The sequence below is a fragment of the Lolium perenne genome, chromosome 4, assembly GCF_019359855.2.
Source record: "Lolium perenne isolate Kyuss_39 chromosome 4, Kyuss_2.0, whole genome shotgun sequence".
In the NCBI taxonomy this organism is placed as follows: Eukaryota; Viridiplantae; Streptophyta; class Magnoliopsida; order Poales; family Poaceae; genus Lolium; species Lolium perenne.
In genome coordinates, this window is record NC_067247.2 from 110,926,535 (window position 1) to 110,984,644 (window position 58,110).

Consider the following 58,110-nt stretch of genomic DNA (forward strand, 5'->3'; position numbering starts at 1 on the left):
TGCAAGCAGTCGAGCTATAGCATCCAAGGTTTTCAGAGCAGGATTTTACTGGTTGACAGAAATCGAGGATGCAAAGGAAATAGTTCGTACTTGCGACGCGTGCCAGAGATTTGCCGCAAAACCTCACTCTCCGGCAGCAGAATTGATGCCAATACCGCTGTCATGGCCTTTCGCGCAGTGGGGCCTCGATATGGTGGGAAAATTACACAAAGCTTCGCCAGGAGGATACGAGTACATGCTCGTCGCTGTCGACAAATTCACGAAGTGGATAGAAGCAAAGCCAATAAATTCACCAGATGGAGCATCTGCAATCAAGTTCCTAAAAAGCATTGTCTTTCGGTTTGGAGTACCTCATAGCATCGTCACGGACAATGGCAGTAATTTTACATCCAAGGAATTCAAGGCATATTGTGCGGAGGTAGGCATCAAACTACACTTTGCATCAGTTGCGCACCCGCAGACTAATGGTCAAGTCGAGAAAGCCAATGGTATCATCTGCAATGGTATCAAGAAGCGTCTGCTGGCACCGTTGGAGAAAGCGCGACATACTTGGCCAGAGGAGTTGCCTAGTGTGTTGTGGAGTATTCGAACAACGCCAAATACAGTGACACAAGAAACTCCGTTTTTTCTGGTCCATGGAGCTGAAGCAGTAATGCCGATAGAAATAGAACATGATTCTCCAAGAGTAACGGAATATGACGAAGAGGCATCAAGGAAAGCATTAGAGGATGATGTCGATGCACTAGATGAAGCTCGAGACGAAGTGTTATCGCGGGTCACTAAGTACCAGCAAGATCTGAAAAACTACCACAGTCGACGATTGCGACCACGATCCTTCCAAGTAGGTGACTTAGTTCTTCGGCTGACACAAAAAAGCCATGAAAAACTCGAGTCGCCGTGGCTTGGCCCTTACATCGTCACAGAAGTAATCGAGGGAGGAGCATACAGAATCAAGGACAAGACGACAGGAGTCGCTGAGCCAAATCCTTGGAATGTGGCGCAGCTCAGGCGTTTCTATGCCTAGAAGTCGAAATATAGTCTTCCTTGTAAACATACAATGTACTGAAACGCCCGCGAGTTTTCAGACACACTCTTTTCCTTATTCAGGGCACCGAGTGGGGCTGAAAAAGGTTTTTAATGAGGCGGACTCGTGGTGCTGCAATATAATAAAGATAGTGGAGATATATATCTTTTTCTTTGACAGGCTCGGGGGCTTGCGCCCAGAAGATAGAATATATATATACAATGTCGACGAATACAACTTGCAAAAATACTTCGCCTTGGTGCAAAGTACCTCGCAAAACAAAATGAAGATACAAAATAGTGATCAACAAAAAAAGGCTCGGGGGCTAATACCCGCAAATATAGTACACTCAATATAATTTATTTTTCCTTGGTTCAACCTCGCATACACAATAGAGAAAATCGCCACCAAACACGCTCGGGGGCTTGACGAGAAAAAATAAGAAAAATATATACAGCGGTTTTACAATATAGACTATGTTTTCAACATACAAGATGCAACTACTGAGAAAACATGACAAGATAAAGGAAAAACTTTCAATTGCTGCCTAGTATATCATCTATGGTTATTTGCTCATTATTTGCAGCACGAGTACTATGTTCAGCATAGCTACCCTTCACGCAGAATTCATCATCCATCCGAAGAAGTTCATCCATCATCTCTTCTGCGACAGGGGTCACAACGTCATCAATTTTGCCGATGTTTCTCTTCCTTTTCGCCATCTTGGCCAGGCACTTGGCAACAATTCGACTCATGTTTAACTTCGGATAACAGATTTGTATCATCATCATGGCAAATCTTGCGCCAGCAGTTCATTGGGCATGCACAAAGCCATGGATTCGAGGGGCATCCCGAAATTTGTCCATCGGAGCAGGAAGGGTTTCTGGCATCTTGTTGCACGGGAACATAGTGCTATAAACTAAGGACAACGTCCTTGTACAGAAGTCGAGGAAATCACGGACCTGACTCGCACGATCTTGAAATCTGACGATTTGGCGGGTACGTTCAGGTGTAACCCAAAAGTTGGAACCATGTTCTTCGGCAAGTCTGAGAAGCGCATTGGATCGGGCTTCAACACGTTGATCCTCGGCAGCGGTATCCAAAAATGAACCTGTTCCAGTGGAAAAATCAGTAAGGAAGGAAGAACAGCAAGAACAAAATCAAGCACGGTTAAGTGAACGAAGTGTACCTGTCTTATCCAAGCTGGAGTCATTCATCAGTTGAAGCATGTAATTTTCTCGAGAAGAAGCTTCGGCAGCCTCAGTAACCGCGGCCTCTTTCTCAGCTATAGCATCCTGAGCCTGTTAAAGCGCAATTTTTTCCCTCTCCAATGATTTTCGAGACTGCTCCATTGTCATAAGTGCTTGCTTCTTCATAGACTGGAGTTGTTGGCGAAGTTCTTCTAAGTCTTGTGCCGAACCCTTACTCGAGGAATCTTCAATAAGTTAGTCAGCAACAGGCGTTTTCTTCAAGCAGGATGAAGCAGGAAAAGCATCGGAAGGACGAGGAGTTGAAATGTAGTTATCAAATATCAACTAGAAATAAAAGTCTCGACATCAATCATCAAGCAAAGATAGATTTCCATTGATTTTCAAAGTGTTTACATAGATATTACAAAAGGAAGGTTCTTAACGAACTAAGGGGGCAGTTGTCGTCAAAGCTACTATGGCGACAGCATCAAGAGAGAAACAAAACAAAAGAGAAGACAAGGTGGTCTACTTGACCTCCGGCTTCGATGAACTAGGAGCGGGAGTTGGCTAGCATCCGAGGTAGGCGAGGATTTTCTTGGAGTTTGGCTTGGCAGCCTTAATCAACGACTGCCACCTCTTCGTTTCCATCTCCTTTGTGTCGCCAACTCTCGTCCAGTCGACATCTTGTTGGTTGTCAGTAACCGAGGCGATAGTGCCTTCGACACCGACTTTCAAACCTTCTTGGCGAAGTTTGAGCCCAAGATCTTCTTGAGAATTGAAGCACTTAGCGAGAGCAGTAAAAGTCGGGGGTTCTTCCTTCTCCAGGAAGAAGTAGGGAAAAAGCCGCGACAGACCTGTCCTGGCTTCAGCAAGGCCGTCGCGTGCCTCATCTCCGTGGATCTCAAGAAGGGAAAGCCCGTCAAGGAGGCGATCACCTTCAGGATTTTCCAGATCATACTCTTGCTGCGTTTTCCCTAAATAAGTAAAAAGAAGGTTTTCAAGAAAAAGCGAGCAAGGACAAATATGACAACTCGAAGAAATGGCGAGGATCTGATTACTTACTAACAAAACGTCGACTCTGCGACTCCAAGCGAGTAAGAATTTCTGTTTCACGAGCAGATTGTTGAGCTATATTTTCGCTCAAAGAAGTTTCCGCGTCATGAAGTCTTTTTCGAAGATCTTCGACGGCGGCAGCATCTGTCTCAGCTTTCTTGCGAGCCTTTTCGCTTTGCTTTAACTTGATAGCAAGAGCGTCAGCGCGTTTGTTGGATTCCGCAAGATTTTCTGGCATAATAAACGATAGTAAAATGTTATGACAAAATAATGGAGTATATTCAGCAGAAGAGGCAGATAAAAATAGTACCTTCAAGCTTCTTGGCATGGTCACGGTACCCGACGAATTGGGTACCGAGACGGATAAATTCCTTCATCAAAGGCTGAAGAAAATACCAAAGGAAAAAAGAAATCAATATAGGAAGTGAAAGTTCGACAGCACCTCGCAAGAAACAAAGGAGAGCTGAAAGTACTGAAATGCTCGGAACATCAAGAAAAAGAGTGAAAAACTTACGTCATCCAATGAAGGAGTCGTGGAACTACCAGTTAACAGGATAGGCTCCGTGGCTGGTTCTACCCTAGCTCTCTTTGGTGAAGAGGCTCGGGGGCTCGCAACTGGAGTTGGATGCTCTGCGTCTTGTTGAGGAGGCGAAGTTTCGTCCCCATCAGGTTGAGCTTCAGAGACAACTAAAGTACGGGACGTACTTGTTCGAGCAGTCGCGTCAATAGGTGTATTTTCATCCTCGACGCCACTACAATAAATAAGGTGACAAGATAAGAAACAATATAGACAAAATATCGAGAACAAACAACAAAGAGCAGCAAGAACTTACGAGCTGACAAGAGCATCTTCATAAGGATTGAAAGTTTTCCTTCCAGCATCAGGAATAACTTCTTCCGCACGAGATGCGCCGGCTTTGGAGGTGCCGGAATCGGCAACTTCGTCCCTCTTTCTCTTGTTCTTTGGAGAAGCAGCTGAGGGAAGAGAGTGCGCCGATCCGGTAGCCTCGGATTCAACTTCCTTTTCAGAGGATGCCGCGGATTTTTTAGAACCCGCGATTTCACTCTCAGGGCGAGAAGTACCCTGGTTGTCGTCGGTGACAATAGCCCGTTCTTCGACTTCTCCACCTTCAGGAAGGGGAGGAAGAGAAGCTAGAACTGGATGATTCTACAAAGACAGAGAATGTCGACAAGAAGTTATTCAAGGGATGTCAGCAAAAATAGTAGTCGACAAAAAATAGTCAAACAAGATTTACCTGAGGGAGCGCGTTGGTGGCGCTATATGGCGTCACACGGCAAGATGACGGGATGGTGTCTTTCTTGCTAAGCGACGAGATTTTTCGGAAAAGTTTTTCTAAATCCTTGACCGACAAATCTACCGACAGGCGATCCACATCTTTGTCGCCAGCATACATCCAGAGGGGGGTTTTGCGAGCTTGCAGAGGCTGCACCCTAATCCTAAGGAAATACGCCGTAATTTGGATACCCGACAATTCTTGTCCACGGGTATTTTGAAGATCGCCGATGCGTGTCATCAGCGCCTCTGTCGCCGTTTTTTCTTCGTCGCTAGCCTCTACATCCCAGGACCGGCGGCGACAGATTTTTGCGTTACCATCGAAAGGGGGAATGTTGTGTTCCACCGAGTCATGGTTTTCTTCGTGGATGTACAGCCATTTTTTGCGCCACCCTTGAACTGAGTCAGGGAATTTGACGTCAAAATACTCGACATCAGGGCGGACGCAGATAACAACGCCGCCTATGTTATAGGCAACGTTGGCAGAGCCATTACGGCGACAGAGAAAAATGCGTTTCCATAAAGACCAGTTAGGCTGGACTCCAAGGAAAGATTCGCAAAGAGTGATAAAGATCGAGATGTGGAGGATAGAGTTGGGAGTGAGATGGTGAAGTTGCAATCCGTACACAAAAAGCAACCCACGCAGAAAATCGTGAATGGGGGAAGAAAGGCCGTGGATGAGGTGGTCAACGAAACTGACCCGATACTCCATAGGAGGGGATGGATAGCTTTCTTCGCTGGGGAAGCGCAGCGAGTCTTGCTTCTTGCTGATCCCAAGTTTCTTTAGCAAGTTGATATCTTGGGGGGAGATTTTGGATCTCTCCCACTCAGTGCTCCCCAGATCCGCGGTCGCCATCTTGGATTCCGGAGTGATGTGCCTGGTGAGTCTTCGAGGTGGCATCAACAATGGCGGAGGCAAGAAGCGTGAGCGTGGTTGAGCTCAAGAAGTGTTGGGCGCAATGGGAGATTTTGGCAGAGGAGAGCAGAGGTGCGGCGTGAGCGAAAGGATGAACGGAGGAAGAAGATGACCTTAAATAGAGAATCAGCGAGACGACGCACCGTTGGATGGAAAAATTATGATATGGATGTTGTCCACGTGGTTAGGGGGTAAAAACGTATTTTCACTGTGAAGGAAAGGAACAGGCGCTACAGTGCGTGTGCCAGGAAAAGCGGAGGACGTGTGTCCCCCACTTGCACGACGTGTCAAACTGATGAGGGTTCTGGGCCCGCAAGACAGAGAGAGGGCGTTGTTCGCGTCTTCCCGATACATTGGTCGTGGCTATCGTCAGCACTGACGTCATTTTATCAATGAGAAAGATCGGCTTTGATAATGTGAACATTGGCGACAAAGAATAATCTCGAGAGCTTTTGATCAAATACAAGTTTTTGATCAAATGCTCGGGGGCTACTTTTGAAGAAGGAAATTTCGGGTATGACAAAATAGAAATGGCGAGAGCCTATGATCAAATACAAGCATTTGTTCATAGCCTCGGGGGCTACTCCCATCGGGAGCGCTGGTCGCGCACCCGATAGATATGAAAAAGCTCGAGAAAGAATAATAATATAGCGACAGAAGGTACTAATTTGTTGAGCCTACAACCAAGTACAAGTCCTTGGCTGTAGCCTCGGGGGCTACTCCCATCGGGAACGCTGTTCGCGTGCCCGATGAAATTATAAAAAAAAAGAGAAGAAAAAAGAAGAAGTGAGCATATTTCGAGTTATATAAATAACTCTACATATACTCCCATCGGGAAGGCAAAATAAGTCATCCGTTGACTCAATAAAATGTGCTATTCCAACAGCCGAAAAAGCACTCGACAATATATTCTCAGAGCGCCAAAGTCGCGAACAATCTCTGAATGCCGCAAAACTTTGCGAAGGTAAGACCCCAGATCCGTTTTGAGCGGCGTGGCACCGTCTCTAGCGTCGGTTTGCTACTTTTTTCCGTATCAACAGATACGAAGAAAAATCCTAACGGACGCGTTAGGTACCCGATAAAATATTACTGGGACTCGACAGAATGGTACGACCTTAAGCGACACCTGTCGAAGTTAACACCAGTATCCCGAGATCATGTCCGGGGACGTGATCTTGAAGTAGGTTTTTGTGGATTGCCACTAGAGCAGTTAACTAGTACCTAATCCGTCAGATGAACTAGCCCCAACTACCATTATCCCTGTACAATATATAATTGTGTGTCTAAAGATATGCAATAAAATCGACAAAGTTATTGGATGATTGTAAAGTTGGATATTTTCCCTGATTCTTCGATTCAAGCAAAATCTCGGGGGGCTACTGACATAGGCATCCCCAATGGGCCTGCCGAAGATGGTACCCGGGGTTTAATGAAGGCCCACAAGTCGAAGAATATGAAGTTCGGAATCCCAGTTAGTATTAAGGAAAGTTAGAATTATATTAGGAAAGATAGAGACTTGTAAATTTATGGGATAGGTTAGAAACCCTCCCGGACACTGTAACTTGTGTATTACGAAACTCTCGGCTCCGCCTCCTATAAAAGGGGGAGTCGAGGGACAAAGAGAGGATCGAATCAATTGTCAACAGAACCCTAGTTTATTAATCGTCAAGTAGTTTTCGGCTGAAACCTTCGAGATCTACTTGCCATCTACTTCCAACGAAACCCTAGTCTACAATACGTAGGCATTGATAAGTTAATACCTTGTCACTCGATGAGGTAAAACCCTTACGTCCTGCCTGTCTGATCTTGATTAAGAAAATATCGGGTTACAATGGGGTGCCGAAGGGTTCGGCTGTGATCTCGTTGAGAGGCTAAGAGCTACGTCGACTTAGCTCTAGACTTCTGGTGGCTAAAGTTGCTAAGATTGATTGTGTGTCCCTCGGCAGCCCCTCTCCTGGCATTTATATAGGAGGCCAGGTCTCAAGAGATCTGTCCGGGTACGACTAGGTTTACAAGAGACCTAGCACTGAACTTTCCTTGTTCGGCTCCTCTTCGTCTTGTTCTTCAAGGAATCTTCTCCAGCACCGTCCTAGTGGCCCACCTTGCCATCGGGTATCTTCATGGGCCTCTAGTTGGGCCGCACAGGATAGGGCAATATCGGTTACTCGAAGGGTAATGCCCACGTCAGAGGATGTACTGATATGCCACGAGTTCGTCACGAGATGCATCGTCTCCAATGAGGCACCTGCCACTTACGACGTCCCTCACTTTATCCCAAAACAGCTTGCGGGATTCTATATTGGTTACGTGAGCCGTCAGCTTGGGCATTGTCGCCGGTATTGCCACCACCATTGCCAGTGGGTGGTGGATGTTGTACGGGTTGTCATTGTCGATCCTTCACTTTGAAACATGCATGATCCACTTGGGGATTGTCATGGGAATCAAACTCTTCTAGGTCATCATCATCATCACCATCTGGTTCTCGCCTTATGTCAACCATACACACCTAATGACGTGCTAGGTAGTTTTTGTTAGTACGAAATTCAAGGTACGAGTCGACTTTCCTGATTCTGGAGTTAGTACTATCGTTGTCATGTTCGTGTTGATGAAGTCCTCGAGATCCTTGTCTTTGAGTGCTCGATCTAATGATGTGTCCTTCGTGGAGCCAACGGAGACGCCTTCGAACAAATCGGCAAGATCCCCAAGCTTGATGCGGAAACGACGTTACTTCTGATGATCGGTGATGAGTTTGCCTCACCCGTGGAGCTGACAGAAGATGTCGATAATGTAGTTGCTAATACAGATCCTTCCACCGACGAACCCAAATAGGTCGGATCCGGGAGGACAAAAGTACCTTGCGTTTCGACGTGAATCTCAAAGCTTTCGATCTCCAGATCCAAACCCCAGCCAAAGTTGCCGAAAACCGGGAGAAGGGAGGGTGTGGTGCGGAAGAAAATCGATTGAACAGAAGCGCACCTGGCGGCCCGAAGTCATCAAGTTGTTGCTTGATGAAGAAGTCATCGAATCCATGCTCTCAGCGCCTATAATTCACACAGATGGCGCCAATTGACGAGGGTTAACCTCGGCAATGCCCATGAGTATGGACTCAGGGTTTCGGGGAAAATGTGTGCGCTGGTGGTTTCATCGACTTGTCAGACAAACATGGTATCCGACGTATATTGACAGGGGGTCTAAAGTCATCGAGATTGTATTGATTCAAGGGTTTACAATGATATGTCGAAAGACAAAGATTCCAGATCCCCTCCTCGATGGCTCCTACTGGCCTTTATGTAGGGGGCCAGGTCTCAGATTCCAAACCGGGTCGGTTACTCATTACAATGTCGGTTTACCAGATATGGGCCTATACTTGCCTATTCTATATAGTTCTTGGGCTTCGTCTTGCCTCCGAGCTTCATGGGCCTTGTATACTCATTCCTAGATCCATACAAGAGATAGCAACATCGCGTACCCAATATGGCATACCCATGTCACCATGCATTCCATACGAAAGCATGCGAATAGATGCGGAACATTTCTGGTAAGAGGTGAAGCCTAGCTTACTAGCAGCATCGGGCTTGCATTGGAAGTAGGGATTGTAGTCTCTGCGCCCCGTAGAATGACCATGAACAAGTCTCTTGATATTCAGTTGCGTCGCCTAAACATGTGCTCCTTGTACACCGGATTGCCGAGGTGGAAGTAGTCTTTGTAGAGCCGAGTAAACCCACCGACTTGGTTGCGCGGTGTCGAGGGTGCTCCTCGGCAATGCCCTCCGATAGGGGCTTAGGGTTGGTGGAATCCTGCAAGCTGACACGAGACATCGGTTCACAGACAAGCGGGGAGAGCGATTTACCCAGGTTCGGGGCCCTCGATGAGGTAAAACCTTTACGTCCTGCCTGTCTGTTCTTGATTATGACGAAAATAGGTTACAATGGGGTGCCGAATAGTTTGGCCGTAATCTCGTCGAGATGCTAATTGCTAGGGTAACCTAGTTCTAAGCTTCTGCTGGCTAATATTGCTAGGGTTGATTGTGTCCCTTGATAGCCCCTCTCCTGGCCTTTATATAGGTGGCCAGGTCCCGAGAGGTCTAATCGAGTACGAGTAGGTTTACAGTAGATCTATCTCCAAGCTTTCCTTGTTCGGCTCCTTCGGTGGCTTGTACTTCAAGTAATCTTCCGCCGCACCGTCCTAGTGGCCCATCCTGCCATCGGGTACCTTCATGGGCCTCCAGCTGGACCGTATAGGGTGAAGCAACATTGGTTACCCGAAGGGTAATGCCCACGTCAGTAGCCCCCGAGTGTCTAGCCGAACATAGTTCGGGTAGAGACTAAAGCATGTCTTCTTCCGAAGTTCTTCTCCTCGATCATCCTTGCCTTTCTTCTATCTTCTATCTTCTATCGGGTGCGCGTCAGCGCTACCGATGGGAGTAGCCCCGAGTCTAGGTATGGATGCTTGCAATCCGTGCGTAGACTCAAGTTGTACTACTCGAACATCTTCTTCTGCCGAAGTTTTTCCTGCAAGTCTTTGTTAGACCATCCGATACATTTTCTTTATGCAAGGGATAACGAATAACGTGCCCAACTTTTGTTGGTTAACTGCCGATGGCAAAACAACGTTACCCTACACAGAATCAAGTCCCCGGGCATGATCCTGGAGTGCGAAAAAAGTTTTATCGGGTGCGCGTTCAGCGCTCCCGATGGGAGTAGCCCCCGAGTCTGGGTATGGGCGTTTATGTCCGGGTGCAGACTCGAGTCAAGTTTTTCCTTAGAGTCTTTATTCTGTCGGGTGCGCGCCAGCGCTCCCGATGGGAGTAGCCCCCGAGCCTAGGTGCGGATGCTCGCAATCCGCGCGTAGGCTCAAGTTGATCACCCGATACTTTCTTATCTCCTCGTATGCAATCATTCCTCATGACGTCATTGATGACGTTTTTCTGTCCCCTTGATTTTGACTGATAAGACGCGGCCTGCCAGCCCTGTTTTCGAGCAATACGAGGCCTTCCTTAAGTTTCCCAAGAGATAGAAATCCCTAATCTTTTCCTTCATTCATCCCTTCGCTATTCTTCCTCTTCTCCCGTTCACAACTGCTCGCGCTGCCACCACTGCTTCCTAGCTTTTCCCGGATCTTGCGATGGTGAAGAAGAAGAACCCTAGCGCCGCCGCCAGCTCTACGAGCGGAGGCACCGCCGCCAAATCTTCCTTGATTCCTCCGAAGGAAGGCGCTCCAAGCGCTCCTCCCCCAACTCTGGCGCCGCCAGGCTCAGTAGCCAGGCCCGTAGATTGGATAGCTTCGACCGTCACCAGGCGTGATGAGAAGAGATCCCGAAGCCTGGGATTGATCTCCTCCGATGAGGGGAATGTGATCTTTCCAGGTGCGATTTCCCGACCTAATCCCCCTGCTGGTTTTACCGTGATGTTCTTGTCGTTCTTATATCGAGGTCTTTCGCTTCCCGTTCACGAATTCCTCCTTCATCTCTTGCGAACTTACGAAATCCAACTATGGCAACTCACTCCCAACTCAATCCTTCACGTTGCTGTGTTTATCACCCTCTGCGAAGCATACTTGGGCGTTGAGCCTCATTTTGGGTTGTGGAAAAAGATTTTCTATGTGAAGAGATACAGCAGTAGTAACGGGTCTTTTGTCACCGGAGGAGTGGGATTTGTAGCTCGTTCGGATGTCAACTACTTCAATTTCCCAATGAGAGAGTCGGTGCAAGGGTGGAGATTGAAGTGGTTTTACGCCAAGGATTCCTTGTCACCCGAATCTCAACTTCCTCGCTTTGTCAACGTCCTTGAAGCCAAGCCTAAGAATTCCTGGAAAAATATTCTCTCTCCCGACGAAAAAGTAGCAGCCGACGAATTATTTGCCAGATTTCTTCGGATTAAAGAAGCTGATGGCCAAACCATGGTCGGTATTGAGGTAGCGGCAGTGTTTCTGAAACGTCGAGTCCAACCAGTTATGGCTAGAATTCGCCCAATGTGGTTGTATTCGGGTCCGAAGGATGAGACCAGAATTAACGTTGCCGAACTGTCGGAAAAAGAACTGCTCGATGAAGTCCGTCGCCTCACTTTCTTCAGCCAAGAAGACTCGATCCCATTGATGTCTCCGTATACTCCTTTTGATGCCGATCATCCACCTCCAGAGGTAACTTCCCTCCTCAAATTCTTGTTATGTTGCTATTTACTTAGTCGACATAATTACTGTTGTTCTCATCTGTCTTTTCTTCGGCAGACCCTCGTAGCCTCCGGGGACTTACATAACTTGCCAAATGATATTTCCGAAGGAAGAGGCTCTTCAGAACCTGTTGACTTTCATACTGTTGAGCATACAAACCCAACAAGCGATCACGATGACCCGATATATTCTGAAACCGCTCATACCAATCTCCCTCCATCAGCCGATGACACTTGCGACACAGAGGGATTAGTGCGCGATGATGACGCTGATCACGATGCCTTTGTTAATGCAGCTGCAGAGGAGACCAGGGCTCCGCCTTCGAAGAGATCAATTGGCGGCTTTGCCGATGAAGATGATCTTCTTGATATGTAAGTGTTTTCCTTCTTTACTACTTTCAGCTTCTTGGTCTTCTCACATTTTTCTCATAACTTGGTCGATCAAATTCTTCTTGTAGTGACGATGCTTTCACTGAACCTCCACCTAAGAGGGTCAGATCTGATGCTGTTTCGCTAGCCACCGCAGCTTCCGAAGCTTCGGCTCCTAAAGCGGCTCCCGCGGCGCAAGCATCGACTGCCTCCTCCCTTTCCAAAGGGAAAGATGCTCCTGCTGCTGCCACAGCTCCTCTTCCTGTAAGTCTTTCTTGAGTCTAACAGGAATCTTTTGGAATGTGTCTTGCCTAATGATCTTTGCAAAACATTCCCTTTCTTCAAGGATCTACGAGGTGTGATATCCTCTTTAGAAGCCTTCGCCTCACAATTTACCTCCCTGGAGGCGGACAAGGTTCGACTGCAGGAGGAAGCTAAGTCTTCCTCTTCAAAGTTAGATGGTGCCATCAAAAAGGCTGCCATAGCTCGCCAGGAGGTCGACTCCCTAAAAGATGAGCTGAGCAAGCTGAAAGAGAGGCTGAAGGAGGAGGAAGCTCGAGCAGCAGAGAAAGATGAGCTCCTTCGTCAATCTGCCTTGGCTCTACTTGGTAAGCTTTTTCATACATCTCTTGTAGATTATTACTTTTTATGGATCCGTTTCTTCATCAATGATTTCCTCCAATTGAATTTCTTGCAGAAGCCGCCAGCATCCCTGCTACTGCTTTGGACAAAGTTCCGAGCAACTCCCCCGCAAATGGTGTGTCGATGGTTCTTGCCACCCACCAGCTTACCCGGGAGCTTCTTGACAAAGGAAAGGGTGCTCTGGCGCGGATGCATTCGATGATATTCCCCAAGATCAAGCAGGAGAAGACTCTGGGGCAGCTGATTGATGCCTTTGCCGTCGACACCAAGGAAGTTATTGAGGTATTCAAGCGTACCTCGCGTACCTATGGTGCCCTCCTTGCCTTCCAACTTATGATGGGTTACGACTTTAAGGCTGACATCGAAGAAATGACTAAGGAGCTGCCGAAAGAAAAAGATGGGTGATTTGTTGACTTGAGCGCCTTTACAGTGTCTGCCCGTACTTGTGCTCGCCAGCTCCTTGAACTAGTTTCGTCAGGAAAGACATCGGCTGGCCCCAGCCTGTCGACTCAAATTCAGGCTCCTTGACTGTTGTAACGACTTTATCCTTGGGCTAGTACAAAACATTATTCTGTTGCGAGAACTTAAGTTTTGTAATGAACACTGTGCTGGCAATGTTGCCGGCACACTTTTCTCATAATATCTTCATTTGTACTTCTCCTGATAGGAATTTCTTGTACTTCTCCCGATGGGAGTTACGTTGGATGCTTAATTTGTCCATATCCATCATCCTTTTACCGCTGTTGCTTGCAGATTTTCCCGGTGCCCTCGTTTGTTGATGACTCTTCGGGCGTTCTTCCCGAAGGTGATCGAATCCAACGGATGAAGGATCGGATCACCCAGATGGAAAAGGACCTGCGCAGCACTTATGCCTTGGCTGCGATTGTCAATAAGAAAAAGCGAGATTGCAGCCGACGTGGAGCGGTACGCTCTTACTGAGCTACATAAAGCTACCGAGAGCTTGAACTGTGAGTTCCTTGATCTCTGCGCCTTTTTGTCGATAGTGTCTTATCTGATCCTTTGTTTATTTCCGTGGCAGTCATAGCTTTGAACCGCGCAGAAGAGAACAAACGGATTCACGAGCGTGTGAATGCATTAACTCAGCTGACCTCAGCCGAAGAGATTTTCTGGCGGGAGCACTCGAAGGCTTCGGCTGTCGTGCAATTTTAGGATCGGGTTCAGCAGGTCCACCACTTTTTTGACAAGTGTTACAAGGCTATGAGGGTGGTTTGGAAGACAATGTTCCCTTTGAACGCAGTTCCCCCGACGCTCCTTGCTTTGATGTCTGAATTTGGTAATGCCAAGAAGATTCGAGACTTGGTACGTGCGCAGGTTTTTGCAGGGGCCAGGTTTACACTTGCCCTTGTGCTTGCCCGTTATCCTTCGGCAGGTTTGCTGTCGATTGCCAACGCGACTGGAGATTTGGGGGCGCTGTATCCGAAGGTATTGTTGCCTTCCAACATAATTGTCGACAGACTCGAGGAGGACTCAAGGGTACCTGAAGAAAGAGGAACTCTGCAAGGGTGATTTCAGGGTTTAAATGTCCGTTTTGTAAATAGACAATTTGGCTATTTTATCCAAGTGTTTGGATTTATGCAATGACGCCTTCTTATTCGGTAGATACATGCATATGTACTTTTACCATGTTATTGCTGTTGGCAAGTTTTGTCTTGAGCGAATCTTAGTTGCTTGTTTAGATGTATGTATATTGGTTGGTTAGCAAATCATTTGAGTGATCAGCTCGTGTTGCAGGTTTTGCTAAACCTGTTGTATGCGCAACTTTGCTTTCAACCGTTTTAAATTTCGACAGGCACTCCCGAATATTTCGGGTGTAGTGGTTCTGCCGATGAGCCCGTTGTTCCTTGATATTTCCATAAGTAAAATATCGAACGTGGGTTGTTGTTTATATGTATTTCCAAACTCTTGCTATTTACGGCACTCGTAGAGGCATCTATAGCAGAGGGAAAGGTGAACGTTTTTTAGCACTCGTAGAGGCTTTTTGGAAGCGCGATCTTCTGCCTTGTACTATGTTTGCATAGTGATGGTTCTTAGAAGTTTGTCGTTACTGCAATGCTTAACAAAGAATCGAAGCTTAAGTTCTTATTAATAAGGTAAGCACGATGCTAGAGGGCGGAAAAGGGAAAGCCCTGTTTATAATAAAGGAAAAAAGAAAATAAAGGCTAGTAAACTGCTTAAGCAAGGAAGGGGTTCTTCTCTTCTTCTGGCTTCTTCACCGCGTTAGTGATTGCTGCAGCGTTGCTGGTTTCATCAGGGGTTTGAGCGGTGGTTGCCATTGTCTTGCTATCTCCTAAGCCTTCTGTGCCATCAACTGCCGAACCCTTTGCTGCCGAGGCTTCTGCTGCCGAAGCTTCTGGTGCCGAAGCTTTAAGGGCGAGAGCGGCTGGCTTCTTCTTGGTTTCCCTGCCATCTTTTTCTTCCTTGATTTCTCGTAAAGACAGCTTGGGCGGAGGGTCGACGATTTCTTGATGTGACCCGAACTTTGCAGCAATCTTCTGAAAGTCGCGATCACAATTGTCCGAGCGTGAAAAACTTCCATAGACTGTGATGTTTGTCCCGTTGTTCCCAGGCATTTTCAGCTTGAGGTATGCATAATGCAGCACAGCCATGAACTTGGCATACGCTGGTCTCCCGAGTATAGCGTGATACTGTGACTCCCAGTTCACCACTTCAAACTCGATCTTTTCCTTCCTGAAATTGTCGGCCCTGCCGAAGATAACGTTCAGGTAGACTTTGCCAAGAGAATGGCCCGGTGCAGTTGGAAGGGTCCCGTGGAAGCAGGTGTCTGTTTCTTCCAGCATGCTCATGGTGGTCCCCATACTTCTAATTGTGTCGACAGATATCAGGTTTAGCCCGCTTCCACCATCCATGAAGACTTTGCTCATCTTGAACCCCCCAATTTGTGCTTCGACTACCAAGGCAGCGTGTCCTGGTTTTGGTATGGTCATCGGGTGATCTGCTCGACTGAACGTAATGTTCTGAGAAGACCATTCTACGTACTTGGGGATGTTTGCCATGATGCTTTCTGCCAAATTGATCTCTCGGGTGAGCTTCTTCATCTCCCTTTTCGAAACACCTGTCCTATGGATCATGCTCATCTGCCCACGTGGTGGTGGGAACGCCTCGTTGGGTTGATGGGGTTGAGCCTGCTAGACTTGATGCTGCGGTGGAGGTGGGGGTGGTGGTGGTAGCTGTTGCTGGCCTGACTGCTGGATGAGTTTGTGCATGTCAAGGAACTGCCGACAGTCCCTGAGCAGGTGACTTGACTTCGTTTTGTTGTCCTTGGAATCGACATACGAATGGAGGTAACAGGGAGCGTTGATCTGCTCAGCGTAGGGTAATTCGGGAGTCCTCTGCTGTCGTGGTTTATAGTTACCACGGTTCCCAGAGTTGTTCCGGTTACCGTCGTGCCTATCGTCTCGGTCGTCCTGTCGATCGGAATATCCTGCGGCTACCAGATTGTTATCATCGTAGTTGCGGTTCTTCCTTCTCTTGTGACGATCCCTTCGGCCACCCGAGTCGTGCTTCGGCTGGTCGTCGTCTTCGTCATCACTGCGCTGTCGTGGCCTTCGTACGTTGTCCTCACCATCAGCCCAACTGTTGGCGATTTCCATTAATTTGGTTATGGTTTTTGGCTTTTTGCGCCCAAGTTCTTCTATGTAGCTTTCCCGCTGAACGCCGTCACTGAAAGCATCGATTGCTCTGTCGACAGATACGTCTTCGGCAGCGTTCAGGAGCTTTGTGAATCTCCCGATGTATGAACGCATCGACTCCTTCTGCTTCTGCCGACAATTCCGCAGCTCTTCGATCCCGACAGGCCTCTTGTATGTTGCTTGGAAGTTGGCAACGAAGGCATCTACTAGGTCGTCCCATGATTTAACAGAACCTTTCGGCAACCCCCTTAGCCAGGCCCGTGCTGAATCCTTCAAGTAAAGCTGTAAGCATTGCATTGCTGCTATCTGGTTTCCTTTGTGCAGGATCACAGTCTGCAGGTAGTCGTCTATCCAGGATCTTGGTTCTTGCTGCCCATCGTACTTGGCAGCATCGGTAGGGGTAGGCTTAAACTTTTTGGGCGGCATCGTTTCGCGGATCTTGTAACTTAGACAGTCAGCTCCCCTGAGCTCGCCGTCGTACTCCTGGTCTTCATCCGAAGAATCGCTGTCGTCGTCCTTCCTAGCGGCGCGTCATCGCCTTGCTTTGTCGATCTTGCTCTGGGTGATTTCGTCCCGAGCATCTCTCGCATGATGTTTCGACCCACTGCCTTGGACGGTGGTCTTTTCCTTTGGCGGGACTAAGTTGTTCCCCAATATTGCGAGACTCTCCAGGGCACCTCGATGAGCTTGAGCCATGGATCCTTCGGGGCGCTGGTTGATGAGGTATGCGGCGAGGTTGGCCGTTGCTCCTGCAACGGTTTTCGGCCGTGGCATGCCGGCGGTATCCATAGTCATAAAGGATTTGGTCAGATTCGACGTTATTTCTCTGGCGTCATCTTCTGAAAGCCTGGATAGTCTTGACCGGTGCTTGCCTGTTCCCTGAGTGTTTCGGGAGGCACTCCCTTGCGAGCCCCTTCGCCGTTCGCTGGATCGATCCGCCGCAGATAGGCGTCTCTCGAGGGTGGCTTGCTCTTTCGACAGGTGCTCCCGGTTTTTCTCTAGTATGGAGCGATAAGCATTGAGGGTTCCAACCGAAGTTCCTGCGGGGAGCGGCGTGTTGTTGAGTACTGCTGCCCTTGCTGCTGCCCACTCCTCATCCGCGATGGTGCAATCGCTATCGCGGTTGCTGGCGCTGTTTTCAAAACTCGCCCTTCTACTGGAACGGGGGGTATGGTCCTCGTCTCCTCTACGCCTTGTGTTTCCCGTGTTATTGCGGACATAAACCCGATGGTGTGCCGTTCTTCGGGTGGTTCCCTGGATGGTGCTGTCGATACTGTCCTCTCCCAATGAATGCTGGGCGTTGCAGATGAACGGCGTGTCGCTTGATCCCAGCCCGTTCCTGGTGTCGCAGTTCAGGCAGTAGTACGAAGTTAGTTTCGAAGATGAGGAATCATCCGACCCTACCAACATGGAGGACACCGAGCGGGGAGTCAAGGGCACGGGTGAGCACGTCGATCCCGTCAGACCAGCCGACAGATCGAGTGACGATGGCGCGCTTGAACTCGTCGATCCGGAAGTGGGGGATTCCAGCAATCGAAGGATTCCTTCTGCGTTGACGTTGTAGTGGACGCTGCCGAAGGTCATCTCCGTGTTCCCTTGTAGATCTGAAAAGTTCGAGCGGGAGGAATCGCTGTGTGGAGTAAACTCGTAGGAGCCGAATCGAATCGGGCTTCCCAGGATTGGTGACGATGGTGTCGACGAAGTTGCTGATGAAGTTGCCGGCGAAGCCGCCGGTGTCATGATCGGATCTTCCGATGCCCTGCCTTGTGCCGACAGGGTTCCCATAGACGGCGCCAATTGTCGAGGGTGCTCCTCGGCAATGCCCTCCGATAGGGGCTTAGGGTTGGTGGAATCCTGCAAGCTGACACGAGACATCGGTTCACAGACAAGCGGGGAGAGCGATCTACCCAGGTTCAGGGCCCTCGATGAGGTAAAACCCTTACGTCCTGCCTGTCTGTTCTTGATTATGACGAAAATAGGTTACAATGGGGTGCCGAATAGTTTGGCCGTAATCTCGTCGAGATGCTAGTTGCTAGGGTAACCTAGTTCTAAGCTTCTGCTGGCTAATATTGCTAGGGTTGATTGTGTCCCTTGATAGCCCCTCTCCTGGCCTTTATATAGGTGGCCAGGTCCCGAGAGGTCTAATCGAGTACGAGTAGGTTTACAGTAGATCTATCTCCAAGCTTTCCTTGTTCGGCTCCTTCGGTGGCTTGTACTTCAAGTAATCTTCCGCCGCACCGTCCTAGTGGCCCATCCTGCCATCGGGTACCTTCATGGGCCTCCAGCTGGACCGTATAGGGTGGAGCAACATTGGTTACCCGAAGGGTAATGCCCACGTCACGCGGCATGTTGGCCTTGCGGCCCTTCGTCCAGCACATGTAAACCAACATCTGCTTGGCATGCTACTCATGGAGGATGGAGACCGCAACAACCATGAGGTGCGACCTCTTGTCGGACTCCACGTCAGAAGAGGCGTATACATTCGTTGTGGGGCCTCTCGAGCGAATGCATAATGTCCATCTACGGGACATCAACATTGGATAAATGGCAAGTCAATTCGGTGCAAAATGGTTGGAAATTGCCTTCAAAAAATTTATCGAGTTCGTACCGGGCACTTAGGCGAATATGTCCTAGGCGTCGAGGCCGGTAGCCGCTCCCAGCTGATGCGTGGCCAACAAGATCACGAGCGATGCGGGCAAGTCCTCTCCACTACCAGCTACGAGCATGTAATCCGGTGAGGGCGTGACACGAAGAGACCCAAAATACTACTGCGGTGTGGCGGGGGTGGTGGGTGAAGGAGATATGCCCTAGAGGCAATAATAAAGTGGTTATTATTTATATCTTTATGTTTATGATAAATGTTTATATATCATGCTAGAATTGTATTAACCGAAACATTAGTACATGTGTGATATGTAGACAAACAAGAAGTCCCTAGTATGCCTCTTAAACTAGCTTGTTGATTAATGGATGATTAGTTTCATAATCATGAACATTGGATGTTATTAATAACAAGGTTATGTCATTGTATGAATGATGTAATGGACACACCCAATTAAGCGTAGCATAAGATCTCGTCATTAAGTTATTTGCTATAAGCTTTCGATACATAGTTACCTAGTCCTTATGACCATGAGATCATGTAAATCACTTATACCGGAAAGGTACTTTGATTACACCAAACACCACTGCGTAAATGGGTGGCTATAAAGGTGGGATTAAGTATCCGGAAAGTATGAGTTGAGGCATATGGATCAACAGTGGGATTTGTCCATCCCGATGACGGATAGATATACTCTGGGCCCTCTCAGTGGAATGTCATCTAATGTCTTGCAAGCATATGAATGAGTTCATAAGAGACCACATACCACGGTACGAGTAAAGAGTACTTGTCAGGAGACGAGGTTGAACAAGGTATAGAGTGATACCGAAGATCAAACCTCGGACAAGTAAAATATCGCGAGACAAAGGGAATTGGTATTATATGTAAATGGTTCATTCGATCACTAAAGTCATCGTTGAATATGTGGGAGCCATTATGGATCTCCAGATCCCGCTATTGGTTATTGGTCGGAGTGAGTACTCAACCATGTCCGCATAGTTCACGAACCGTAGGGTGACACACTTAAAGTTGGATGTTGAAATGGTAGTACTTGAAATATGGAATGGAGTTCAAATATTTGTTCGGAGTCCCGGATGAGATCCCGGACATCACGAGGAGTTCCGGAATGGTCCGGAGAATAAGATTCATATATAGGATGTAATTTTATGTGAATTAAAATGTCGCGGAAGGTTCTATGGAAGGTTCTAGAAGGTTCTAGAAAAGTCCGGAAGAAACCACCAAGGAAGGTGGAGTCCACATGGGACTCCACCTCCATGGCCGGCCAGCCCTAGGTGGGGAGGAGTCCCAAGTGGACTCCCCCTTAGGGGGCTGGCCACCCCCCACATGGGAGGTGGAAATCCCACCTTTTGGTGGGAGTCCTAGTTGGGCTAGGTTTCCCCCTCTTATGGAAGGTTTTTGGTTCGGGTCTTATTCGAAGACTTGGACACCAACACTTGGGGATCCACCTATATAATGAGGGGCCAAGGGAGGGGGCCGGCCACCCCAAGACCACAAGCTGGCCGCCCCCCCTTGAGTGGCCGGCCACCCCCTCCCAAACCCTAGCCGCCCCCTCTCCTCCATAACTCCCGCGTAGCTTTAGCGAAGCTCCGCCGGACTTCTCCACCACCACCGACACCACGCCGTCGTGCTGTCAGATTCAAGAGGAGCTACTACTTCCGCTGCCTGCTGGAACGGGGAGGTGGACGTCGTCTTCATCAACAACCGAACGTGTGACCGAGTACGGAGGTGCTGCCCGTTCGTGGCGCTGGAACCGATCGTGATCAAGATCTTCTACGCGCTTTTGCAAGCGGCAAGTGATCGTCTACCGCAGCAACAAGAGCCTCATCTTGTAGGCTTTGGAATCTCTTCAAGGGTGAGACTCGATACCCCCTCGTTGCTACCGTCTTCTAGATTGCATCTTGGCTTGGATTGCGTGTTCGCGGTAGGAAAATTTTTGTTTTCTATGCAACGTTATCCAACAGTGGTATCAGAGCCGTGTCTATGCATAGATGGTTGCACGAGTAGAACACAATGGTTTGTGGGCGTTGATGCTCTTGTTATCTTTAGTTTGAGTACTTTGCATCTTTATGGCATAGTGGGATGAAGCGGCTCGGACTAACTTTACATGACCGCGTTCATGAGACTTGTTCCTCGTTCGACATGCAACTTGTATTGCATAAGAGGCTTTGCGGGTGTCTGTCTCTCCTACTATAGTAAAGATTCAATTTACTCTTCTATTGAAAACATTAGTATCAACGTTGTGGTTCATGTTCGTAGGTAGATTAGATCTCTCTCGAAAACCCTAAACCACGTAAAATATGCAAACCAAATTAGAGACGTCTAACTTGTTTTTGCAGGGTTTGGTGATGTGATATGGCCATAATGTGATGATGAATATGTATGAGATGATCATTATTGTATTGTGGCAACCGGCAGGAGCCTTATGGTTGTCTTTAAATTTCATGTTGAGTAGTATTTCAAAGTAGTTGTAATAGTTGCTACATGGAGGACAATCATGAAGACGGCGCCATTGACCTTGACGCTACGCCGACGATGATGGCGATCATGCCCGAAGATGATGGAGATCATGTCCGTGCTTTGGAGATGAAGATCAAAGGCGCAAAGACAAAAGGGCCATATCATATCACATATGAACTGCATGTGATGTTAATCCTTTTTATGCATCTTATTTTGCTTAGATCGCGACGGTAGCATTATAAGATGATCCCTCACTAAAATCTCAAGATAATAAAGTGTTCATCCTTAGTAGCACCGTTGCCAAGACTTGTCGTTTCGAAGCATCTCGTGATGATCGGGTGTGATAGAATCAACAAGTGCATACAACGGGTGCAAGACAGTTTTGCACATGCGGATACTAAGGTGGCCTTGACGAGCCTAGCATGTACAGACATGGTCTCGGAACACGTGATACCGAAAGGTAGAGCATGAATCATATGGTTGATATGATGAACACTTTGAGTGTTCGCCATTGAAGTCACATCTTTTCTCGTGATGATCGGGTTTAGGTGCGGTGGATTTGGTTCGTGTGATCACTAAGACAATGCGAGGGATATTGTTTTGAGTGGGAGTTCACTTAGGTTTTTAATTATGTTGAATTAAAATTTGAACTCAATTTGTCATAAACTTAGTCTAAACTATTGCAAATATATGTTGTAGAGATGGCGTCCCCAATCAATTTTAATCAGTTCCTAGAGAAAGAGAAACTTAAGAGCAACGGTAGCAACTTCACCGACTGGTTTCGTCATGTGAGGATCTTCCTCTCTGGCGGAAATCTGCAATTTGTGCTTGATGCACCGCTAGGTGACCCTCCTGCAGAAGATGAAACCGATGAAGTAAAAGATGTTTACGCGACTCGGAAAACTCGGTACTCTCAAGTTCAGTGTGCCATCCTGTGCAGTCTGGAATCCGATCTTCAAAAACGTTTTGAGCACCATGATCCTCATGAGTTGATGAATGAGCTGAAAGCTATATTCGAGACTCATGCGGCCGTGGAATGCTATGAAGCATCGAAACATTTCTTCAAATTGTATGATGGAAGAAGGCAGCTCCGTTAGTGAGCACATGCTCGCCATGACCGGGCATGCAAAGAAACTCAGTGACTTGGGAATAGTGATTCCTAATAGACTGGGGATTAATCGTGTCCTTCAATCACTGCCACCAAGTTACAAGAACTTTGTGATGAACTACAATATGCAGAACATGAACAAGGAGTTACTCGAACTCTTTGGCATGCTAAAAGTCTTGAGATTGAGATCAAGAAAGAGCACAAAGTGTTGATGGTCAACAAGACCACCAGTTTCAAGAAACAGGGCAAGTATAAGGGAAAATTCAAGAAGGGTGGCAAGAAAGCTGCCACGCCTCCTATGAAACCTAAGAACGGCCCTAAGCCCGATGCCGAGTGCTATTACGGCAAGGAGAAGGGACACCTGGAAGCGTAATTGCTCCAAGTATCTCGGCTGATCTCAAGAGCGGCCTTGTCAAGAAGAAGAAAGAAGGTATATCTCGATATACATGTTATAGATGTTTATCTCACTTGGTTCTCGTTCTAGTACTGGTATTTGATACCGGTTCGGTTGCTCATATCTGTAACTCGAAACAGGAACTAAAGAATAAACGAAGACTACTGAAAGATGAAGTGGCGATGCGCGTTGGAAATGGATCCAAAGTCGATGTGATCGCTGTCGGCACACTTCCTCTACATCTACCTTCGGGATTAGTTTTAAGCCTAAATAATTGTTATTTTGTACCCGCGTTGAGCATGAACATTATATCTGGATCTTGTTTAATGCAAGACGGTTATTCATTCAAGTCTGAGAATAATGGTTGTTCTATTTTTATGAATAATATCTTTTATGGTCGAGCATCACACAAGCATGGCTTATTTCTGTTAGATCTCGATAGTAGTGTTACGCATATACATAACATTGAGGCTAAGCGCCTTAAATAGAATGATAATTCTACTTATATGTGGTAATTGTCGCCTTGGTCATATTGGAGTGAAACGCATGAAGAAACTCCATACCGATGGATTACTTGAATCACTTGACTTTGAGTCACTTGATAGATGCGAAGCATGTCTAATGGGAAAAATGACAAAGACTCCATTTTACGGTATGATGGAGCGAGCCATCGACTTATTGGAAATCATACATACCGATGTATGTGGACCAATGAGCGTAGCATCGCGCGGTGGTTATCGTTATGTTCTAACCTTCACAGATGATCTGAGTAGATATGGGTATATCTATTTCATGAAACATAAATCCGAAACTTTCGAGAACTTTAAGGAATTTCAAAGTGAAGTAGAAAATCAACGTAACAAGAAGATCAAATTTCTACTATCTGATCGTGGAGGTGAATATCTGAGTTATGAGTTTGGCATGCATTTAAAGAAATGCGGAATACTTTCACAATTGACACCGCCGGGAACACCTCAACGAAACGGTGTGTCCGAACGTCGTAATCGAACTCTCTTAGATATGGTTCGTAGTATGATGTCTCTTACTGATTTGCCGTTATCATTTTGGAGTTATGCATTAGAGACAGCCGCATTCACTTTAAATAGAGCACCATCAAAATCCGTAGAAACGACACCGTACGAATTATGGTTTAACAAGAAACCTAAGTTGTCGTTCCTAAAAGTTTGGGGTTGCGAAGCCTATGTAAAAAAGTTACAACCGGACAAGCTAGAACCCAAAGCGGAGAAATGCGTCTTCATAGGATACCCTAAGGAAACTATAGGGTACACTTTCTATCACAGATCTAAGGCAAAATCTTTGTTGCTAAGAACGGAACCTTTCTTGAGAAAGAATTTCTCACTAAAGAAGTGACTGGAAGAAAAGTAGAACTCGATGAGATTGATGAATCTATACTCGTTGATCAGAGTAGCGCGATCACGGAAATTGTACACTGTACCACCTACACCGGCAACAGAGGAAGCTAATGATAATGATCATGAAACTTCGAACGAGGAAACCATCGAACCTCGCAGATCGACAAGGGAACGTGCCACTCATGATTGGTATGATCCTTGTCTAAATGTCATGATTGTGGATAACAATGATGAGGACCCTGCGACGTATGAAGAAGCGATGATGAGCCCAGATTCCAACAAATGGCAAGAAGCCATGAAATCCGAAATGGGATCCATGTATGATAACAAAGTATGGACTTTGGTAGACTTACCTGATAGCCGAAAGGCTGTCGAAAATAAATGGATCTTCAAGAGAAAAACAGATGCTGATGGTAATATTACTGTCTATAAAGCCCGACTTGTCGCAAAGGGTTTCCGACAAATTCAAGGAGTTGACTACGATGAGACTTTCTCACCTGTAGCGAAGCTAAAATCTGTGAGGATTTTGTTAGCAATAGCTGCATTTTTCGATTATGAGATTTGGCAGATGGATGTCAAAACGGCGTTCCTTAATGGAGACATTGAGGAAGAGTTGTATATGGTACAACCCAAAGGTTTTGTCGATCCTAAAAATGCTGACAAAGTATGCAAACTTCAGCGTTCAATCTATGGACTGAAGCAAGCATCAAGAAGTTGGAACCGACGTTTTGATAAGGTGATCAAAGACTTCGGGTTTATACAGTGTCATGGAGAGGCCTGTATTTACAAGAAAGTGAGTGGGAGCTCTGTAGCATTCCTGATATTATATGTAGATGACATATTATTGATCGGGAATGATATAGAACTATTAAGCAGTGTTAAAGGTTATTTGAATAATAGTTTTTCAATGAAAGACCTTGGTGAAGCATCATATATATTAGGCATCAAGATTTATAGAGATAGATCAAGACGCCTAATAGGGCTATCACAGAGTACATATCTGGACAAGATTCTAAAGAAGTTTAGAATGGACGAAAGTAAGAAAGGGTTCTTACCTATGTTACCAGGCAAGGTATTGAGTAAAACTCAAGGACCGGCTACGGCAGAAGAAAGAGAAAGGATGAATAATATCCCCTATGCCTCAGCAGTAGGATCTATCATGTATGCCATGCTATGTACTAGACCGGATATAGCACATGCTGTTAGTTTGACTAGCAGATATCAAAGTGATCCAGGTATGGAGCACTGGACAGCGGTCAAGAATATCCTGAAGTACTTGAAAAGAACTAAGGATATGTTTCTTTGTTATGGAGGTGACCAAGAGCTCGTTGTAAACGGTTACACCGATGCAAGTTGGAACACTGATCCTGATGACTCTAAGTCACAATCTGCAGGTACGTGTTTATATTGAATGGTGCTTTGCGAAGTCGGGCAAGCTCGAAGCAGTGCACGGTGGCGAAGTCTTCAACAGAATCAGAGTACATAGCGGCTTCAGAGGCTTCATCAGAAGCGGTATGGATGAAGAGGTTCATTGTAGAGCTCGGTGTGGTTCCTAGTGCATTGGACCCATTAATCATTTACTGTGATAACATGGGTGCCATCGCCAATGCACAAGAGCCAAGGTCACACAGGAGGCTGAAGCATATCAAGCTGCGTTACCACTCGATTCGCGAGTATATCGAAGATGGAGAAGTAAATATTTGCAAAGTACACACTGATCTGAATGTAGCAGATCCGTTGACTAAAGCTCTCCCTAGGGCAAAGCATGACCAACACCAGAATGCCATGGGTGTTAGGTATATTACAATGTAATCTAGATTATTGACTCTAGTGCAAGTGGGAGACTGAAAGAGATATGCCCTAGAGGCAATAATAAAGTGGTTATTATTTATATCTTTATGTTTATGATAAATGTTTATATATCATGCTAGAATTGTATTAACCGAAACATTAGTACATGTGTGATATGTAGACAAACAAGAAGTCCCTAGTATGCCTCTTAAACTAGCTTGTTGATTAATGGATGATTAGTTTCATAATCATGAACATTGGATGTTATTAATAACAAGGTTATGTCATTGTATGAATGATGTAATGGACACACCCAATTAAGCGTAGCATAAGATCTCGTCATTAAGTTATTTGCTATAAGCTTTCGATACATAGTTACCTAGTCCTTATGACCATGAGATCATGTAAATCACTTATACCGGAAAGGTACTTTGATTACACCAAACACCACTGCGTAAATGGGTGGCTATAAAGGTGGGATTAAGTATCCGGAAAGTATGAGTTGAGGCATATGGATCAACAGTGGGATTTGTCCATCCCGATGATGGATAGATATACTCTGGGCCCTCTCGGTGGAATGTCGTCTAATGTCTTGCAAGCATATGAATGAGTTCATAAGAGACCACATACCACAGTACGAGTAAAGAGTACTTGTCAGGAGACGAGGTTGAACAAGGTATAGAGTGATACCGAAGATCAAACCTCGGACAAGTAAAATATCGCGAGACAAAGGGAATTGGTATTATATGTAAATGGTTCATTCGATCACTAAAGTCATCGTTGAATATGTGGGAGCCATTATGGATCTCCAGATCCCGCTATTGGTTATTGGTCGGAGTGAGTACTCAACCATGTCCGCATAGTTCACGAACCGTAGGGTGACACACTTAAAGTTGGATGTTGAAATGGTAGTACTTGAAATATGGAATGGAGTTCGAATATTTGTTCGGAGTCCCAGATGAGATCCCGGACATCACGAGGAGTTCCGGAATGGTTCGGAGAATAAGATTCATATATAGGATGTCATTTTATGTGAATTAAAATGTCGCGGAAGGTTCTATGGAAGGTTCTAGAAGGTTCTAGAAAAGTCCGGAAGAAACCACCAAGGAAGGTGGAGTCCACATGGGACTCCACCTCCATGGCCGGCCAGCCCTAGGTGGGGAGGAGTCCCAAGTGGACTCCCCCTTAGGGAGCCGGCCACCCCCCACATGGGAGGTGGAAATCCCACCTTTTGGTGGGAGTCCTAGTTGGGCTAGGTTTCCCCCTCTTATGGAAGGTTTTTGGTTCGGGTCTTATTCGAAGACTTGGACACCAACACTTGGGGATCCACCTATATAATGAGGGGCCAAGGGAGGGGGCCGGCCACCCCAAGACCACAAGCTGGCCGCCCCCCCCCCCCCCCTTGAGTGGCCGGCCACCCCCTCCCAAACCCTAGCCGCCCCCTCTCCTCCATAACTCCCGCGTAGCTTTAGCGAAGCTCCGCCGGACTTCTCCACCACCACCGACACCACGCCGTCGTGCTGTCGGATTCAAGAGGAGCTACTACTTCCGCTGCCCGCTGGAACGGGGAGGTGGACGTCGTCTTCATCAACAACCGAACGTGTGACTGAGTACGGAGGTGCTGCCCGTTCGTGGCGCCGGAACCGATCGTGATCAAGATCTTCTACGCGCTTTTGCAAGCGGCAAGTGATCGTCTACCGCAGCAACAAGAGCCTCATCTTGTAGGTTTTGGAATCTCTTCAAGGGTGAGACTCGATACCCCCTCGTTGCTACCGTCTTCTAGATTGCATCTTGGCTTGGATTGCGTGTTCGCGGTAGGAAATTTTTTGTTTTCTATGCAACGTTATCCAACAGTGGGATGACACCATCGTTCTATGGATGGAAAGTGCAAACTAAAGAAGGGGAAATTTGGGTGGCTTTTTGGGTCCCGCAAATAGCCGATCGGCTTGCTTTAGACGAGGGCGATTTTGACAGAAATAACCCTTTTGGCGAAGAAAAGCACGGAATGACCCTCTGGTCAAACTATTTCACTGGCCTAACCCCTTTTGTGTGGCGCCCTTGCGAGCGGTGCCACACTTCACTGTGTGGCGCCCATGCCAAGGGCGCCACACATCCAGGCCGACGTGGCACGGTCGACACTGCTTGCCGTTGACCAGCTAGCGTGGCAGGGCTTGTGGCGCCGCTCCCATGGGTGCCACACTTTGAATGTGTGGCGGCGCTCGGAAGGGCACCACACATCCACTTATGTGTGGCGGCCCGAGCCACCCAGCCCGATCACACCACACTCCCGCACCCAAATCTTCTTCCTCCTCCTGCGACCAGCCACCCCACCTCTCTCCCCCACCCAAATCTCTCTCAAATCTTGGTGGATTTCGTTGGATCTGTCCGTGGAGTTCATTCCCAACCCGTTCCTTGAGGTAATATCCTCCATTCCCCTTCTTTGCATCCAATAAATTGATGGATTTGGTTGGATCTAGATGTGAAACCCTAGATGTGAACCCTAAGTTGATTTGGCAAGTGAAGTTGATGGATTTGAAATCTTAGGGTTTGTCGAAGTAGGAAAAGTGTTAGGGGTAGGTTGTATGGGTAGAAACCCTAAGTTGATTTGTTTTGACTATGGCTAACTATTGAACACATGTATGTATGTGTTGTTCACATTATGCTAGGGGGATGAAAAGTATTGTTCATGTTCATCATGTGGACAAGGATGCTTTCTTGAAGGGAAACATAGAGCCGGACCCGGAAGAGGTTGACTTGGTGTTTGACCGTAGCCCTAGCTTTGCCGAGGTGGTAGCACAAGTGAGGATTGCCTTGAATTGGAATGAGCCAAATGATGGTGTTGAGCTAGAGGGAAGACATAATGTGGGGTTTGGAATGCACATCCGTTGGAAGACAATGCGTATCAACTCCGTGCAACGTTGGTCCGTTTACAAGGAGACGGTGGTTGAATCACAAGACAAGGCTCTGGAGTTGTTTGCAACCAAGACGGTTGATGCTCATTTCCAGCTTGACCTTAACCGACACTCCTCCCCCGTTGATGCTAGGAGTCCACCACCCATGAGCCAAGAAGAAGCCACCGAATCTCCCATTGTCCAAGATGCACCGTTGGAGAAGGAGTATGCCGAGCATGACAATGGTGATAATGATTTCGAGATGAATTACAACAATGTTGGTGATTTGGATGCATATTTGATTGAAGAGGACATGGACCACTCCATTCCTTATTCCCAATGTTATGCCTCGGACTTGGATGATGATGGCCCCGATGAAGAAGTTGATGAGGATGGCTTGACGGCTAAGGAAGCCGAAAGAGCCGACATCTTCAAGAAGGTAACCAGATGGGATATTTGGATACCATTGTTCCGTGATGTTAGTCTTGCAGTTGGAGCCGTCGTTGATGGTGGCAAAAGTTTACTTCTTGGAGCTAGGCCAATTTCCAAGAGGGATGTGGATGCTAGGACGAATGTGATCTTTAAAGGGCTCACGTTTGATACCTTCTTCGTATTGAAGGTATGGATGAAGGAGTTATCGACTAAGCATCATCGCCCTTACACCGTTGTTCACTCGGACTTGAACACGCGGTTCACGCTAAAATGTGAAGATAGTAGGTGTCCATGGGTTGTCCGTGCAAGACCTTTCAGAAAAGGGCCATCTTGGCACATAACAAGTTGTGTAGCCACTCACATGTGCCGAGGGAGGAAGCTTGATGGCGCGGATGCGCAGCCGGACCACCGTCAACTCACATCCGTGTTCGTTGCATACAAGCTCTCGGCTGAGATATCATCACTTCCAACCATGAGCATTAGGTCCGTGCAAGATACAGTGAAATCCCTCTTTGACTACACAGTCAAGTATGGGAAGGCATGGAAGGCCAAACAAGCCGCATTCAAGATGTTGTACGGTGCTTGGGAGGAAGCATACAACCGAGTCCCTAGGTTGATGGCCGCTACTAACCCGGGCATGGTTCATGTGGTGGAGCCTTCTAGTACCAAAATTACATTGCATGACGGTAAAAGAGTGATGCTATTTCACCGTGCATTTTGGTCGTTCGAGCAATGCACGAGGGCATTCGAACATTGTAGGCCGGTCATCATCGTCGATGGTACCTTCTTGACCGAGCAGTACAAGGGCACACTATTGGTGGCAATAGGAAATGATGCGAGCAACTGTTTAGTACCTTTGGCTTTTGCATTGGTAGAGGTTGAGAACAATGATAACTGGGAATGGTTTTTCCAGATATTGAGAACGAGGGTCATACCACCTTCAAAGGAAGTGTGTGTCATCTCAGATCGTCATCAAGGAATTCTCAAAGCGGTGGAGACTGACATTCCCAGACATGCTCCCGTGCACCACTACCGGACATGTAAGAACAAAGAGTTGTCTGACCTCCTTCAAGGTTGTTGCCTCTCTTATTTCGAGGGCCGCTTCGCCAACCTATACAACGGCTTGCTGAAGCACAAAGAGCTCAACGCAGGTGGTTATGAGTTTCTTGATAGGCACCTTATATTTCGGTCAAAGTGGGTTCAAGCTTATGATGAGGAGGAGCCATGCCAATAAGGTCCTCCATCTGCTCGCGCCACCCATCGGAAGTTGTGTTCATACAGTGGCTCGCCCTGAATATGAAGAACAAGGATCATGGAAACATCCTGAAGAGTAGGGGTCATCTCGCCGGCCCTCAAGTGGAAGGTGTGCGTCTTCGGCCTCCACCGGTCGACAAGCACGGTGATTGCCGCGGCGTTCATGTTCGGTGGCCCCCGGCTTACAATCAAGATGAACGGGAGAAGACCGGTAGGCTCGATGTGCTGCGTGTACCGCTCGTCATACGACATGTCACACATTCTACGGTGGTAACGAATCTTCAAGGGCTCAAGAACCTACAAGCAAATACATACGCATAATATTATGCCATATCCAATGGAACAAAACAAGAGGTGTTAACAAAATAAATATTAGTACCTTCCCTAGGTCCACGATATGATAGGCCCGGTGTTGTCTGTCATAGTAATCATCTAGGAGCCATACCTCCTACATTTTTTCATAAATACACACAATAAGAACTACCGTATTATCACCATACATGTTCTAATTTGGGGTTTGCTAACAAATATGAGGCATACATACATACATGCTGTAATTTGGGGTTTGCTTTTCTTTGCCAAAGGTTTTTTTTTTTTTTTTTTTTTTTTTTTTTTTTTTTTTGTCAAAATCGCCGTCTGGCCCGGCAAAGATTTTTTTGTTTGTGGACGGGTGGTCCACTGGTCCGTTTCGTCAAAACTGAACTTCTCCTCCTCCGCTTCGTTCCCCTTTATCTTCTTCCGGCTCTTGCTCAATAAATCGTCCGATCCCCCTGCCATCATACTAGCACCGAAAGGTCCCCCACCCCCACTCCGCCACCTCCCTCCCCACCCCCCCTCTCGGCGGATGATCCGTCCCCTCACAGTTCGTTCTCCAGCGTAGATCCAGCATCCAAATCTTGTAGATCACAATTGTTGAGTCAGATCTGCGATTTTGAAGCTCGCGGTGGATGTCACCTTCGAGGTCTCGGAAACGTCCTTCTTCGCCGCCGGCCGTGGCTGCGTGCGCAAGGAAGCGCCGCCGCCCCACAGTGATAGCCCCAGACGCCAGCACGGTTGTGACCCCGTATGCCGGCGGCGCGTGCGCATCGGCATCCTGCTGGGAGTCGCTGCCCGGAGATTTGCTTCGCCTGATAGCGTGGCGCATTTTGGCCGACGATCTGCTGGAGTACGTCCGCTTCCGCGCTGTTTGTACCAGTTGGCGGTCTGGCACCGTCTGTCCGCGCGGACGTGGTGTCACCGATCCGCGCTTCCACCCACGCCGCTGGATGATGCTGACCGAAGGTCACGGCCTCTACCCTGGTTATGGCAAGCTGGATGGGTACGTCCGCTTCTTCAACCTTGACAAGGGAACCTTCGTCCGTGTCAAACTCCCACTGTTCAGGAAACACTGCGCTCTTGACAGTGCGGACGGCCTGCTCCTACTCCAAAGGGACGAGGACACCGTCATCCATGTTCTCCACCCTTTCACTGGCGACATTGCTGAGCTCCCACCACTGGCCACCCTCCTCACTCAGTTGGACGGTTATCTAAACGGAGCACCTGAATGGGAAAGGTGGTTCTCCATCAGAAACAATCTATGTGCTTCGGTTTCCTGCAATGCCGGAATCACCACAGTCATGCTTGCCTTCCACCATCTGTCTCGTGTAGCCTTTGCTACCTCTCAGGACCGGCACTGGACTATGACAAGCTGGGAGGTTCCTCGTAGTGTTCGACCCTTGTCATTCCGTGGCAAGATATACGTGGTGCATAACCAAACTCCAACAGTTGATGCTACATCACATGTTCTCCAGATAGATCACCCCCTGCAGAATGAGATAGGCATAGGGTTTCAGCAGCCGTCACCACCACGGTTAGTCGCCACATGTCCGCCCAATGTTCTCCGTTATCCCATCTACCTGGTAGAGTGTGACTCGGAGATCTTGGTGGTTGGTCATAGCGACAGTTCCTTTTCTCACATTTTAGTATACAAACTTGCGGATCTTATGCTGGGAAGGTTTATCCCCGTAACAAGCATTGGAGATCGTGCCCTCTTAATTGAAGAAAGGTCTCTGAGCGTCTCCTCTAAGTCGTTACCTACAGTCATGGCTGAAACTGTCATCTACACACATCCAAGAACGCGTGATTTTGCACAATACCAGCTTGGTACTGGCACTTGGTCTCAACCCATCGACGAATGCGGGCTAGATGGCTTTGCCCCGGGTCCTCGTAGCCTCATCCACCATGTGATGAGCTGCTGCATCCGCAACGTCTGGTTCGGATCCTTGCAGATCTTATTTACTGGAATATAGGTAACAATTTTTTTTCCAGGACCTAATTGGTTATTGCTGTGTAGGAACAAAGGGCTGATATATTCTAAAAAAGAATACAGTAAATCTGGATGGCTTCTTTGGAAGGTGAAAAGAAAGTTCCGCACTGGGGTAAGTTAGTCCCTTTGTTTTACTACTAATTTGTAACTAGCTGAATACCTGTGCGTTGCTGCGGAAAACACATTTGAATAAGTAGGGAGTGAGAATAAAATCATGCCATAATCCATTTTAAAAGGCAAGAACTTAATATCCAAGCAATTTGTCTCATGTAATCCCCTGGCTTTTGTCTTTGCTCCTACCAATTTTGGTGCTCTACTTCTCCCCTCCCGGCATGTGAATTGAAACGAAAAAAAGGAGCTTTGAAAAAAGTTGCGTGGACAAAATTTGCCACAAAATGGGCCAACCAAGTAACCCTATCCTTAAATCGCCTTTTTTTTTTCCATACTCCAACATAGCACGAGTGGCTGCGTAATTTGATTCTCTATTACATAAAGAAAAGGCTGAAAATAATGGATACGAAATACTAAGTTAATTTAGACATCAATTGTTTTTGCAACTTGCTGCGTTGGTGAGATTTAAGTGGATAAGAAAGATAATCTTTCCATAACTGGTAACATGAATATTAAGTACTGTAATATTTAAGAAAGAAGGATTTGGAACCTATGAAGAATAGCAGAACAGTGCAAAGAATATAAATAAAGGAGACATATTTTAAACTATGAAGGAATATCCCATGGTGTGAGCACTGTATCATAAATTTGCTGAATGATGGTGCTTTCACTTTCATTTATTAAAAAAATATATCGATAAAAAGGGCCGTGTATCTTTTTATAGCTCATTGCATGCCGTAAGTAGAAAGAGCCATACGCACCCAGCCGCTCCTTATTACTGATACCATCCCTGTAGTTACCATGTGCAAGCTGAACAAAGTGTCTCTGTTCACGGGCTTTAACAACAGTGCTGCCAAGCACAACGCCTCGGGGTGTCATCCGTAATTCCGCATGGCCGGCGACGCTGCGCTAAGTTCACTTGGTGAGCTTGGCCGAGCGAGTTGGACAAGGCGAGGGCTTCAAAAGAGAAGGCACAATCTTGGAGGCAGCTGATGGCCGACAGCGGCAGCGGTGACTGATACACATCCTCATCCCTAGATTGCAAGACTCGCCGTTTATGAGGAATGCCGGCGGGGTAGGATCGGTACGGGCCTTTGCCTTTTATGAGCATGAGCACTCCGATCCGTTCAGCATGACAAGATCTTTCTCTTCGTGAAGCATCTTCCTCAGATTGTACAGCCTGAGAGAAAGAACAGTACCACAGATTTGCGTCCATGTTTACAGCCTGGAACTCGTACATCTTAGGGGCGGCTTGGCGAGCTGGAGGACGAACTCGTACATCTTGTGGGCGGCTTGGCGAGCTGGAGGACGGAGCAGAGGATGGTCTGGCAGCCAGCGATCGCGGTTTTCGATGGAGTCGTGGCCGGCGGTTGCGCCGCTGAACCCTAATCTTCTCTCCTGTACTCAAACGGAGTTGTGGGTGGGGGTGTTGTGGGTTACTGCGTACGTGCTTTTTTATGTTCTCGTTGACGTAGGAATTCCATCAGAACTCCGATGTCAGGGTTGGATTGGACTCGGAACGTATCTGTCATGAACTCTATAGCTCCTTGTGCTGGAAAGAAACGGAGGGGAGTAGCTACCGGTTGGTTTTTAACGTACCAGAAGCACAGCCGATCGATCTTGGTTTTCTTGATGTACGAAACGGTTTTTTGATCTACCAACACCACTGATCCCCGTACTATAGTAAAGATCAGCAAGTTCTAAATTAGGATTTCTATTTCAAATACTTAAACCTCACAATAGTATGGGTCCGCCCTTGGTTCAGTCCCATTTGAACTAAATTCGGCTCTAGCAGTGGTGATGTCAAACGCCCAAAATAAGCGACAGGTGATACTAGTGAGGTCAATATCTTGGACTTTGAAAAAAGAAATGGAGTTCAAATTCGTGGTTTTCTGAATTGTGTTCAGGTGGATTTCAACCAATATTTGGTGAATTAAAATTAAATATTTGAATCCATGTTATTGGCAACACCAGTATAGGGTTAAATCATCCAGTTCTGAAAGTTATGTGAACAATCTAGACATTTTCACACAATATATTAGTTGCACACAAAAAACTAAATGATCATGTTTTTTTTTTCATCACTCTGTATGGACAAAAATTATTGCAGATAGCAGTTATACTAACTGATTTTGTTACCGAGATCGACCAAAGTATATGTGTTTCAATTCTCAAATAGTTATTCCTCATAATACTATCCATCCTCGGTCGGTCATATCCCAATTGGCTAAACACACTTTTGAAACCGCTAACTGCATTTGAAAGTGAACCGGAGTACTGCAAAATCTTGGTTTTCTGAATTTTATTAGGTGAACTTTCAATCAGTGTTGGGTGAATTGAATTTACTACCATTTAAATCCATGCTGTCAGGTTAAACCGAAAGTTCATTGTAATGTGGACGTTTTCCTACAATATATTAATTCTACACAAAAATCTGAAGTACTGTATTAAAGTTTTCCCCTGCACTATATACTATTGACTTAAGTCATTGCAGATTTAGTAGCTTGCTCGGGATGATTTCTTGCCTAGATCAATGCTTCTCTTATATTGTTTGTTTGATCGTTTTAGTGTAGTCATATGGCCACCTATATATGACATCTCTTCGTGTGCTTGTGTTGCTTTTGCCAGAGCTGAATGACCCATGTTGCGTGGAGGAGCTGGTGGATGTCTACGATGTAGAGAGAGGCGTCCTGGTGCGCCGCACTAAGTTAGCTTTGACAAAATCTGTGGTACTCTGTGTTATACACTTATGCAAGTCCTGCAGCCCCTGCTGCCCTATACTGTTAAACTATTGTTTTCTTTGTTGTTCAGTACTGATATAGCATTGCTATATCCGGCAAAATGTTTTAGTTACGTCAGCAACACCGAAGTTAGTGTTTGGCGGCTTTTGTGCAGTGGGGCGGCGAGTGCCTTTTAGACGTGTGAGATTTGTGGCATTATACTAATACCGTATCGTGATGGCAATTGACTGATGATACACTAGGTCACTAGCTAGTTCTTTAGAGTCGCGTTGTTGTACGGTTCTTGTGATGATCTGATATCGTGACGAACTGACGAAGCTTGGCTTCATCCAACCACCTCACTGGTCGGCCTCGCAACTGCAGCACTGTTTATTCCCGCGGTATCTATTGCTACGTAGGTGAGGCTTTGATACAGATAAAGCTGCTTTGATACTTGTAGCACAATTATGTAAGTTGTGGTTTACCATCAGGCTGAAGGGAATCCTGATTCCTTAAGAAACTCCTTTCTTGACGTGAACAGCAGGAGCACTGCTTTGATGCATTTGGAGAAAGAGGGAACAGAGAACCAAAATACAGTTTTTTTTTTTGAAACGGAGGCAAAAGCTTTGCCTCATCCATTAATTAAGAAGAAGATGCTTGGTTTTTAGGTGAAAATCGGGTGAAAACCTACAAAGACAGGACCAAGCCCACACCCACCCACATGACGACGCGAATGGCGAAGGGCAAACCGAGCCACCTTGGCTACCCACAGAAGTTACACAAACGCGAAGCAACAGATGACTCCCCAAGAAAAAGCCGGTAGCTCCGATTTTGACGACGAGCCCCGAAGAGGAGATGCACAAGACCTGCGCCGAAAAGGACCTTCATCGCCAGACCGCCCCTCGAAGGTCATCGTACACCACCCAAAGGTAGCTTCGACTTCGCAGCAAGAGGAGACCAACCTGAAGACATTCGAACACGCCGCGACGGAGCCGACTAACACGGTCTTGCAGCAACCAAACCATGCTCAACACCATTGTCGTTGCCACCCAAGCCCACCGTCGAAAGTCACCTTATCGCCCACGTGACCCAAGATCAAGCACCCTTGAAGATGACGAACATTCGGAGCCGCTGCTCCGACATACCGCTGCTCCGTCGCGCCCTGTGCATCCACCAAGACCACCACCTTCCGGGGCCGCCGCCCCGACGTACCACCGCTCGCTCTCGAGCTGCAACGCCGCACGAACCGTCAACCCGCAGCCCAAGCTGCACAGGGCAAACGGCCGCAGACCACGGGCATCACACCAACTCATCCGGGGCCGCCACCCTGACATAACGTCCGACCGTCCTCTCAAGGACACGTCCGACCGAGGCGACTGCCCTACCGCCCACACGGCCAGGGCCGCCACCCAAGCTGTGGCAAGCCGCATCCCCGCACCATAGAAATGTTGCCGCACCGCCTTCCGGGGCCGCCGCCCCGGCACATAGCCATCCACCTGAGGCTGCCGCCTCGGCATCCTCCAACACAGACGGTAAGGCAACGCAGTCCGGCAAACAAACCACCATCGCCGAGTGAAGGTCATGCACTCCAAAGACGACGCCTCCAAGAAGGGAAGCGACGAGACCGCCTCCAAGAAGGGAACCAAAATACAGTAAAGCTGGAAGAACTCAGAGATTAAAATCTGCTCTAAACTGAGCAATCTCAGCTCTTATCCGTTCAGCCACTCTTATACAACAAGAAGGCTAGAACTCTGGAGGATGCGACGATTCCGCTCATTCCGAATATTCCACAAAACGTAGGCGGCAACTGTTAGCATATCTTTTTCTTCAGTCACCCTGCTCCAGCGATTGCAGAGAATCCCACCAAGAACAAAGATCAGTCACCCTGCTCCAGCGATTGCAGAGTTTCCTACCAAGAACAAAGATCAGTCACCCTGCTCCGGAGATAGCAGAGTATCCCACCAAGAACAAAGATGGGTGGCTGTGTAGTCTCTTACCTCTCGATTTCTCTCTCGCGAACAAGCTCAAGAAAGACAGAACGAAGACAGGGTTTTTGGTGCTGTGTTCAACTCACAGCTTTTCTAAGGAGATCGATCGTGTTTGTCACACGATGCCCATGATGAACGTGCCATCCCACGTCCGAGCTAAACGGGTAACAGCGCTTTAATCGGATCAAAGACCAAGAAAAAACGATCCTATCTAAAACCCTAGAAAGTAGCTGAAACTCTACTGACGAAAACAACACTCGTAACTGAATTTCTAAACCTGACAGCAAATAGATTAGCTAAGAGGCTGGCCTGGCATAACCTTGGTTAGGCAACAGAGAAACCACTCCAGACTTACTTAGTGAAAGGTTAAGGGAGGGCCAGATGGTTAACATCTTCAAGGGTTTTACCGCGTTCAGAGCTCGATGAACTGGTCCAATTCTCTCTCATTGCTCATCCTTTGCAATTCTGGCATCCAGGCCCCGTTATTTAGGGCCACACGTATAGTCAGCTTCTTACTGAATTACAGCTTGAACAAGTCTGGAGCAATCAAAGACGGGGTATTCCATTCAGGCATTCAGCCAAGCATCACGCCGGAACAAAGCCCTTTCGCCATTACCAAGATGAATCGAGGAGCAGGCAGAGAAGAGTTGCTCATCCTGAAGAAACTCGTAGTGTCCGGTACTTCGGTTTCAGAAGCCAACGCCTGAACCCAGTATCACAATCCCCATGAGCTGAATTAAGCATCATAATCCGTCGATACTGATTTTCAGGCTTCCACATCCAACGGATGCAAATCTTTGGTGAAGAACTTGCCAAATACACAGTGTAACTTGCAGCGGATTGCATCCGGAAAGCCATGCAAATCAAATCACAAACAAAAATCTCTGATCGATATTCCTTTCCCTTTCCGATGATACCGTGATTACTTCTCCTACCAGAAATGTTGGTTCAGCTTCTACCTCCCTATCTGTCTCATCAGACCTGCACATTGGCACGCGGTGATGACACCGTCGTGATCTCTCCCGGATCCGGTTCCGCGCCCGCTGGCCATGACTTCCTGCACAACGAAGCGCCAGCGCTCCGCGGTGGCAACTTCGGATGCTGCCATGCCGGCGGCCTCTTCTCTCTCTCCATGGGCGTCGATCCTTCCTGGAGATTTGCTTCGCCTGATAGCGGGGCTTGTTTTGGAGGGCGATTTCCTGGATTATGTTCGCTTCCGTGCCGTCTGCAACGGTTGGCGGTCCGGCACCCTATGTCCGCGCGGCCGCGGCGTCACCGATCTGCGCTTCCACCCGCGCCGCTGGATGATGCTCACCGAGGGTCACGGCCTCTACCCCGGATATGGCAAGCTGGATGGTTACGTCCGCTTCTTCAACCTCTACACCGGTACCTTCGTCCGTGTCAAGCTCCCGTTGTTCAGAAATCACTGCGCACTTGACAGTGTCGACGGCCTCCTCCTACTCCAAAGGGATGAAGACACCGTCATATGTGTCCTCCACCCTTTCACTGGCGACATTGTAGAGCTCCCACCACTTTCCACCCTCCTCACTCAGCTGGACGGTGATCGCAACGAAGAACCTGAGTGTGAGAAGTGGTTCTTCATCAGATACAATATATGTGCTTCAGTTTCCTGCAATGCTGGGATCACCTCCGTCATGCTTGCATCCCATTATCAGTCTCGTGTAGCCTTTGCTACCTCGCAGGACAGGCATTGGACTGTGACAAGCTGGAAGGTCCCACGGAGTGTTCGACCCTTGTCATTCCGTGGCAAGCTATATGTGGTTCATAACCAAACCCCTGCCATTGATGCTACATCAACTGTTCTTCAGATAGATCACCCCCTGCAGGATCAGATAGGCTTAGTCTCTCGGGAACCGTCAGCACCAAAGTTAATTGCCACATGTCCGCCACACATTCTCCGCTACCCCCTCTATCTCGTAGAATGTGACTCGGAGATCTTGGTGGTTGGTCATAGTGACAGTTCCTTTTCTCACATTTTAGTATACAAACTTGCTGATCTTATGTTGGGAAGGTTTATCCCCATAACAAGCATTGGAGACCGTGCCCTCTTCATAGAAGAAAGGTCTCTAAGTGTCTCCTCTAAGTCCTTACCTACCATCATGGCTGAAACTGTCGTCTACACACATCCAAGAACACATGATTTTGCACAATTCCAGCTCCGTACTGGCATTTGGTCTCGGCCCATCGACGAATTGGGGCAAGATGGCTTTGCCCCAGGTCCTTGTAGCCTCATCCACCATGTCCTGAGCTGCTGCATTCGCAACGTTTGGTACATAACTAGTTATTCTCAAGGTTCCTTGCAGATCTTATTTACTCTTCCAGGTAACAGTTTTTTCCCAGGAGCTAATAGGTTATTAATTGTTGTGTAGGAACAAAGGACTGATATATTCTACAAAGGAATATAAGAAGCCTGGATGGCTTGTTTGGAAGGTCAAAAGAAAGTTTCGCAATTGGGTAAAACCTTGCTCACAGATAGTCCATTGTTTTAGTACCAATTTATACTAGTTCTAGGTTGGGATTTATTTTTTAACTGATTAAGCCTCACAGTAGAATGGGTCTGCCCTTGGTTCAGTCCCAGTTGATATAAACTCGGCTCTAAAATCCCTCACTCTTTTTGAAAGTGAAATGGAGTTCAAAATTGTGGTTTTCCAAATTGATGTTATGTGGATTGTAATCAATATCTGGTGAATGAATTAAATATAAATATTTGAATCCATGCTATTGGCAGCACCAGTAGGGATTAAATCATCCAGTTCTGAAAGTTATGTGAATAATCTGGACTTTTCCCACAATAAATTTGTTGTACACAGAAATAACTAATGGTCATGTTTTTTCCCTCACTATATGGACGAAAGTTATTGTAGATTTAGAAGCTTACGCTGACTGATTTCGCTACCTATATCGATCAATGTATATGTGTTTTTGTCTTGTTTTATTTGGTTGATCGTTTTGGCGTAGCTGTATGATCACCTACATGACATCCTGTTGTCTGCTTGTATGTTCCTTTTGCTAGTCCTGAAGGACCCTTCTTGCGTGGAAATGCTACCTGGTGCACGGAAATTCCTCTGCATCATCCGAGATCCTTACCACAATGAACTAGAGAGGCTACTCAGGATACTAGCTCCATCCTGCTGCACTGAGCTGTTATGTCATGGTCTGCAAAATCTGCACTGGGCTGTTAAACTATTTGTTTCTTTCGTTTTCAGCAGTAATGTAGCTTTGATAATTCTGGTACGACTGATTTTTCAGTCAAGTGAGTGACAATGAGTTTGTATCGGGTGTCTTTTGTCCAGCTTATATATGTATGTGGACGGCCAGATGTTAGCTACTCGGGTCATTTTATATTTTCATATGTGAATTGGTCCCCTTTTTAAGGACTTCCTGATGATGGTTTGATGGCAATTCACACGAACTTTCAGACACTTTGATTGACGGGGGCGTTGTCTGGTTCTTAGTGGAGCTGATCTGGCATCGTGATAAAGCTTAGCGTGAGCAGACCTCCTGATGTTTCAAAGAAACTCTGCATCTATTCTGTTCTTGGACTCGACAGGAGGAACCTTGACAAAGTAAACTCGTTCAAAATTTATGTACTCTTGGTAAAAATAAACTCTATTATCACAAGGCGATCATGTTCAAGATCCTTAAAAACAGCTTCAGGTTCTAAACCTAACCATTTGGCACTAAGTTTCTATAGTCTCGTTAGATTTTCAGGGCCAGGGCTAACCCTAAGCTGAGATTGTTTCACTTTTACGAAAACAAAGTTACGAACTTTTCATACTAATAAGCGACTTAATTTATTAGATCCAGTGGACAAACGGAGACCTGTCTTAATCAGTTGATTTCACGGCATGAACCAGCTGTGAACAGTCGATCTGTTTCTATGATGATTGGCAAATCACTTCTGTGAACCGCCATGTCCAAGCCTATCACACAAGCCCGCACCTCATCTTTAAATGTTGCTTCACAATCGCGTTTTTCTAAATTGTTGTTACGTGGATTTAATCAATGTTTAGTGAATTAAAACTAAATATTTGAATCCATTCTATAGGCAGCACCGATAAGGGTTAAATCATTTAGTTCCGAAATTTTTGTTAGCTGGATTTCATTCAATATTTGGTGAATGGGAGTTAAATAGTTGTATCCATATTACCGGTAACACAAGTAACATGGAAGTTATGTGAACAATTTTTTTCTTCGAAAAAGTTATGTTAACAATCTTGACTGTTTCACACAATACACTAGTTCTACAGAAAAAAAAAACTAGATGGTCTTGTTTTTCCTACACTGTATATGCACGAAAGTTACTGCAAATTTAACAGCTCACACAGACAGATTTGTGCTTGTTTGATCGATTTGGTCTAGTATCTTGTATTGATTACCTACATGATATCTTATTGTCTGCTTGTGTGTACTTTTTTCTAGTGCTGAATGAGCCTTCTTGCGTGGAGATGCTAGCTGGTGCCCCGGCTTTCTCTGCCTCATCCTTGCCACCATGAGGCAGAGCCTATGGTGGTAATTGTGCTTGGTGTTATTCTGCCGTGCGCTGAGCTGTTAAGCTATTGGTTTTTTTCTTGTTTCTTCTTCACCAGTAATGTAGCTTTGATACATCCGGCACTATTTATCAGTCATGTCAATGACATTGAGTTGATATTGGGTGTCTTTTTTCCACTCATGTGGGGAGCCAATGCATGCCTAAAGGGATTGGTGGCATTCTAGATGTGATTCCGTTTCCTTTTGAAGGATCATATGATGATTTCTTGATGGCAATTGACCCAATGATGCACTAATTCTTCGGATACTTTGATTTATATGCGGGTGTTGCATGGGTCTTAGTGCTGAGCTGGTATCGCTACGAGGCTTGCGTTACTCACCGTAGAGCAGACTGATGCATCTCGTATTGCTAATCTGATGCACATGCAAATAGGATAGGCCAGGCTAAAGACACCAAGACCCCCCACCCATTCGCTTTGGGCTGGGCGAATTAGGGCATCTCCAGCAGCAGTGTACCCTAAACAAATTAAAGTTATCCTTTTGATCTGCGCGTACTGATGGCATAGCTCGACGGGAACCCAAGCGCACAAAGTTGTGGTGAAAGGACATGGAGCCTCCATGTGTGGTTTTGGTAATTGATGATAATTCCTATGGAATAACGGTTGTATTAATGTTCTCTCTTAGGTTGAGTCCATAGGCAATGCTTGAGCCATATTGGTGTCAAGGTTGTAAGATGAAGAAGAGGTCAAGTGCAATGAAGAAGACGAATGAAGACGGTGTAGAAGATGAAGACGGTGTAGAAGATGAAGAGGGATGAAGACGGTGTAGAAGATGAATGCGTGTATGTTGGATAAAGATGGTGGCATGTGCATTATTGAAGAGGGATGAAGACGGAGCTTGCCCGACACGAGTGGAATGTGCAAGGTCAAGGTTTGTGCTCGGTAGGATAGTTGGTCACATCGTCGAAGAGATCACAAACCTTGTATACATTGCATCGTGTTTCTTGGTTGTTGTTGGTTCTTATCCATGAGATGCTTTGGAGCTTATGTTCATTCTCATGACAAGCTCTAGCTCATCGGAAACAGAAACGAATTCCGGATGCATCTCATGTTGCATGTTCGAGTTGGATGATTTTCCCGGTTTACCGTATTGAGAGGTTGACAAGGGGTTGCCCGATCTTCTCAGTAAGTGATAGTGGATGTGATGAACACGTGATGAACACATCGGAGATACACGATGATGAAGTGGATGATAACTTGTATGACGCTGACGAGTCTCTCGATCGATCCCTGTCGCCAATGCAACAACTCTCAACCCTGCAAGATATTCGCAACTCCACACACTTGCGCACGTAGCCGCCGACCACGAAGCGATAAGTTGCAACCGTCTAATTCCCAATGGAACAGCAGATCACACAAGACTTTCATTAGCAAAACACCAGATCAATGTGAATTGGTGTATATATTCAATAGAGTTGCAAAGCAATCAACTATGAACTAGGGTTGATCTTAAACGTGGTCTAAAACTAATTTGGGAGCGTCCTGGGCACTTATATAGGGATTCAGGACAACCAGAAGTTGAGAAAATACATTAAAAACTGACCCAGATCGGGATCTGGTCAAGACTGACTCGGACACGGCCGATCAGGGGGCCGGTCGACCGGGCCAGGGACCGACCGATCCGGTTTGGACCGGGCCAGGGACCGGGCTGGCACCGGATGGGGGTGAGAGGCTTACTGAATTGTGCCCGGTTGGCACAAGTGTGAGAGCCGGTTTGCACCAGGCTCATTCGGCGGAGCGTCCGGTTGGACCGGGTGTGGGATCGGGCTGGCCGGTTGCGCCGGGCGTGAGACCGGCCTGAATTGCTCCTCCTTCGCGCATGCCTCCCTCTCCTCCCTCGCGCGTCCAAGAGATATCTTCATGTCCAACTACATGTCCAGCTCCATGTCCAGCTGCTCCTCTCCTCCTCGTGCGATGCTTGCTCCCTCTTCGTACCTGATCATACATAAGTAAAAAGACTTAGGCAGTATAAAGTTCTCATCGATCAAAGTATCATTTAGGAACAAGTTCACCTGTTGTTTGAGTAGCTACACACGAGCCCTTGTAATGGGTCTAATCCTAAATTCATTGGACTTGAGCTTTACAGCAGCATCGTCTTCATCTTGTAATGACGGAGGTAATGGTTCGGTGGTGATGTCCTCATCATCTCCCCCATTCAAAAGGCGTCGACCTCGACGCTCCAAGGTTTTCTTCGTCATATGGTGTCAAATCAGCCACATTGAAAGAATTACTGACACTGATACGTCCCAAACGTATCTATAATTTTTGATGCTCCATGCTTGTTTTGTTACAATTCTTATATGTTTTATGTGCACTTTTCCACACTTTTTAGCATTTTCTGGGACTAACCTATTAACACAGTGCCGCAGTGCCAGTTCCTGTTTTCTGCAGTTTTTGTGTTTCAGAAAAGTTGTACATGAAAGTTTCTCAGAATTGGACGAAACAAAAGCCCAGAGTCTTATTTTTCCGGGACGAAGACGGAGCCAGAAGGACACGCGCAGGAGAGCTGCCACGTGGTAGTACGTAGGGAAGGCGCGGCCCCACCCTTGGTCGCACCTGGCCCATGGGAGTAACCCCCAAGCCTGTAGATAAATATGAAATAGTTATGTATAGGGTGTAAAAATGCCAAGTCAAACACCGTAGACTTTTTCAAGTTCCGAGAACTTGATGCCGATGACTCTGATGATGCCATAGATAGAGGAGTTGATGATTCAGATGATATCCCAGAGGGAGTCAATGATTGGGATGATGGCCCTGAGGAGACGATGATTGAGATGATGGCCCAGAGGAGCCGATGATTCGGATGATGGCCCACAGGAGCCGATGATTCGGATGATGGCTCAGTGGAGCCGATGATTCGGATGATGGCCCACAGGAGCCGATGATTCGGATGATGGCCCAAAGGAGCCGATGATTTGGATGATATCTTGGAAGAGCCGATAATTTTATCGGGTGCGCGTCCAGCGCTCCCGATGGAAGTAGCCCCCAAGTCTGGGCACTGATGCTTGCAAACCGTGAGTAGACTCAAGTCGAGCAACTCGATGTTTATAGTTTTCTTCAGGTGCCGTTGACACGTTGTTGTATATTTCAAGGGGCAATCCTCAATGCACCTTTGAGCATCGTTGATGCCATTGTTCGTAAGTTTTTCGGTAGGTACATATATATGCACTTTTACCGTGTCAATGCCGTTGGCAAATTTTGAAGTAGCAAATCTTAATTGCCCGTTTAAGCGTATGTTTATTCGTTGGTCAGCAAATTGTTTGAGTGATCAGCTCGTGTTGCAGGTCTTGCTAAACCCGTTGTATGTGCAACTTTGCTTTCAACCGATGCATGTCTTGACCGTGGGTCGTTTTCGTATGTGTTTCATGATCCTTGCTATCTGCGGCACTCTTTGAGGCATCTATAGCAAAAGAAAAGAGCAAGGTCCCCGTTGCTTCATGATCCTTGCTATTTGCGGCACTCTTTGAGGCATCTATAGCAAAGGAAAAGAGCAAGGTCTTCGTTGCTTCATGATCCTTGCTATTTGCGGCACTCTTTGAGGCATCTATAGCAAAGGAAAAGAGCAAGGTCTTCGTTGCTTCATGATCCTTGCTATTTGCGGCACTCTTTGAGGCATCTATAGCAAAGGAAAAGAGCAATGTCCCGTTGATTACCATCCATTGCAGCACTCGTATTTTCAGAGGCTTTTAGATGATAACTTCAGGTATAAGGAGTCTTCATTTCCTCTTGAATTCCAATACACCAGCGCTCCCGATGGGAGTAATAATTCCAGCACACCGGCGCTCCCGATGGGAGTAATAGTCTTCATATCTTCTTGAATTCCAGTACACTGGTGCTCCCGATGGGAGTAACCGCAATAGCTCGAAGATATTCCAGGAGCCCCCGAGTAATTCCAGCGCTCCCGATGGGATCGCATCGGGTCGATATTAAATAAGATGATATCCATTGAATATTCCAGATGATGAATCCACCAACCCGAGAGTGCATCGGGAGGAGATATATCTAGAGCCGAAGAAGATAAGTCCGTCGAGTAATCATAGATGATGGAGAAAATAAATCCACTGATTCGGGGAAAATAAATCCACCGAGTAATCGAGGGTACTGGAGGTAACGATGTAATGGCACCTCCCCAAACATCGGGTGTGGCGAAAGAAAGAGGAACACTTAGTTCTGCAGGCGCAGTCGGAATAGTTGCGCCATCCAAGATAATTCATGCGGCGGGCGCAGCCGAAATAATCCCGCCATCCAAGATAATTCATGCCGGCGGGCGCAGCCGAAATAATTCCGCGGCCAGAGAAGCCGAAATAATTCCGCGGCCAGAGAAGCCGAAATAATTCCGCGGACAGAGATAGTCCATGCGGCAGGCACAGCCGAAATAATTCCGCGGACAGAGATAGTCCATGCGGCAGGCGCAGTCGAAATAATTCCGCCATCCAAGAGAGTCCACGCGGCGCCTAGCTGACGTGGCCGATGAAGAGGACGCGGTTGACATAGTCGATCCGCTGCGGGTGAGCATCCGAATATATCGGGTCCGTAATGTCGGGTCCGCGGCAGGCGAGCCCCCAAGTAAGAAGAGTGCGCGATGGCGGGCGCGGTCAGCCGAGCAGGGCAGTCGACGGGCGAGCTCCCGAATATATCAAGTCCGTGATGCAACGAGCGAGCTTCCGAGCGTGGCGACTGTGCGCGGTGAAGAAGTCGAAGCTTTGTTCCGATCTGCAGTCATATTACGGCGCAAAAAACTATGCACAAATAATAGTATGGACCGAAGAATATTTGGCCAAATAAATTTGCAAAGAGTAGTTAACTGGAAGTATAGCACCTGATTTTTTGTATCGGACGGTGCTGATATAACCGTGCTCATAGTCGATGGCGATATTCGTTCTTCCGAACGTAACGACCAAGAAATCGCCCGTAGTTGAAGTGGTCCGACGAGTATACTGCTGACCCGTATACGTCAGCTAGACGATCCATACCTGTCTCGTTTATTTTTCTTGAACGCTGGTACACGGCCAGTTGTGTGTTAACCCATAGCTCAAGTTGGTGCTGATTGACGTAAACTTTTGGCAGACCGATTCCTTATCCCGTGTGGCTTGATGTCTTCTTATTGTGATTGATTGATCCAATCGAGTGACATACGGACAGAGCTCTATGCTTGATGCACGCACGTTTGACCTTCCAATACTTCTTTAATCAGCAACTAGGCGGGTTTGGAGCTTAGACGAAAAAGCGAATCCCACTTGAATCTTCCAGGCCTGAGCTGGTCTTTCTCACAAACACTGGAAACACCGTTGAAATTCTGTAGGTTGTCGATGATGATGGATCCCGCCCGGATAACGTAATTCAGTCGTCGCGTTCCCACAGACGGCGCCAATTGATGAGGCGGTTCCTCGGCAATGCCCACCATGAGAGGCTTTGGTTTTAGAGAAAGGCGACGACGGAAGTTCCGGGAGCGAGGCGGTACACGATGTACCCAGGTTCACGTCCCCACGGTGGAGGATCGCTACGTCCTGCTAGCAATCCACTATATGAATATATGAGTACAGGGGACCGCCATAGGCGGAGTTATTGAATCTAGTCTAGTTCTAATCTATGGGTTGTGATGTCTAGGCGTGTCGCCCTATGTTTTATGTTTCTGATTATGCTTAGGGGTGCCCCTACCTGGCTTTATATATCAGTCAAGCTAGGGTTTACAAGAGTCCTAGTAGGATTCGTATTGGAGTCTTCTTTCTTGCAACTAGATGACCGGTTGCGCTATCGCGCAAATGAAAGAATCAAGTAAGAATTTAAACCATAAGATTTAGCTCCATCATCATCCGACTGCGTGCATTGCAGAAAATGTCCTCGACAGACACTTTGCCCTTTGTTGGCTACTCCCTCTGCCCTCCATTTGACGGTTCTTTCCGCATCTCCATTTGACGGTTCCTTCCGCCTCTCCTGCATACTCCTCTTCCTCTTCCGACCCCTTAGACCCACCCATCAATCTAGCATCATACCATTGCCGTTAGGGGTCTGGATTCAACATATATTAAGCAAACTAAAGAAAACACTTATTTGATATAGGCGAAAGAGGCTGGAATCACATCATAATATTACTTGAGTATAAATTATCTCTATATTAACCATAGGTGGATCGTTAGAGAAGTAGAACAATGCTGGCAGTAGTCAATTTAATCTTGTAAGTAAATAGATGTATGACATACATCGTGGGATCCTTGATTCATAGAATGGGTATAATAATGTTAGCTGCTAACAGTAATTAATATATTTGATTAACCACCTACAGGAATACAGGTCTCATGGTACTCATATTTAGTGAAACATGAAATCATATTTACAAAGAAGTTTAAGTAGCTGACATAGATCGTACATGTCAACTTCATCAAATATAGGCAGTAAAATTGTCTCGAGACACGCTGAGACCTCTGAAATCTGCCGGTTCCAGCTTCAAGCGGATGCACAATTTAGTCTCGTAGTAGTTATGGGTCATACGCTTAATTCTGCCATTGATAACCCATTGCATCCAACGCAAAGGTAAAAGCAAGACAATATTGTGACCCATAAATTTTATCCATGGTGTTATATATGACTGGGATTTATTGGGTTTAAACCGTGAGATCCCAGTTAGCCACCCATCATAGATTGCAACATAGATAGATACAACAGGTGGTCCATCTAAAACTAATATTGTCATAAATATAATACAGAACATAGGTGGCACTAACACCTGCAATGATTGTTGGTTGTGGACTGCATGCTCCCTCGTCTTTGGTGTGCTCCTCTTCTCTTCTCCTAAGCCGTCGCTACTGGTTTGTCGCTATGACCTCTGCTACGCCCCTTATGGACAGATGTTTGCTAAAATGTGGGAAAAAACGAATCCATAGAGAAGTAAATATCTTCAAGACCCTAACAACGATACTATCGTATAAGTGTAACTATCATGCTATTGTTTTGAGAATATAATGCAAATATAAATTCATACTATCATGCTATATTTTTCAGTCCCACAAAGTGAGCATCAAGAACTGAGTTTTCATTAATCATGTAAGTGAATGATAAACTGCAGGTGAAAATAACTCAGAACTATGGGGAAGTAAGAACTCTTCACTAACAAAAAAATCAATACCAAGCTGAAATCCTGAAGGTAGCATACATATCTGCATTATTGCCCGCCTCATCAGGAATTTGGGACTTGTTGTACCACGAGGTGCACATAATTTAATCTACATCATTCATATGAATCATTCAACAATTATTGTTGGAGTTCAAAAGAGGTCTAAAGCAACCTGTAGAAAGCAATGTGCAAGAATAGAATTAAGACTTGCATCAAGTCCTATGCATCTTCCTTAAACGATATGTTGACCATCAATGCTCTATCAAGAGAGGATGGAACACTTAATGTTGGTTATTTTTCCTCACCAGTGAGATGTCTTAAACGTGTCTTGCATTTGAATGGAATAAACATTGGCGAGGAAGTTTATTAGTCAAAGAAACAAAGCAGCATGAACTTAATTAACTGGTTATTAACCTTATTTAGTTGTGTAAACTGCACTCCTATAGTTCTAGGGCTTCAATATCTTCTTGCAAAAGAGAAAATACATAAACACCATTTCTAGGAGCAATGGAAATATTACCTGGGAATCTCCATTTCCAAAAACAATGTTGCATTGCACAGGTAGAAGATACCTAACAGCCTTTAATGGATTTACTGAAGCTTTATGTTCCTTCACCAACTTCAAAAGAATTAGATAGTTGCATTCAATATAACCCAATACTACACTGCTTGTTTCACAAATCAAATAAAGACGCGCTTCAACGCGTCACTGTAGGAGTAGGCTTCTTATCACATCAATGCTTGTTTGTAACTCGGTTCTCACCGTCAGGCAACAAGAATGTTTGGAGGCACCGGGCATCTTCCTATTCCTCTTTCATCTGTTCCTTGTGTCACATCTTTCGCTTCCACGAGCTACAGATCTTTGGGGAAGAAAGCCACTACTATTTCTATGTTGACCAACAAATTTGGAGGGGGCAAGAATAAATGATCCTACTATGTACGTATCCAACCCAACATAAATATAAGTCAGGACGTCAGACAATGTAATGAAGACTGGAGCTATTTTTTAGGCTTATAGAATTTTAAAGTACAGTCTACTGTCTATTTAACCAATATTCCATAATACAGGCTATTCCCAAATATTGTTTTAAGTTTGCTCTTTTGTGCACAATATATCACAACACAGTTCAGGGGTAAGCAATGTGCCAAAATACAGAATACACATATAAGGAGATACCCAAATTCAGACATCAATCACTCGTAAAAAGTTAAGCTATAAACGAAACTCTATACGCAGTATGCATATCTAGGAGACATTATAATAGAAACATTGTATGTATCCGAATGTTTGCATTCATATATAATTAAAGCACCATTCCTCGTTTAGGAAGAAAAGTTAACCGCGCTTCCTAGTGTAAAAGCACAAGCTTCAACCCAACAGATGTCAAAACAGAATAACTAACCCCCATGAAAAACAAAGAACAAGAGAATTCACATGCAAAAACAATTACCCGACCTATTCTCCTTGAGGGTGCATATCTTCTAGATCATCCATGTCCTTTTCCTGAAGATAGAGCATCCATGTCCTTTTCCTGAAGAAAAATAAGGCAAGGATACACTTTAAGCCAGCATAAATAAAATAAGTACAGAAAAAAGCAACAAGCAAAAGTATATAAACAGGAGCGGGGGAATAAAAAGGAGTGTTTTCATCGAAGTAAAAGAAGTACAGTGAAAAAAGGAAAGCATGTTTTCCTCAGCGAATACAATGTATTTGTTAATTAAAACTGAGTACTGTAAATAGACATCAACAAATAACTCCCAATGATTTATTTTCTTACCTTTTAAAAACAAGAACACATGTGCATAAATTAGTCGGGAAGGGATTATTTTTAGGAAGAACCAAAATACAAAGAAATAGTAGTGGAGAAACCGATTGTATACCTCCATATTCAGCATGTACTGGAATAAAAGAATCAGCATCACCTTCAGAATTTTTCTTGCCCATGTATTGATTCCTGAACCTCAACATATTATCCTGTAAGTTTTAGATAATCACCGGCTAGATAAAAATATGAGACAGAAAGCAAAAAATGTAAGTTGCAACAAAGCCCTAACAATATCCTAACTGCTAGAACCGCTGCCACCAAATTTCAGACAAAACAGGGACACACAAGACACTTTTTTTACGACGAGATGTTATCTTACCAAGAAGCGCTGGATGTTGTCCATTTTGCTAACAGAAACATAAGCTGCAGAATCCATCATAACCTGATCATGTATCCTGCACATTTAACCGAATGGCTTGGGACGTTTTCTGGTGCGCTTGCTTTCCGTGGCCTCAACCTATAACCTGCATTTTAAAAGGCTGGGCTTCAGGGAATGAAAACTAAAATTACAGGAAAGTCCTACTCCATTGTACAATAGCAGAGAAATGCATATTTGAAAGTTGAATGTTTGTGCATGGTCCACTTTATTATATGCATTGGGACAACAATAACAAAGCTAAAACACCTTATTAAGATGCCGAAACAAATAAGTACCAGGATGAAGGACAATCATGGAAAAGTTTTGTATTAAGTACACATCAATGTTTTCTTAATCTCCCTGTACTACTTCTATTCCAGTGTACTAATGTAATATTATAAATGAATTACAAAGATTAAATAAAGTCGGTATAAGATTATAAGGCCATCAGGAAATTAGAAAATTAAACATTAGCAAACATGAGCACAGATTTCAACCCAAAACATCAGGGAATTAAATTATGTGGGGAGCCTCCTTTAAGCAGAGTTGAATTATATAATTATATTTATGTTGTATCCTGACTTCAGGAGGAGGGGCCTAATACCGGAATGAAACATAGTATTCTATTCTCATTGATTGCAGCCTCCGATCAACAATAAACTGAAAAGTTAGAACATCATCATAATTTGGCAAGGAAATTTTCTACTGAGATGGGCACTGGAACCCACCTGTTCATTCACCTTGTTGTCGTCGTCTGTAAAATCGACTACACGGTGATTGCTCATTATTACAGGGTATGGCTTGCACTACTGCAACTATGAAGAAAACAATGCATATGATATGAATCAGAGGTTTTGGGTGGAAGGGCTTCTTCACCAAATAAGAAGGTAAAAATATAGTAATAACAAGACACCAATCACCATATATGGACAGAGGTAAATGAAGCACACATGATGCAGTATAACTGTCTAAACATTGTCATCGACATGCACAACACAACAAAGGCACATAACTCTATCGAAGGAATGAATATGAAGACTGATATTCCGAATCGTTGGAGAAAATGCATTGCAAATAGATAATCCGAAAGGCTGAACATGTTACAAGAAAATTTTCATCATGTCCCAGTGGGAGGAAAAATTATACCCCATCATCTGCGCTCTAGGCAACACCCCAAGCCCCCCTCCTCCACCCAACAACGGCCCCATTATCTCCTTCACCCAGCGCCACCACGAGAGCCGACCCAGAGTCGCCGTGTTCTCTTATTCATGTGGTGAACAGAGAGAACACAAAATGTAAGTAATACTACATGACTGAAGATATTCCCACATAGATGGAGAAAATTATTTTTCAGAATAACCGTAAAGATGCAATTTTATTTGCTGGGAAGAAAATGCCACAAAAAGAGATAATACAAATATTGTTTGAGTTATGCATAGCTGGAAATCCTCCTAGCCAATTCATGATCTGAAATTTGGAAGTGATACTTGAAAATCTTCACAGAAACACCAAAAGTCACAGGCTGAACAAATTACAGAAATGCAAAGATACAATTTAATTTGCTAGAAAGGAAATGTCATGTTCTTTATTTAGATGAAAGGAGATACATCAAAATATTATTTGATTTCTGCTTAGTTCAAAATCTTCCTAGACAATTCATGTGTTGAAATTTGGAATGTAGGGCTTTAGAGCCTCAAGGTTTTCAATAAGATATGCATATTATGACTTTAGAGCCTCAAGGTTTAAATAAGATATGCATGTCAATGCCTGTAAACAAAACACACTTAGAATTTCCCACTATTATCGTCCCCCACAGGTTTTCATTGGAAAATAAAAAGATAACAAGAAGACTATTACCAGGCCATGGTTGAGAGCTATGGTAAATGACTTACCAACTTCCAAACTTTCCCCTTGCTTCCCATGGTCTCTTCCCCTAGCTACAAAAATAACAATGAAGCGTTTTAGGGATGTATGCTTGCTCAATTGCATCCTACTCCTACAGGAAGAAGTCATATGAATAGGTAACAATTGTGACATGACCTACCTGATGTTAAGGAAACACTGTAGATGCCCCTCCTAACAGAAATCCAGCTTTGCAAATTGGGTTAAAGCAATATATTTAATCCACCACAACAAGCTGCATACCAACAAGATAAGATCATAAGAGTACTTCAACAGATATTATATGAATACACTGGCCTATCTAATAATATTCGACAGAATATCTCAACACTAACTTTGAATATTCGAATACCGATGCCAGTGTTTCAAAGTCATGCTATATGATGTATCGGATGACAGTCCCATGCATCTACCAATGATCTGGGATTATACTATACCGCTCATGCCTATCAGTTTTCCATGTCATTATACAGGTTCTGTATGAAGATCATAATAAACAGATAGATCGACAGAGCCAACAAACTCTCCAACACGAAAATCACTTCAATCATTCCTGCTAAAACCTATGCATAATTTGAACAGAAACGGGAAGGGGCACTACGAACAGAAACAACACACTCAGGCATGTAGAGCAAGTTAAGTGTAAACAAACAGAAAATTACAAGGTAAATAAAATTATACCTAGCACAATACAGGAGATGAAATAGCTAGCAACTGTACATGATGAGGTAGTGGTGAACTCAAATCTGTGTCTCCTCTGCTGGTAGTTGTGAGACGGAACTGCGGCCGTGCCATGCAGAGATGGAGAAGGTGCGGGCCTTGAATCCGTCCAAAACAGGCCTTGCTCTACCCGCCTCGCATGCAACAGTGCATACCAGCGGTGCAGCCGTCTCTATGCGACTGTCGCCTCACGATGGTGGCACCCTCAGTCTCCAGAGATGGTTGTTCCACCGACGCAAGCATCTGTCCTCCAGTTGTCAGTGGTGGACGGCCTGCTCTCGTGCCATCTTCGAAGGCAATGACCACAAAGAGCTGTGCAAGCCGTCATGTGAACAATAAATGAATTAAACAGACGTTAACGCCCCCAAAGCATTTAGAATGACCAGGACACTGGAGTGTCCATATGGCACTCACATCTACCATCAAACAAATTAGTAGGTTCAGAGGGGAATTTGAAAAGAGGGAAACTCACACATAAGCTCTGAAAGAAGCAGCCAGTCACAAATGAAGAGAAGCCGAAATGAAGAACCATCTCTGAACCATGCAGCTAGCTCAAAGCAACATCAAGAATTGTTTGGCTAGATGCACGAATTTGGATGGACAGAATACTTCTGTATTTGGAAATGATGTCTTGACCTGTAAAGAAAAGAAGATATCATGTTATAATGGAGAGATTTAACAACTTAAAAGACCACATCTACTCACACATAATGTTATAATGGAGAGATTTAACAACTTAAAAGACCACATCTACACACACAGTAAACTGAACTATAGCAGTAAATACATTGCTTTCAGCCATGCTCACATCTGTCTCAACAATGCTACTCATTTAAAGAGAGAGAGAGAGAGAGAGAGAGTTGTAAAGCTACTTCTAAACATAGCATAGAACAAACCATTGTCAGTTTTATATACCGACACTGAAAATCTGGGATTGAGCACACTATTATTTTGCAGACCATATATTCATATGAGTTATCCGCTTCTTTTGTCACCAAACAGTTACCCTGCTTCTTTTGTATAGTAAACAAATGACACTTCGTAAACCATAACAGATTAATGCATCATTAGCAAATAATACAAAACAAAAAGATTGCAAGAAAAGGTAAGCAGAGCAGGGCCCAGCAATATCAGTATACAAAGGTTCCCTTCACAACAAAACAAGCCATTTTGGTAATTTTGGCAATTGGAAACATCTGCATTAGTATCTATTAGGAAGCACTATTTTATACTCACACATAGTAAAAGATTGAACCTTTGTCGTCTCCCAATTCCAAAGTGTATAGACGCTCACTTTGCATCCCTGCAACCAACGAAGATTGATTTAAGAAGATTCTAACCTAAAATATCATGTCACTTTAGAACTACAAACTACTGATCTCAGATACTCAATCAAACTCACTTTATGCTTCTTTCATTTCTTTACTGCTGCACTCTCTAGTTCAGAACTGAAGGGAATGACTTCAACGCACTATTGCATATGCTTTCATCGTAATATTCCATTCCCAACATTACTTGCTCCTTGTCAAAACACCCAAGAATGCAACGAACAAGGTCGTATAGCAAGAATACAAACTATTCAGACGGATAATCTGGTTAAGAGCTCATCGTCAGTATTTTTGCCTCCCAACAACAATTTTCTCCTTTTTTTCTCTTCAACCTGCATCAACAATTCATGATTTGTAAAAGTTGCAGCGGCAAGGGGAAGAAAATACCACAAAATAAGACGAAAAGGGAACAAAACACTACATACACCTGGGAAGTTGCTGATGATTTGAAGCTGGCTGTAAATCACATTGCTTGCCTAGATCAATCCATCCCCAGATCCTTCTTGGAATTTCATCAACCACCTTGTAGGCATAGAGAAAACAAGTCTGCACAAACAAAGATTAGAAGCTCTAGGAGCAAGGCACTTGAAGAACGAGGCAAATATCATGAAAAGGAGAGCAGCGTGCACCTTCTTGAGAGGGCCAAATATGGCGAGGTTAGGCAGGCGTTCTGGCAGAACGGTTCTGCACTGGCTGTTTGTGCTTCAGCTGTTGAGCAGGAGGAAGAGATCGACCGAAGTAGCAGTTCCAGCTCAGTGAGAGAGAAACGGGTTGGGGCTAGCCATGGCTCCCCCAGACCTGAGACGTCTCCATCGCCGTCGACCACCCCCTGCCGAGGACAACGACGACAGGCCATAGGTCTCCTCTTTATGGCTGCCAGATGCGCCGCCACGCGCCGCCTGTCATCGCGGCTGCTGCGTCCAACCGTCGTAGTCGCTGATCCCTGCCGCCTCCAGCCGCCGGCGTCGCTGCTCCCTGCCGCCGCCGGCGCTCGAGAGCCTTTCCCCCAGATGCACCGCTCCCAGGGACGCCGCAGGGGCGCGGGCTCCCTTTGCCAGGGGCCGGTGCGGGCGAGCTCCGCCAGAGACCGGGCAGGCGACCTCCGGCGCGAGCGAGCTCCGCCAGGAGCCGGTTGTGGACGGGCTTCTCAAGGCGCGGCGAGGCGTCGCGCGGCCACCACTCTCTGTGCCGCCACCCGCCTTCGTGCGGCCTCCTGCATCGTCTTCTCCGACCTGCCACCGTGGTCGTCCTCCTCTGGCTCCATCCCAAGGAGATGCGGCGCGCCACCATTGGAGAGGAGGAGAGACGAGAAACGGGGATTGGGCAAGAAAGGAGCACAGGGGATTGGAGCAGCGATCTAGGGTTTCACCCCTGCCATGCGGAGAGGAAAAAGAACGCGACCGATCAACCGGCCGTGTCTGCCTCTCGCCGCCGGGGCCCGCACATAGCTGGTCCCAGGTGTCATGGACTCTTTTAGAAGCTAAACGAGTGGGAAAGATTTTTACTTCATCCAACGGCTGGAGTGAAAAGTGGAAGGAGATTTTTACTATTCAGAACCGATCCAACGTCATACGAAGGTTTGCCCCTTTGGATGGTCTGGTTGGCCGGGTAAGATTGCAACATTTATAGAAGAAATTCAAGTTGATTTTCCTTGTGGATCCAGCTTCTCGAGTCCTTGTGCTGGTCTAGCTTCATAGTTTGCATCGGGTATGGCAATATCGAGTACCCGAAGGGTTATGCCCACGTCAGAGGGCGAGTAGGAACTAAGCTTGGGGATGCTTGATACGTCTCAAACGTATCTATAATTTCTTATGTTCCATGCTACTTTTATGACAATACCTACATGTTTTATTCATACTTTATATCGTTTTGATGCATTTTCCGGAACTAACCTATTAACAAGATGCCGAAGTGCCAGTTCCTGTTTTCTGCTGTTTTTGGTTTCAGAAATCCTACAAAGGATTTATTCTCGGAATTGGACGAAATCAACGCCCAGTATCTTATTTTTCCCGGAAGCTTCCAGAGCAACGAAGATGGGCCAGAGGGGAGCCAGGGGGCCCCACCCCACAAGGCGGCGCGGCCAAGGGGGGGGGCCCTGGTGTGTGGTCCCTCCAGACCCCTTCCGACTCCGACTCTTCGCCTATATAAGCCTCCCTGACCTAAATCTTCGAGACGAATAAGCCACGATACAGAAAACCTTCCAGAGCCGCCGCCATCGCGAAGTCAAGATTCGGGGGACAGAAGTCTCTGTTCCGGCACGCTGCCGGGACGGGAAATTGCCCCCGGAAGGCATCTCCATCGACACCACCGCCATCTTCATCAACACTGCTGTCTCCCATGATGGGGAGGGAGTAGTTCTCCATCGAGGCTAAGGGCTGTACCGGTAGCTATGTGGTTCATCTCTCTCTCCCATGTGATCTTTATGTGATCATGAGCTTTGTGATCTAGTTGAATATCATCTATGTGCTACTCTAGTGATGTTATTAGAGTAGTCTATTCCTCCTTCATGATATAAAGGTGA

At 46.0% G+C, this 58,110-nt stretch overlaps 2 protein-coding genes and 2 long non-coding RNA genes across 4 annotated transcripts; 3 read left to right on the plus strand and 1 right to left on the minus strand.

Annotated features, from left to right (window-relative positions):
• Nucleotides 1-31,458: 31,458 nt before the first annotated feature.
• Nucleotides 31,459-35,934, plus strand: LOC127302970 (uncharacterized). Its single transcript, XM_051333708.2, has 3 exons — nucleotides 31,459-32,900; nucleotides 32,982-33,066; nucleotides 35,694-35,934. Exons 1-3 carry the CDS (start codon nucleotides 31,597-31,599, stop codon nucleotides 35,697-35,699), a joined length of 1,395 nt encoding a protein of 464 aa, XP_051189668.1. The 5' UTR covers nucleotides 31,459-31,596; the 3' UTR covers nucleotides 35,700-35,934.
• A 2,888-nt stretch (nucleotides 35,935-38,822) lies between these two features.
• LOC127304416 (uncharacterized) lies at nucleotides 38,823-39,630 on the plus strand. The gene is made up of 2 exons (XM_071829122.1): nucleotides 38,823-39,506; nucleotides 39,607-39,630. The coding sequence occupies exons 1-2, from the start codon at nucleotides 38,823-38,825 to the stop codon at nucleotides 39,628-39,630; spliced, it is 708 nt and encodes a 235-aa protein (XP_071685223.1).
• A 271-nt stretch (nucleotides 39,631-39,901) lies between these two features.
• On the plus strand, nucleotides 39,902-40,950 carry LOC139830892 (uncharacterized). Its single transcript, XR_011744406.1, has 3 exons — nucleotides 39,902-40,063; nucleotides 40,164-40,248; nucleotides 40,808-40,950. It is a non-coding gene; the product is annotated as an uncharacterized lncRNA (long non-coding RNA).
• A 9,850-nt stretch (nucleotides 40,951-50,800) lies between these two features.
• On the minus strand, nucleotides 50,801-56,986 carry LOC127302971 (uncharacterized). Its single transcript, XR_007853209.2, has 12 exons — nucleotides 56,219-56,986; nucleotides 56,015-56,135; nucleotides 55,664-55,921; nucleotides 55,498-55,564; nucleotides 54,734-54,897; nucleotides 54,223-54,573; nucleotides 53,684-53,776; nucleotides 52,786-53,576; nucleotides 52,368-52,454; nucleotides 51,601-51,745; nucleotides 51,337-51,430; nucleotides 50,801-50,987 (listed from the first exon to the last, which is right to left on the minus strand). It is a non-coding gene; the product is annotated as an uncharacterized lncRNA (long non-coding RNA).
• Nucleotides 56,987-58,110: the final 1,124 nt, after the last annotated feature.

Coding starts and splice junctions, on each gene's coding strand:
- LOC127302970 (XM_051333708.2), top strand. CDS start 31,597: ATGTCACCTTCGAGGTCTCGGAAACGTCCTTCTTCGCCGCCGGCCGTG. Junction 32,901..32,981: donor TGCTGCATCCGCAACGTCTG/GTTCGGATCCTT, acceptor ATTGCTGTGTAG/GAACAAAGGGCTGATATATT.
- LOC127304416 (XM_071829122.1), top strand. CDS start 38,823: ATGACTTCCTGCACAACGAAGCGCCAGCGCTCCGCGGTGGCAACTTCG. Junction 39,507..39,606: donor GGACTGTGACAAGCTGGAAG/GTCCCACGGAGT, acceptor TTCTTCAGATAG/ATCACCCCCTGCAGGATCAG.